Source organism: Zootoca vivipara, chromosome 15, assembly GCF_963506605.1.
Source record: "Zootoca vivipara chromosome 15, rZooViv1.1, whole genome shotgun sequence".
Lineage (NCBI taxonomy): Eukaryota > Metazoa > Chordata > Lepidosauria > Squamata > Lacertidae > Zootoca > Zootoca vivipara.
Window position 1 is genome coordinate 36,109,086 of NC_083290.1, and position 68,685 is coordinate 36,177,770.

The window sequence follows — 68,685 nt, forward strand, 5'->3', positions numbered from 1 at the left end:
GCTTCTGGCCCCAGAGATCACTGGTATGTGGCCTCAACTTCTGAAATGTCTCATGTACATTAGATCCAGTTGTAGCAGAAAAATTAAAAATGTGGCAACAGACAGAAGGTGCAAGATGGTGTTCAGAGCTAACCAAGTTGGCCATTTCCTCCTCCAAATATCTCTTGGTTTATATGTTTTTGTGTAATATGTATCTATGCATGTATATTTTCCCCCAGTGCCTTTGCATCCCTCAAGTACAGCAAAATATCATATGAAGAGGGACCCCTGGTTGTTCAGATTTTGGGATGTCAACCAGAATTTCTTCTTCCTACAGAACAACGTACTAATAGCAGCCCCACAAACCTCCAATTCATCAGGTAGCTGCTGAAGCTCTTCTTGTCTGTATGCATTTCTCAATCATTTGTAAATTTGGGATTTGGGTAATGGAGGTGTTGGGTTTGCCACTCTTTTTATAGGGTGCATGACTATTGCCATTGCTGATAAATGGACCATGCTCTTATCTACCTTCTATCATCTCTACACTACTCTGATTCCTCCCCATATATGAAGATTTCTATTTGTGTATATTGACCCTATCAGCACCAGTAAATTTTACAGTTAAGCAAAATGATGTAGTGGCTAGATGTTAGGCTAGGTCCTTGGAGACCAAAGTTGAAATCTCCACTGAGCCATGAAGCTCACTGGTTAACCATGGGGCAGTCACTATCTCTCAGCCTAACCTGCCTCGCAGGGTTATTGCAGGGATGAAATGGGGAGGGGGAGGACCATGTACACCACCTTGAACTCTATGAAAGCTGAAAGATGGGATATGAATGTATGTAACAACAAGAACAACCGCCACCGCCACCACCTTCCAATTAGTATCTTCTCATCCAAAACTCCTGCACCATTGAAATATGCCTTTCACTCTCTCATGTACCATTTAACCTGTTTTTCTGTTGTTCTCCAGATGAGTTAATGGTTGTACTCCCGAACCACTCTCTAGATCAAAAAAAGCGACCTATATTTATTGGCCTCAGAGATAAGAGCTACACCCTGTTCTGTGTGAAGCCTGGTGAAGGCCAACCTCAACTAAAGTTAGAGGTGAGTTTCAGGTGTAGTTGTAGTTCAGTTTCAGTTGTTAAGTTCACTCTGTCCTGAGAGAGCTGTCGGTAGAGCATGAGACTCTTAATTTCAGGGTTGTGGGTTCAAGCCCCACATTGGGCAAAAGATTCCTGCACTGCAGAGGGTTGGGTTGGATGACCCGCATGGTCCCTTCCAACTCTACAGTCCTATGGCCCTAAGAAATTATCTTGTCATGAAGATAGGGACTATATTCCAATGCATGTCAAGAGCCCCATTCTAGAGTCTATGACACTCATCAACCTCTGTTGAGAACCAACCCCGGCCTGAATAGACAAATATCCTTGGTTTTATCTCCAGTCTATGTTTACAGTTTAACTTTTTTCAATAGTTCAACAGGTCTGAACAGACTAGTTCTTATCTAATGGAAGTTCAAAGCATTAGGAAATGAAACTTCTTCTAAGTAATATCTGGTTGGATATTACCTGAACCACTTATATCAGAGATGGGTTGTGTGTGTGTGTGTGTGTGTGGTTGTTATTGTTATTGTTTTTTTTTTTGCAATTCATCCCATCTACACTCTCTGCATGGTTATTAACCTATCCTGCTGGTTATAACATGTTTTTGTTAAAGTCTGTGACTGGGCTTTGGAAAAATAAAACTCTAGTTCCTATCTTTTCAAGAGTACTTATAGAGTTGGGATTAAAGGTGGAGTCCTTGTCAGTAGATCTTTGAACCCCTCTCTCAATAGTCAGGCAGCCCTTATACAAAGGGAATCCCCCATGTCACAGAATATGTCACAGAATATGTTTGTCCTCTATGATTAGGATTATGTATATTCTGTGCTAAAGACAGTCCTGGTACTCTGTACTAAGATGATTAGTAGTCTTTGCTTACAGAGGAGGAATACTGAGACCTAGGGATACTTCTCCACACTTTGTTAGGAATGACTATCTTTTGTTTGCCCCCTTTTTACAGAGAATGCTTACATGGATGCACATTACAGTGTTTTATATATACCGGTAACAGTAGATTATAGTGCATTCTACATATCCTTCCTATTTCTCCCCCAGACATGACTGGTGGCAGTCTTTTTTGTGACAGAATGTGATTGTTGCGCTAGCCTACCCAGTGTGGACAGACAAAGCATAATTCCGGATTTTAGAGACTATTGTGCCTTTAATTAAAAGGTTCCTGTGCTTGCTGTTTCTGCCTGCTTCATTATGTCCTGTCAACACTGTTGGGTGATTAGTTCCAAATCGTCCTTTAATTAGTTTGCTTCTATTTCCTGTGGAATAGAATGAACTTTAATTACTGGTTTCTGATATTTCCCAATTTTTTAAAAAATGAAATAGTATAAAACACAGAGAAGAAAAACGATAATAGAAACTGTTGGCATGGAACACAAGCTTTGAAATGGACTATTTATTGTTAATCCAGAAACTATGCTGTCCAATTAATACCATGTGACTTTTCTATCTGAGTTTTCATGTTTTCTTAGGAGAGAGAAATTCGTCAGCTTTATGCAAAAAACGAGGAATTCAAGAGCTTCACCTTCTACAGCAAAACTGATGGCAGCGAAGAGACATGCTCTTTACAGTCTGCAGAGTTCCCAGATTGGTTCATAAGCACTTCACATGAGCCAAACAAACCTGTTGGTTTGAGTAAGCGAGGAGGGTCTGCAAATACTCTGTTTTATTTTGAAATAAAATAATTCATCAGCATAGATCAGAACCATTGTTTTTACGGGGAACTGAAAGCTGGAATCTGATATATTTGAGGTGTAGCAAAATGAAGTCCATTGCAGCATTATGTGGACAGATTAGGAAAGCAATTAATAACCCCCCCCCCAATCCATTGCTGATGCTATCTACTTTACAGCCCGATTAGCTGCATTTTATGAAAAGCAACAACCAACACATCGGGAGCAGTCAGAAGTTTCATGAACTAGTTATCAAGGTGTTATGTAGAGATGTGCAGAGAAATGTGTGAGATGAAGGGTTTCTTTAGAAGATGTTCGTGCTTTTTCAATAAAAGGTAAAGGGACCCCTGACCATTAGGTCCAGTCGTGACCGACTCTGGGGTTGCACGCTCATCTCGCATTATTGGCCGAGGGAGCCGGCGTATAGCTTCCAGGTCATGTGGCCAGCATGACAAAGCTGCTTCTGGCAAACCAGAGCAGCACATGGAAACACCGTTTACCTTCCCGCTGTAGCGGTTCCTATTTATCTACTTGCACTTTGACGTGCTTTCGAACTGCTAGGTGGGCAGGAGCTGGGACCAAGCAACAGGAGCTCACCCTGTCACAGGGATTTGAACCGCCGACCTTCTGATCAGCAAGCCCTAGGCTCAGTGGTTTAACCACAGCGCCACCTGGGTCCCGCTTTTTCAATAGCCTTCAGAAAATTTTCTCAAAATGAGTACATGGTGGCATTTTACAATCAGGAAAAAAATTGTATAAGAGAGGGAAAATATGGGATCTGTCAGTTTCCAAATGGGTATATGAGTACAAAAAGGTAGCTAGATATTAGAAGATAGTAGTGGGGATGATGTAATATTTCAGTGGAAAATAGAGCTCGACCCAGTGGTGTGTCTTTAATGATTTTTGTAAAGAACTGTGTCCCAGTAGAGAAACAAATCCCAATCTTACACATTGTTACAGTGGCATGAATAGCATTCGCAATATCATGGAAAAGACTCAACATTACAAAAGATATAGGATCAAATGGAAATCATTAAATGGTCAGCTTTGGAAAGAAAGATGAATAATTATAGAAACAATCTTCTCAGCTAGTGCACAGTTATTCAATATATATAGGGGGAGGGAAGTCATTATTAATGGAAAAGAGAGGCATTTTATGTTTGTTATATCACTCCCCACATCACTGCCCCAAAAGGGATCTGAGTGGGAGCACTTTTGCAAGGAGGGAGAGGCAAGAATCTGCTACCTCTGATGTCACTGGCATTTGCCATCAGGGAGGAGGAGTGGACAAAGATTATAACATGTCTTATTACCCCTCTCTTCCTCCTCCTTTCCTGAAGACAAGACACAGCACCCAACCTGTTTGCCCTGTATGCAGTGAGAGATTAGCTAGTCATCATAGTGGGAACTTTTTGTTCCTTTCTGAACTGGCTGGTAGAAGGAAATACTGTATTACAAGCCTGGAGCAATTAGCTGTGGGTGCCGAATAATTAGCTTGATTGGCTTGAGTGGCTTCTGGTTGCTTTGCAGGTACATAAGTGTGGGGAAATGGGGAAGCAAGTGGACAGAATTGGTGCATATAATTATTACTATTAATTAAATTTGTATACTGCCCTTCATCTGTAGATCTCAGGATGGTTCGCAGTATAAAAATACAGGATTAAAAAATACATAATAAAAACAAAAACAAAACAAAAACAAACCAATAACCCTCCCTCAAGCACTTTTCAGGTGAATAGTGATTCCAGAGACTTGCACAGAGGACTTTGCAACCTTGTGGGGCAAGTTATGGACCACTGACCTTTGCCACACATAATGGAATATGTATCTTGGAGGGTGGGGTGTGTCAGGAAAACCTTTCTCCTCACTTTAAATAAGGAGTTTATTCCCAGGGTTTATTCCCTGCAGTTTAGGCTCGCCCATGAAAGACAGGCTTAGGAGTCCGAGAGAGAATTGGTACGTTTCCCACAGATTGTCTGGTTTCCCTCATAAAGTTTTGATAAACTCTTGGGTCTCAGTGTTCCTTACACACTTAAGTTGTGGTTAATATAGTGATCATAGTTCACCCTATAACCTGCTACTTGCCTCTTTATTTCTCACCCAGAATTTGGGAGTCTAAAGTGCACAAAAAGAGGAATGAAATGCAATTCTGTAAATAGTGGTTAAATAGTTAATTTTTATGTGATTTTTGTAGTAAGTTTTAAAATCAAATAAGAAATATGCCAGAGCTCAGGCACTGATTTTGAGTTTAGTAAAGTTACTGAATGCCTCAACTTGGCTTTGCCTAGAACTATATCAGCAATGTAGTACTCAGATGCTGAAGAGATAAAGGAACAGTGTTGCAATCAAAGGAATTTTAATATTCAGGAAGTCGTTTATGAGTAATATTAACTTTGCATTCCAAGTGGGACTTGAACTAGTATTTCCAGGAACAATTTTAGGTGTGGTCCATGCTAAGTTCAGTTTTGGGAATGCTTGATAGACTTATTTGAACATGAAAGGAGTGATGCCCACATTGTTGTCGTCTGAGCATCTCACGCCATCTCACTCGCAGGATCATCACCTTGTTGTGGTGAGTGGGCTTGCCTGTTCCTATGACCCTTGTGAGCGAAGCCGTTGGGACTTAGGAATCTCGTACTCCCAGCAGGGTCACCCAAGGCGGTAAGGTCAAAGGGAAGGAGCTAGACAAAGAATGATCCAAGAAGTCCTCAACGGCAGAACAGGCGGATGATAACAAGCGGTATGTTACAATGGCTGTGAAGGCAGATGAAGGCTGCAGCAGATAGGAATCTACCGGTTTGTCGCGACTACTTCATGCCATCAGAACAGAGCCCTACTGCGAAGACTGTGTGTTGGTCAGCGTGCACTGATCTACACACATAAAACAAAATCACGCATAGGTGTCTTCCAAAAACCCAACCCAAACCCCAAAAGTCCCATGGCGATCGGCAAATGGTAACGGGGGCAGGATCGTGAAATCTGGAAGCCCCTTGGAATGTCCCAAGTGTGTCGCAAATGAAATTCCTGCCAAACACACACTCTTGCTGTTGGCCTCTGGCACAGCATCAAACTGCATTTGCAGCTTCGGGAACAAAAGCACCGCTCCCCCACATCCCAAACTTGCAGGGAATGAATCAGAAGGATCCTATCTTCTCAAAGTCCATGTCTGCAAACTCTATGCAGCATCAGGGAAATCACTCCCTTCCCAGTAGCTCATAAACCAACAGCTACAGTTCTGCCTACAGCAGCACATCACATCCATGTCCCCCATTTCCATAACTCAGGGGATGGGTTGGCTTTCTCCTCCCAGTTCCCTCCATGTAAACTTAGGGAATAGGATCCATTCCTGCTCAGTCTCTGTCCCAGAGATTATATGGGGCTGGAACACTCAGAAGCAGACATAAATCAAAGCTTCTCTGTGCATGCTTTTGGGCAGCTGCACAAATACAGTCCGGCCTGCCTAATTTACTTTCTCTTTAAGGCAGCTGAGTTTTCCTCGCAGCTTTTTCTCTTCTGTCTCTGAAGAGCCTTGCCTCACACTGCCTGTTCCAGGAGACCCCAAACCGGGACAAAAAAGCCCCCGGTGCTTCCTCTGCTGGCACCGATCCCTGGGCCCATAACCTTTTGTTAGGATCTCCTACTCACAAGTAGGACCCTGGCAGAGACACATGCCTGACTGGCATGTTCCCTCCCCCCTGGCCGACCGGGAGCTTCAAAAGCGTTCTTCAGCCCGAACATCACAGCGACTGTTGCCTACTGACATCAGCACACTTACAGATCCGCAGTTTGCGCAGTTGCGTAACAGACCTCAGCAACTCAGCATTTTGCTAACCTATTTTAATTACATATAAACACACATGGAGCACTGCAACATGGCTCCCTCTCTCTCTGTTAGGTCCACCGGGGGCAGAAACGATCCACAGGGATAATGCAGGAACGAATCCAGCCTGTCTCTCCCATCAGCGTTCAGCGTGCAGGTCTAGGGAGTTCTGACAGCCCTTCCCGATAATTTATTACACTCATGTCTTGGAGACACTGAGCACATATTCAGAGTCCAACAGAGATAAAATGCAGGCGGAGCCAGGCTGAGGTTCTGTACTAAAATCTACTTTATTAAGTGTAAGGCAGTACAAAAAAAAGCATGTCTCCTCTAGCTGAGAGAAGTCCGGGAAAAAAACCCAACAACAGCGGAAACAGAATACAGCAAACATCCGCCCCTGTGTTCTAACAATCTTTGCTGGAATGCATAACAAAGGCATGTGACCTGCACAGTGAGAGGAATAGAAACCTAACACCCTCCCCCTTTCTATATATATCACTGGGTAGTGTGTTAGTACAGCTCCAGTTTCTATACATACCGTGTTTTCCCGAAAATAAGACACTGTCTTATATTTATTTTTCCTCAAGAAGACACACTATGGCTTATTTTCAGGGGATGTCTTGTTTTTTTTTTATTACGCGTCCAGCCTCGCCTCTTCCTTGGCGCCCTCCAGAACTGCTCCTATCATTATGTCTTATTTTCGGGGTATGGCTTATATTGTGCAAATGTGTAGAAATCCTGCTACGGCTTATTTTATGGGTATGTGTTACTTTCAGGAAACAGGGTAGGTACAGTGTCGTGCAAAGTTGGTTTTCGTTGCTCCCTCCTGTATAATGTTATGAGTTTCCATCCATAGTTCTTCAGGCACTCTGTCCACCAAATTTAAATCCTTAAAACTGTTCCTCACATCCACTGTGTATTCATAAGGGATTTGGTTTAGATTGTATCTTACTGGCCCAGTGGTTTTCCCTACTTTTTTCAGTTTAAGCTTGAATTTTGCTATAAGAGGCTGAGGATCTGAGCCACAGTCAGCTCCAGGTCTTATTTTTGCTGACTGTATAGAGCAGGCATCCCCAAACTGCGGCCCTCCAGATGTTTTGACCTACAACTCCCATGATCCCTAGTTAACAGGACCAGTGGTCAGGGATGATGGGAATTGTAGTCCAAAACATCTGGAGGGCCGAAGTTTGGGGATGCCTGGTATAGAGCTTCTCCATCTTTGGCTGCAGAGAATATAATCAATCTGAATTTGATGCTGCCCATCTGGTGATGTCCATGTGTAGAGTCGTCTCTTGTGTTGTTGGAAAACGGTGTTTGTGATGAAAGGCTTGTTCTCTTGAGAGAACTCTATTAGCCTTTGCCCTGCTTCGTTTTGATCTCCAAGGCCAAACTTGCCAGTTGTTCCGTTTATCTCTTGATTCCCTACTTTAGCATTCCAATCCCCTGCAATGAGAAGAGACGCATGAAGGCATCAAGGGGGGGAGGGAAGGAAAGAGGGACAGAGGCCAATTGCTCACAGCACCCTTGACCATCATTCAAAGCCCCAAAGGGTGCCACAGCACCCTGGATGAAATCCACTGCCCACCCAACAAGCACCATACATACCGGTATATCATAGAAAGAGGTAGTGTTGTCTCCTGGCTTCTCTCTTGTCATGATACCTGACAATGCTCACTGGTTGCCCTTTCCAGAACTGCGCCTATTACTATGTCTTATTTTCGGGGTATGGCTTATATTGCGCAAATGCATAGAAATCCTGCTACGGCTTATTTTATGGGTATGCCTTACTTTCAGGAAACAGGGTAGGTACAGTGTCATGCAAAGTTGGTATTTGTTGCTCCCTCCTGTATAATGTCATGAGCCTCCATCAGGCACTCTGTCCACCAAATTTAAATCCTAAAAACTGTTCCTCACATCCACGGTGGATTCATAAGGGATTTGGTTTAGATTGTATCTTACTGGCCCAGTGGTTTTCCCTACTTTCTTCAGTTTAAGCTTGAATTTTGCTATAAGAAGCTGATGATCTGAGCCACAGTCAGCTCCAGGTCTTATTTTTGCTGACTGTATAGAGCCTCTCCATCTTTGGCTGCAGAGAATATAATCAATCTGATTTCGATGCTGCCCATCTGGTGATGTCCATGTGTAGTGTCGTTTCTTGTGTTGTTGGAAAAGAGTGTTTGTGATGAACAGCTTGTTCTCTTGACAGAACGCTATTAGCCTTTGCCCTGCTTCGTTTTGATCTCCAAGGCCAAACTTGCCAGTTTTTCCATTTATCTCTTGATTCCCTACTTTAGCATTCCAATCCCCTATAATGAGAAGAACATCCTTCTTTGGTGTCATTTCTAGAAGGTGTTGTAAGTCTTCATAGAATTGGTCAATTTCAGTTTCTTCAACACTGGTAGTTGATGCATAAACTTGGATTATTGCGATGTATCGAGATCATTCTATCATTTTTGAGATTGCATCCCAGTACAGCTTTTGCCTCTCTTTTGTTGACTATGAGAGGGCCACTCCATTTCTTCTATAGGAGTCTTGCCCACAGAATCAGGGGATGGCTTGAACTGTTACAGTCACCCCTATCAGAATTAACTTGGTATCTGGAGTGTTGGTAGACTGCAGGAGCCCTGCATTCTAAAGCTCTAAGTTAAGAACAGAACCGGAACCTTTTAAATTGACAGTTATAGCCTGTGGATGGCTTAAAGAAGGATCCTCGTCCTTTAATTCTCCCAAATTAGAGGTGTTGAAACCAAGTAAAAAGAGAGAAGCTATAAAGTCTTGAGGGAGAAGGCTCTGGTTTACCAAAAGCAAGTGGCATTTTAGGGCATATTGTGCAGCAAAGAACTTGTTTGCCACCTTTGACATGCCCAACCTGAGTTCTCAAAGGTCCTGAGAACATTCTTAGGCCTTTGCTGGATTTGGCAAGAATTGGATACCAGAAATGAGGGGAGAAGCAACACATCACAACACATTAACCAAAAAGGGTTCCTGGATTTAATATGGACCCAGGTGGCGCTGTGGGTTAAACTACTGAGCCTAGGGCTTGCTGATCAGAAGGTCGGCGGTTCGAATCCCTGTGACGGGGTGAGCTCCCGTTGCTGGTCCCAGCTCCTGCCAACCTAGCAGTTCGAAAGCACGTCAAAATGCAAGTAGATAAATAGGAACCGCTACAGCGGGAAGGTAAACGGCGTTTCCATGTGCTGTTCTGGTTTGCCAGAAGCGGCTTTGTCATGCTGGCCACATGACCTGGAAGCTGTACGCCGGCTCCCTCGGCCAATAATGCGAGATGAGCGCGCAACCCCAGAGTCGGTCACGACTGGACCTAATGGTCAGGGGTCCCTTTACCTTTACCTTTATAGAAATGAGAAAAGGCTTTGAAGAGTCTTTGAAGACATCCCTAGCTGAACCACCAGCGCTGGCATTGCCCAGTCCCTTTAAATCCTGCAGACCGTATGTGAATGAAGTGAAGGCTGTGGGATCGGGAGTGTTGATACAGAGAGGAGAACCCCATTGGAGGACAGTGGAGAATCTTGATTCTGTGGCCCAATGATGGCCAATATGCAGCAGCAGCATTTGTCCTCCCTGTGCAGGAGGCTCAGAAGGTGACTATCGGAGCTGATGTTGGAGATTATATTTTGCATGGAGTGCCTCGGATTCTCAGCACCAAAGGAAAAGCTTCTTCATCCTACTTGCCAGTTCAAGTATGAGGTTTCCTTCCTGACTAACCCAAATCTGACTTTGAAAGCGTTAACTCCTTGAACCCAGCTACCTTGTGTCAGTTCCTGTTTCGGATCCAGGAGAACCCCATGATCATCTCTTTGCTATGAATCAGAAAGTTATTATCAGGATGTTCCTTTTAGAGATGCAGATGAAGACATGTTTGTGGATGAACCCAGCTTCATGGCCGAAGGAAGGAGATATTCAAGATATGCTGTGGTTACGGCAAAGGGAATCCTTACACAAGAAGGACTGCTCTCTCATTTTTCAGAACAAGAGGTTGAACTGATGGAATTGACTAGGACTCTCCATATCTATAAAAATTCTACTTATGCTTTTGGAACAGTGCAAGCCCAGGGCCTTTTGTGAAAGGAGAGAAGTTTCATTACTGCAGATGGACATCAAATAATAATAATAATAATAATAATAATAATAATAATAATAATAATAATAATATATTATTTATACCCCGCCCATCTGGCCGGGTCTCCCCAGCCACTCTGGGCGGCTTACAACAGAAAAATAAAACACAATAATATATTAAACATTAAAAGCCTCCCTGAACAGGGCTGCCAACAGATCTCAACTACTTGCTCTCCTAGATGCCCTCTTGTTCCCTGTGATGCGTGTCAGATCCATGGAAGAGCAACAGACCCAAGCTAGGAGAAGAAATACGATGGATGAGAAACCTCTAAGGAAGTGGCAAGAATGCTATCTTATGGGCAACGTGCAACATTTTCACCAAGGACTGACCCCAACCACAGCATACTGAAGAAAACATGATTTGAATTCAATAATAAAGAACCTTGAAGCCAAATCTGGGTGATGGACTTTTGATGGTAAATCTTGAAGGAATTTCATCAACAAGGAAGGACACATGAATGCAGTGAGAGAATTGGGAGAATTAGTTTCTAGAATAGGCACGTTACTTTTGAACACTGAAGCCACGACACATGAGAAGATGTGAGTCCAGGAGTGAAATATATATATATTGAGTAAGATGCCATTTTCTATTGTATTCCTTATGATCTTATAAGTTATGTTAGTTTGTTGCTTTGCTAAACAGCCTTCATTAGGCATGTGCTGAATGCAGTTGTTTTTGTAATGTATGCCAAATTAAATATGCAGGAGGGTGAAGATACTCTTTTAGAAAGGAAGATCTTAAAAGTCTTGAGGGAGTTCTGCCTCTAAGAAGTCTGACCCCCTTTCTTTCGGGGGCCAGGAGTGAATCTGGAACATGTATCCCAGGGAGGAACAGCATAGATTTAGGCAACAGTTTTTAGACTCCATTGCTCTTCCCCCACCGCAGCAGCAGTCTTCCTTTCCCAACGGGATTCCCCCCCTCTTCTTCACAGGAGCCTCCTCCCAGCACACCCTCCAAATCTGCCTTCCCATAGGCAGCCTTGGATTCAGCCCTTTGTTTCCAGCAGGGGCTGTGAAGTGCTGAAGGGACAGCAAGACCAGATTTTCTATGAGTTTTTCATGAGTTCCCATAGCCTGGATCTTGTCTCTGCCACTGGAGGTTGCAGGTGAGATGTATTTGGAGAGAACTGTTGAGGAAGTGGGGCAGGATGGTGAAAAGGGACGGTTGTGAACATCCCCACCTCTGAGCGGCAGACAACTCTGGGGTTCCTGCGCTTAGCCTGGGTTCAGTTTCCTTGGAATGAAGACTGGGCTGTCTTTGGGATATTAGGCTTTGCTTGCCCATAGATGCTAGGATGGGTTCAGCTCAGAGCAAGACAATCTCCTGCCTCTCCAGATTCCAGCATCCTCCCATCTCACCAGACACATTCCCTGCCACCAGCCTCTATGTCTCCATCTTGGGGATGACAGGGCATCCCTCCAGGGAAATGTGTAGAGATTTCCCTTACGAGCTGACTTTTCACAAACCAAAAGACTCACTTCTCTTTTTAACAAAAATATTATTTATTCATTTTTTACAAAGTCAATTTTTTACACATTTTAACATAAACCATAAGATCCATATTTATCATTTAAAAATATTTTTAATAAAAGAATTAGAATTACAAAGACATAAAGTGATACAAAGGGGGGAAGTGAGGAGGAAAAGAACAAAGATGTTTATAAAAAAGAAGGAACAAAAATAATATGCTCCCTATTTTGCCTATACTATTCTATACATCCATTCTAACCTATCTATCTTCCTAAAAAAAGTCCTGCTTGCTGTTTTACGTCCTGAAAGAGTCAATAAAAAGTGTCCAATCCACAAATTCACTTCCAGGTGGAGGGTCGATGTTGCTCATGTCGTCTTCAGGGCGGCTCCTTTCCCAGCTGATGACATTCTTGCGGGGGTCTTCTTTTCTCCGGACGTCTCCTCCCAGGCTCCAGCAGATAGACCGCCATTTCCCATCGTGGATTTGTTGCATGCAGGAAAAAGAGAAGAGAGATTCTGTTAGAAAGGGTACTAAATCTCATGAATATCAGACCCTCTTGTTGCTGCCCCCCCCCCAACAATAATGAATAAACAAAGAATTGGAAGTAAGTTGCTGCTGGGGGGTTGCCTGCCCCGCCCCCCACTCGAGAGGATGAAAGAGTCCTGCAAGGAACCGGACCCTGGGCTTACAACAGCGACTGGGGGAGCTCCATAGAGCCTGCCTGTCCTGGGGGCGGGACCCCCAACAAAGGGCAAACAACAAAGGAAAAGTTGTCCCTTTGGGGGCAACACTTAGGGGGCGAGACCAGATTGTGGGCCAGCCCCCTTGTGATTACATTACTGTTTTAACAAGGATGGGGCTTTAAATTGGGTGGGTGCTGTTTGATTTGCAGGGTGGGGTTGTTTTAAATGGTTGTTAAATGTGATATGTTGATTTAGATTTTGGATTTGTGGGCTGGGGTGTTGTTTTGGGGCTTTTGTATTAGTCTTGTGGCTATTTTTATTACGTCTTTATTATTTTAATTTATGTTATGTTCTGATATTTTTATTATGATTTTTGCACACCTATTATTCTTATTATGGATTTTGTGCTTTGTATGCTGGAACTTGGTGTTGTGAACCATACTGAGATTCAAAATCAATCAGTGAAATAAACCCTCAACAATCAAAAACGACATCAACAAGAAACACAACAACAACAAAAAGATTTCCTACCGCTATGTATTGGGGGGGGGGGTCGTGAGGGCAGCACCACTCCTCTTGGTCAATCCTGGTGGCGTTGATGTTCCTGGCGCTGGTCCAGACTGGATACCGTGGAGAGCAGAAGATGGTATCTCTGCAGCACAACTCTGATGTTCATGTTCCCTTGGCCTGGCGCGACTGCGGATGTTCTGTCAGGAGGAGAAAGGGGTCTTTTTTTAAGAAACATCACCTCCAAATAGCCCACCAGACATCCAAATAGCCCACCAGATGCCTCACTCACCTGGCATGCAGCTCAGGAAGTCCCGCGGGTAAGGTTCCCTGTGAACACAATGGAGCAGCCTCCTCACAAGGCGCTGGACCCTGCCTTTCTGCCGATGTTTACAGGCCCGCTGCATGATGTTCAGGCAGCTCCTCCCTGTCCGCCTGAGCCCTTCTTCCTCGTGCTGCTGCATCTCTTCCAGCCCTGAGTGGCAAGAGAGAAAGGTTGAGCAAGGAATCAGCTTTTCACAAGGCAAAAACTTCCAAAGCACCCCCACCAGAACCTGCCTTCCCCTAAAGCCCTTTCTCAGCAGAAGCATCCCTCCCTGCTCTCTGTACGTCTCACTTACATGTGCCGTAGGATGCCATGTCTTGACTGTCTATGAAACTGGCATCCCGGAAAGCCAGATGACCTAGCGAGACAGGGCAAGAAAAGGGACGTCATCGGCAGCTCGGCAGGAGGACAGGTATGCTAGAGCCTCCACCCTTGCGGAGCACTCAGAGCAAGATCTGGGCGCAGATGGAGACCTACCTAGCAGGTGGCCTGGGGACATGCCCATCCTCACTGCCAGCATTAGCAAGACGTTTCTGTCCATCCCTACCAGGGAAGGACGTTGTTTGACTTACCCAGAAGCAGAGCTGCCACCCTGGAGACTGCTGGCAGCCTGTTGGCAGACGGCTTCATACATGTCAAGGCAGCACTCCGAAGGATGTTCTTGCTGAAAGTCTTGCTCTGTCGGCAAAGACAAAGGCGAAGGGGCATCAGAGAGGCTTGAGAGCGCGGCAGAAGAATCCGTCACCCCCAAAGACATCCCTGGGCAAATCTGCCAATGAAGCAGAGTGACCTTACCAGATGCTTGGCAGCCTGGTGGAGAGCAAAGTGGAGGCTAAATTTGTTGGGATGTGCCCACCACTTCACTTGTGGGGCTAGATGGGAAAGAGCCCTCCTTGCGGCCTGCAATACAAGAAGAGAAGATCCTTACAAATTGCAGTACATAGTCTTGGAAGCTCTTGAGAACAATCCCTCCCTCCTACTGCATAAGTCCACCTGCTTGGCCCTCACCTTGGCCACCTCGTCCTCGTCTTCGAGGTGAAGGAGGACGACGACCAGTGGAACACCTTCCTGAAGCCAGAACATCTGTGCTGCATGCCAGTCTAAACACCACCCTTCCTCTTCCAAAGCATTCCTCCTCCACCCTGTGTGATGTCATGTGTTCCCTAATACTCACATGGGCAGCCAGACCGCAGTAGGTTGCCGCCAGCATCTTCAGCTCTTCCTCTCCCAGCTCCCTGGAGAGGTAAGCTTGGTGTACCAGCTCTATCAACTCGGGGAAGACATCAGCTTCTGCATCAGGGAGGAAATCCAGCAGCGACAGCCGCAGAAGCGAAGGGTCCTACACAAAAGAGAGAATCTTTTGAAAGGTCTGAAAGGCCCCACGCTGTTTCTTTGAGAACAGGCCCTTCAGCATTCTGTCAGCAAAAGAGTGCTGGACCATGATTCGAATCGAAATCTGTGCCCCTCCCCCCTCCCTCTGACCATCACTTGCCATGTCAGAGTCCAGAAGCAGGGATATCCCTCTGACACTGAGCTTCCGGACTTGCAGGTGGTCATGTTTCAGCCAGGTGAGGAGCTGCTCCAGTGTATCCTCACAGGGATAGACCTGCAGACGGCAGCTGAGCAGCTAAAGAGGGCCAAAGAGAAAGAAACTCTTCAGTGATGAGAGGTTGAGGCAGGTTCTCCTTTTATCCACCACCTGGAGTTCTGCACAGAGCAAAGCCACTGAAGTGAATGGACCAAAGTTTGTCATGTACATCAAATCCAATGGGTCTACTCAGAGGAGCACTAAAACAGGCAACAGTCCTTAGGCTCAAAGTAGCCTTGACATAAGCCACAGAATATGGAAGGTAAACGCAGCTGCAATGTCCAAATTCTGATGGAGGCTGCTTGGGGAACCAAGGACATGCAAGGAGCCAAAGAACACAAAGCCCAACACTCGGCAGAAACCAACCCAGGGCCTCCTTGCTGCACCCATTTCCTCCCGCGTCAGTCCCCCTCACCTCGATGTAGATAGCTGCCGCTACTTGTGGCATTCCGGCAAACTCCTGGTCCTCGAGAGCAGCGGTGATGTTTTCTACCATGGGAGGGATCCACCAGTGTCGCTTTCCGACAGCTCTGAAATGAAGAACCAGATCTGGGTAAGGAAGGGAAATACACTGCAGGAAGCAAACAGGGGCACAGTCCGATCCCGTGCCATAAACTCCGTTTGCCAGACCATTGGGGAAGGTCACTGTGTTCTTCCTCTTACCTCACCATGGCAGCCAACCCCTGGCTGAAATTCTCCCGGCAGAAAAGTTGGTCAACAATGGCCGCCTCTACTTGTTCTCCAGTGGTGCCGAGAAGGAGGTGCAGAACTTCCTTAGCCCCTCTGTAACCAAAGCAAGGCCAGTTTTATCAGGAGGGTCATTGCCAACCACTCAAATTCCTTCCCCATCCTTGCTCCCTAGCAGCAGCCTGAAAGAGAGCCTCCCTTGGAAAACCAAGCTGGACTGGCAACCCCCCCCCCCCGAGGTTGAAGGGAAAAGGACTCCATTGGCCCCTTTGCAACACACTACTCACCCGAGGAATTCCTGGTCATAATGGAAGTTGACAACCATCCCCAGGAGAGCGATCAGCAGCTGCGGGAAGTTCCGGCGCACAGCTGCCTTATATACCTCCATCCTGAGGATGGTGTGCAACAAGCTGGTGAGATGTTGCTGGAAGAGAGAGAGGTGCAAGTTACTTTCCCTGCTTTTCTGCAGAATACAGAAACCCCTTGATATTACCCTGGGAAGAAGGAAGCCAGAAAGCAGGTGGTTCGTCCTTACCACTTGGGTGGCAGATTCTGCCAAGGGGCTTTGGTAAAGCTGCTCGGCCATGAGATGGAGCAGTTGTTCTTGGTCGGCCGATGCCAAAACCTCCTTCCATACTCTCTCGCAGTCTCTGTGAATGCAAAAACAAGATCAATGGTCAGATTCAAGTCTTCTCCTTGCTGCCATGCCACACAGAGAGGAAATGGCAGCAAGGGCCATTTCTGAGCAAGCTCTGCATCTTGCCAACCTTTCCCTTAGCACAGTAGAACCTGGAGGGCTCCATACCTGAAGGGAAACTGGAGGAGGTATGCAACCACTTTCGCCAGGTGTTGGTGTGGCATGATGGACAGAGCAAAGGCGGCCATGTTTCTGCCCTGCACTGTAGGCCCCTGGGTGATCTTATAGAAGGCCTCCAGCAGCACCTCCACCTGTCAGAGAAAAGGAGAGGGTTGCTGGGAGAGTACAAGGAAGCGGGGCTGTCTGCAGGCGGATCCCTCCATCTCTCATAGAAAGAGGGGCCCTTGACCTGTGCCACCACAGCCATCTTCCTTCAAAGGTACCACTCAGGGTCCTTGGGAGTTTTGGACCAAGGCAGCTCCAGGGCGCCAGTTGCCCTATCCATTCTTGGCCAAGAGAAGAAGCTTGCCAGTCTGCTCCCAGGTGGAGGAGGATTCCCCATTGCTGGACCCATGTTTCTCAGGACCCTTGGCTGAGGTTCTTGTCCTGACATTGCCAGGCCTCTCTAAACAAACATGTGTCCTGGCCACCCAATGGCATGAGGTTGCCTCCCCTACAGCAAAGTGGAGAATCTTCTTCTCTCCTACCTTTGCAGACACCTTACCTCCACTTTTGTGCCGCTAAACTGCTTGATGAACTCTTGCAGCAAGTGGGAGATGTCCAAGGGGTTGAAGCTGCTCTCGACAACCAGGTCACTGGCCAGGAAGCACATGGCCTCCAAGAGCTGCTGCGCAGGAAGATAGGCACCAAAGACCTGAATGAAGCAAGAGAGGAAGGTCAGAGCTGCCCACAGGGCAGGGCTGGGGAGCATAAAGCCCAGGTGCTGTCTCTGCGGAACCCAGAACATGTGGCTTGAGAGACCGCTCTGCCTTGTGTGACAGTGACTTACCCTGGCAAGAGAGTAACAATCATTCACGAACAATTCAGGAACCGGTCCTCTGGTGGATTGGAGGACCTTCTGAGCTCGAAGGATGAGGGTTTGGTCCCACGATGTTCGTGCCAGTGTCTCTGCAAAGGAAAGCCAAAGGGTTAGTTCGGGCCTTGCTCATCCCACCCCATGCTGGAATGCATTCCTTCCAGTATTACCTTCTTTGCGCTGCAGGATGGGCAGAAGATGGCAGAGGGCCTCTGCTGCCTGCTGCCTGCACTCCGGGTCTGGATCCAAAGCACACAGACAGGAAATAGCCACCAGTTGGCCAAGGGAGGATGCAGGAAGCGCTACCGATGGCTGAGAAGAGACCCAGAGAAGTGACTGATAAGAGAAGAGACCCATCACCATTTTCCCTATAACATTTTTATTAAATCTTCAAAACATTCCAAAACATTTAGCATCCTATACAGGGGTGTGTGTGTGTGAATAATTTCTTTTTGACTTCCCACCCCTCTTTTCCTGATGTTTGCTTTTTACTTCTTCTTACTCACTGGGGTTTGCTGTACTATGGCCCAGCTCTTTTCTCAAAATTGGTTATGTGCTGTGATGCCTGATTGTCCCTTGGGCCCCTTGCAGGGTGGGCCTGGAAGGGGCAGCCTGAAGGCCTTGTCAGCCCTGCATGGTTGCAATGCTTTCCTTCAGTAACTCACATATTCCTGGATCTTCTGCAGGAGGGCGGAAAGATCTTGGAGCGCCTTCCTTCGGATCTTCCCACTCTTCATCCTGGTGACGACATCCATAAGCCTGGCCTTCAGCTGGTCCTTTCTGAAGCCGTCGGGAGGAGGATCAGCCGTGCCCAGAGAACCTGTGGTTGAGATGCTGAGGGGAGAGAGGAGGAGCACTTTTGTAAAAAGGTTTTATTGCCTCCCATCCTTCAAAGACCCCAAGCACCACCACCATAGAAATGGACCGGGGTGGTGGTGATGGCTTTTGGAAGCAATTGATTACAATGTTTCCCCCTTTTAAAGACACTGTCTTATAACATTTTTTCCTCAAAAAAACACAGGGTGGCTTACTTTTGGTGGGGTGTCTTTTTTTATTTTATTACCGGCACGGTTTTTACAGCTCAGGGCGCTGGCTCAGGGCGCTGCTGGGCTCTCTTGAGTGTTTGGCGCTGCAGCAGCCGCCAGTTCCAGGTGGCGGAGCAGCAGGCGTCCTTGGCCGGGCCAGGCAAGGAAGAAGCAGTGAGCCCAGCGGTGGTGGCAAGCACGGAAGCGGCAGGAACGACGGTGGATGAGAAGGTGGAGTGCGGGGATGCAGCCAGCAAGGCGGGAGCGTGATCAGCTGTTAAGCGGCGCTCTTGGAGCGCCGCTTCACAGCTGATCGCGCTCCTGCAGTGCCGGCCGCATGGAGTGACTATGTGAGGTGGAGGTGCCTGTGGGGGTTGGCTTATTTTCAGGGTATGTCTTGTATTTCTCAAATACTTAAAAACCCTGCCATGGCTTACTTTATGACTACGTATTAAAAAAAGGGGAAACAGGGTACTGTGGGGCGGGGGGGGGGCGGTTCGCATAGCATTACCTTGCATAAAGATCCTCCTCATCTTCCAGGCTGATTACTGATATTTCATCCTCGTCAAAATCAATTCCCTGTCCATGAGAAAAGAGAAACAGGAACGTCAGAATGTGAAGAATGGATCAGACCCATTCATGTTTTTGTGTTGACCAGGAAAGCGCAGACGAGGTCGGTTGGGAAACAAACTGAAAATCTCTGTTCCCCATTTCCTTAGAGACCTTATTAATCCATTCATTTAGAGGATTTGTACCCCTCTCTTAGGGACGCGGGTGGCGCTGTGGTCTAAACCACAGAGCCTAGGGCTTGCCGATCAGAAGGTTGGCGGTTCGAATCCCCACGATGGGGTGCGCTCCCGTTGCTCGGTCCCTGCTCCTGCCAACCTAGCAGTTCGAAAGCACGTCAAAGTGCAAGTAGATAAACAGGTACCGCTGTGGCGGGAAGGTAAACAGTGTTTCCATACGCTGCTCTGGTTTGCCAGAAGCGGCTTAGTCATGCTGTAGCAGGGGCCCAAAGGGCCCCAATTAAGGTGATAATGTAAATCCCTATAAATTCTAGAACATGCTTATAATAGTGAATTTTGGGAACTTGTTGCTTTAAGAAACTGATGATCTAGCAAGATGCCGTTCTTTTACCAGAACAGAAGGTCAGCTAACACGCAAATCACAAAGAAGCAATTCATAAACTAGAACACAAATTGTTATATAGTACACGTAACACAGGTTCCCAACACGCATACTATCTCACAATGTAACATCTTATTGAGAATCAAAGGCCTAGCTAGCAATCCTTGGCCTAGTTAGCAATGCTTATTGTGCATGTGTATTAGATTAGGTAATGACATACGTATTAAATATGAAATGAGACAATGATGAATATCATAGCTGCCAAGTTATCCCTTTTTTTCAGGGATTTCCCATTATGCTGAATAGGCTTCCTCGCGAGAAAAGGGGAAACTTGGCAGCTATGTGAATATTAAAATATTAAATGATGTAATGCTTTATGTGATTGGTTAAATCAAAATCCTTTGTCTGAAATGTTATAAATTCCTGCCCGACCTTTGGGCGGGGTTGCAGTATTCCAAAAAGATTCGACTGTAACCTTATTGCTTTGCAATAAACAAAATGGACTCCTAACTCCTCTTGTCTCTTGAGTTTTATTGGCTAACTCAGAAGATAAGCCATTTTTGGCTTACAACAATGCTTGCCACATGACCCAGAAACTGTATGCTGGCTCCCTCGACCAGTAAAGCGAGATAAGCGCCGCAACCCCAGAGTCAGGGGTCCCTTTACCTTGTCCCTCTTTTAAGGCAAAAAGGCTCCAAGGGAGCCTTCCATGATATCAAATGCAAGAAACTGCACTCCCTAATGGTGGTTTCTTTTAAACAATCTGATCAACAAAAACTCAGAGACAAGAGGAGTTAGGAGTCCATTTTGTTTATTGCAAAGCAATAAGGTTACAGTCAAATCCTGTGTGAGTGCTTGGGGGCGGTTGGAGGATGGATGGCGGCTAACAGATTGAGATTGAATCCTGACAAGACAGAAGTACTGTTTGTGGGGGACAGGAGGCGGGCGGGTGTGGAGGACTCCCTGGTCCTGAATGGGGTAACTGTGCCCCTGAAAGACCAGGTGCGCAGCCTGGGAGTCATCTTAGACTCACAGCTGTCCATGGAGGCACAGGTCAACTCTGTGTCCAAGACAGCTGTTTATCAGCTCCATCTGGTACGCAGGCTGAGTCCCTACCTGCCCACTGACTGTCTCTCCAGAGTGGTGCATGCTCTAGTTATCTCTCGCTTGGACTACTGCAATGCGCTCTACGTGGGGCTACCTTTGAAGGTGACCCGGAAACTACAACTAATCCAGAATGTGGCAGCTAGACTGGTGACTGGGAGCGGCCGCCGAGACCACATAACACCGGTCCTGAAAGACCTACATTGGCTCCCAGTACGTTTCCGAGCACAATTCAAAGTGTTGGTGTTGACATTTAAAGCCCTAAACGGCCTCGGTGCGGTATACCTGAAGGAGCGTCTCCACCCCCATCATTCTGCCCGGACACTGAGGTCCAGCACCGAGGGCCTTCTGGCGGTTCCCTCACTACGAGAAGCCAAGTTACAGGGAACCAGGCAGAGGACCTTCTCGGTAGTGGCACCCACCCTGTGGAATGCCCTCCCACTAGAGGTCAAAGAGAACAACAATTACCAGACCTTTAGAAGGCATCTCAAGGCAGCCCTGTTTAGGGAAGCTTTTAATGTTTGATGGATTTCTGTATTTTAGAATTTCTGTTTTGTTGGAAGCCGCCCAGAGTGGCTGGGGGAACCCGGCCAGATGGGCGGGGTATAAATAATAAATTATTATTATTATTATCAACAGAAATACAACACACAAGGAAAGGGGGCAAGGAAGGCAGAGGAAAAGACAACTCACAAGCTCAGGCCTCAGTGTCTAGAATGTTGTCATCTCTCCCACTGAGGCAGCCTGATGAAATGGCTGCCGCCAGATGACAGTTGGGGGAGAGGAGGCCTGAGGGAGCTGGCCTGTCTCAGCAGAGCCCATGGCACTGTTTCTCATCCGTCCTTCCTCCAGGAGCAGAGCTCCGCCAGGCCTCCTGTCTCTCCCTCGCCTGCACCTGGGAGCAGCCCTTTCCTGCAATGGACTCTGTGGACAGGTGGGTAGCAGGGCTCCCTGCCTCAGCTCTGCAGAAAAACCAGCTCCATCCGGCACCCCCTTCCCCTCCACTTGGCCAGCCACTCACGCTTTCTTTTCTTCTTCTGTTTTTCTCTTTCCCTTCCAAATTATAGTATAACATAACATCCAGCATGTAGAAATATAAATGACGCCTCTCCCAGATTCACATGAACATAAACCAGAAGGAATCCTCTGTACAAAATAATATTCAATCGACTGCAATATAGGACACTGAATTTTCCTTTTCAGCATTCCTTCTCCCCTTCCAAAAACCTGGGCAAAGCTCAACCCTTTCTTTGATTTTGGATAGCTCTTTGCCAAACTTGGTGATACTATTAATATAGGTTCTAGAGTTAAGTCCACTGGCCATGGCAACCTCCACTTACCTCCAGGGGTCGTGGGGACGCCATCTTCTAATGTAGTGACTGAGCGAAGGTCACTACTGGCCACCTCTGCAAACCTCGAGATGTTGAGGATGCAGGACTGTTCAAACGGTCACAAGTTCCGTTGCTAGGCAGCGGCCCTTGAGAACATGGAATTCCCGGCCTCAGTGCCAATGTTCTAGGAGAGTCCATGTGGCCTAGTGGTTAGAGCAATGTGAATGCCATGCAACTCAAGGGTGATATATATTCTTTGAAATGTACAGTTTAATACTTTTTATTATTATTTTAATCCTGCTTTGCAGACTCTTGTTGTCTTCTAAAGCAGCTGACATTGATTTAAAAGAAGGTGAGACAAGTCCTGTTCTCAGGTTTAGAAACTCCAAAGACACCCAATGGAAGGGATGTGGAGGAACAAGGCAGAGGAAGAGCCCCTTTCCCAAGGCCCAAGGAGAGGCCTGAGATGGCCCCAGGCAAGTCCTGTCCTGCTGGGGCCAAGCTGACCTTCCTCACCCACAGCTCTTCTTGGACAGAGACGCAGCCACTGACCCTGTAGGGCTTCATGCCCAACTTCAAGGGGGCTGTGGGGCTCAAGCCCCTCTCAGATTCCCCTGCGGGGCTTATGTGGGCCCCACAGACAGTGCCTGGCAAATCACAGGCTCACTTGAGTTGCAACTATGTTATCCTACAGGTTCCAGGATGGGGTGGGTGGGTGTTTATGGAGAATAGGTAGCCTGGCTCCAAGGGCCAAATGCCCTCACAAAGGGGCCTCCCCCTGAGCCCTGAGGAAAGAGAGGTGAGTTTCAGCAAGACCCAAGGCAGCCATTCAGCCTCCAGGCTTCCTTGAGCAGACTTGCCAGAGCAGACTGGCTCCTCGGGCCGCTGTTAGCACAGCGAGAGAGCGCAGGTGGAGGCAGCGATGGACCAGTCAGGCAGCCGGGGAACAAGCGGCACACTGCAGGACCCGGAATTCACTGCTCACGCTTGTTTCCTCCGTTGCAGATGGCGGCCACTGGGCCACGCGGCCTCTGGGCCGGGGAAGTGGTGGGAGCTGGGGAGCTGCCCACGCCCTGGCTGGGGCGGAGAGGGGTCGGTGGCATGACCTGGGCTGGCAGCGGGACACCGCACAGCAGGTAAGGGGCGGCAGGAAGCCTGGGCTGGTGGCACTGGGGACCCTGAGCCAGGGTGAGAGAGAGCAGCTTGGGGAAAGGGAGGAGGCGCCGGAGGGACCTTTGCGCCACGGTGCTGGATTTGCTTAAGATGGCCCTGACCTCAGTTCTTGAATCGATTGTCACAGATCTACCCCTATTTATGGAAGAGGTTTATAGGTTTTTGAAGGATTTGTAAGTGAAAAGAACTATTGGGAAAGGTTTTTCCTTCGACTGCAGAGTAAATATCTTGAGTCATTAAGATGGCTTCGGGATTGCTCTGTGAACTCAAATAAAGTGTCTCTTTTTTTCAGGGAATGTTTTATAATTTTTGAATGGTGAAGGATTGGTTTTTCTCTAGGGTGCGTTTCTGCTATGTGTGCACCTTAAGTTTTGTGTAAAGCTCATACCAATTTCTGTTGCCCATCGCCTGCAAGCCCCCTAATGTGACATCATAGAATGCTTGCAATTTGTTTTTAAAAAACGACCAGCACCTGCTCATCAGGAGCAGAAGTGAGCAGCTTCTGTGAGTGAAGTGAAGGGCTGTTTCTCAGAAGAGGAAACCCTGGGAGAGCGTAGAGCGGGTCCTGCCCGCAAATTCCCCCCTCTCTGAAGAGGAGGAATCTTACAGACCAAATGTGTTTATTGGGAATGTATTGCCATCTATATTGCTAATTATTGTATGCTGTTGATACCCCATGCATTGATGGAATGTTCCTTATGTATTATATTGCTTTCTAATGTTTGCTAATACAGTACCCAATTGTGAATTGTATCTTTGTTGAGAAAGCAACTATGCTGGGAAGCACCTAGGCTTTGGCTGTGGCAGCGGGGCGCTGCACGCGAGCTCACATAGGAAAAGGCCTTGGCGACTTGCCCAAAGGATGCAGGATAGAGGATCTGGGACAGAGGTACATCCTTTGCAACTCACTGGGTCACTGTAACCCTGGATATGCCATATATGGGTGGGATGAGCTATTCCAATATGGAGCAAGGCCGGCTCTCCCATATTTGATTTGGGGTTGATCTCTTCCAAGAAGGAGGAGATGAAGTTCACAAATGGTAAACTGAATGGGCCTTACCTTCACCGATTGGTAGTTCTTTGTTCTAAATGAGCCAATCTGATTGGTTGTTCTGTAATGTATGGCTACCCAAAGATATAAATGTTTGAGACACTCATTGTTCTGGGCTCGGCTTTAGGAAGTATCCTCTGAGCCATTGCTTGCTGTCAGCAAACAATAAAATTTACTTTCCTTTTCTCTATTGCTGCGCGGCGAAGTTTCTTCAGTCTGCGTCACAACCCTACATCACTACCCTAAGGAGTCTCAAAGCGGCTAACAATCTCCTTTTCCCTTCCTCCCCCACAACAAACACTCTGTGAGGTGAGTGAGGCAGAGACTTTAGAGAAGTGTGACTAGCCCAAGGTCACCCATTAGCTGCATGTGGAGGTGTGAGGAATCGAACCTGGTTCACCAGATTACGAGCCCACTGCTCTTAACCACTACACCATACTGGCCTGGTTTCTGCATTTGCATCCGATTCTGTTCTGAGGTCTGGTTTCTGGTGGTTTCTGTGCCAAACTTGTCTTTGTGGTAATAGAGCTCTCTGATATCTGGGGGTACCTCACTCTCCAATTCAAAATGGTCCTAAGAGACCAGGAGAGAGCCTCTGTCTGTAGAAGACAGAAAGGTCTGAGAAAAAGAACAGCCTGTGAAATCCATTTTACTTCACAAGGAAAATGGAAAGGTCACTTTGAAAGGACATGGGATCCATTCCCATGAACAGATTGTGGCAGGATGTGATGTGGAAAACCCAAAGCTTGGTTACAAGAATGCAGGGGGGAAATGTCAACTCGTCAATGGCAAAACTTGCAGGATGAATAGTCAAGAACCAGGTCCAAAAGGTGGGGGAAATGAAGGGTGTGAATTAGTGAAGGGAAAGTTAGAAGAAGAAGGTCTGAGTCAGTGTGTGTTGTGGCAAAAGGGACAAAAGTTTCCAGAAGGTGGTTGCAAGATGGTAAGAAGACAAAATCTGAGGTTATTAGATAGAAGAGTCAGGAAGAAGGAAAGTTTTTGAAAGAGTGATGAAGTTCAGAGTAGAAGGCCTACAGGAAGTCCCAAGTGTGAAGAAGATTTTTCAGCTTGCCTTTCGTTGTGAGTTTGTTCCTTACCTCAAATTATTCCAAAATACGAGGAATGTGTTAAAATGCCAAGTAATCTTTTTTGAACTATTTCAAACTTTGAAGTCTCTATCTGAGAAATTGGAAGAGGAAATGAATGTTAACGAACTGCTACCACCAGGTTGAGAAGCATTGACATTGCTATGTATGTTTGATTAACATCGCCTGCATTGCAAAGGGGTTAGAGTGATATATATATCAAGGGTGATATATATTCTTTGAAATGTACAGTTTAATACTTTTTATTATTATTTTAATCCTGCTTTGCAGACTCTTGTTGTCTTGTAAAGCAGCTGACATTGATTTAAAAGAAGGTGAGACAAGTCCTGTTCTCAGGTTTAGAAACTCCAAAGACACCCAATGGAAGGGATGTGGAGGAACAAGGCAGAGGAAGAGCCCCTTTCCCAGGGCCCAAGGAGAGGCCTGAGATGGCCCCAGGCAAGTCCTGTCCTGCTGGTGCCACGCTGACCTTCTCCACCCCCAGCTCTTCTTGGACAGAGAGTCAGCCACTGACCCTGTAGGGCTTCATGCCCAACTTCAAGGGGGCTGTGGGGCTCAAGCCCCTCTCAGATTCCCCTGCGGGGCTTATGTGGGCCCCACAGACAGTGCCTGGCAAATGCGCAGGCTCACTTGAGTTGCAACTATGTTATCCTACAGGTTCCAGGATGGGGTGGGTGGGTGTTTTGGGAGAATAGGTAGCCTGGCTCCAAGGGCCCATTGCCCTCACAAAGGGCCCTGAGCCCTGAGGGAAGAGAGGTGAGTTTCAGCAAGACCCAAGGCAGCCATTCAGCCTCTAGGCTTTTTTGAGGCGTCCGGAGGAGACTGGCGAAACAGGGCTTATATACACTTCCGCCCGCCCCCTGGCGACACTTTTCCTTAGAATGTCCCTCGTTTGTTTGGGAAAATGGCCTGAAAGGTATGCAATTACAATGGTACCTCAATCCATTCCGGAAGTCCGTTCCAAAACCAAAGTGTTTCCAAACCAAGCTGCGCTTTCCCGTAGAAAGTAATGTGAAATGGATTAATCCATTTTAGACTTTTAAAAACAACGCCTGAAACAGTTATTTAACATGAATAGACCATTGATCCATAAAATGAAAGCAATAAACATTGTACTGCAGTCACACAGATTCCCCTGGGGGGCTTACATGGGCCCCACAGGCAGCAGGCAGTCCCTGGCAAATGCTCCCCACCTGCTGAATTTCTGCCTGCCAGAATAGTAGTAAATGTAGAAATCAATCCAAAATAGAAGGAATAAAGAAAAGGGGGAAGAGATAACAAGAAATTCTGCTTCTCTTCCTCATGGAGCTTTAATGGCCAGGGAATGGCAAATGGTGGTAATTTATTATTATTTTTGCCTCCATTCATGGAGGCCACTTCAGTGACAGAAACCTCAAGGTAAGAAGGCCTCCTTTGCAGCCTCCACACCATCCATTCTAGAGGTGGAAAGGAGCCAAGAGACCCCTTAGACCCCAACTGAGAGGCCGAGGGAGATGGAGCTTTGCAAGCAGAGCCTTCTGCTTCAGGAAAAGTCTGGCTGCTTCTCTGGGAGCCATTGGCAGCAGCTCTGCCCACCCCAGAAGAGCCTGCTGGCTGATGAGCTCTATTGGCTAGCCTGGAGCGTCAATCAGCCAGCTAGGGAGGGAGGGCTCAACTTGCGAGGTGCCTAGCCAGGTAGGCTGCACAAGACAAGCAGGTTAGGGTGAGGGAAAAACTTTTACATTTTATTTCTTGTGACTTCAAGAAAGTGACCAAAGGCATCCCAAAGGGAGCAGGGGGCTCTGTGCGCCCGAAAGGGAACCTATCCGTCTTTGGAAGGCCAGGTGGCCACCCCAGCTGGGGCTTTGCTCCTGGATGAGTCCTTTCTGACTCCCAGGACTGTCCTGATGGTCAGGGAGCCTCTCTCAGCCGGCTCCGCCAGCCAGGCCTTGGGCAGCCCCTGATTCCCAAGGAGGACCTCCGGGCTCCCTGGCCCTTCTTGTTCTCCATCCTCGGCCACCTGAGCCTTGGGACCTCAGCTGGAGACACCCAGGACTTGGCAGAGCCTCCCTCTGTCTCTGCACAGCTTCTTCCTGTGGCGCTGACTCTCCAAGTGTCCCTCTTTCCCAGGGACTGTCCAGGATTTACAAAAGCCGTCTCAGTTCCTGATTTGACTCCAGAATGTCCCACTTTTCCTTAGGACGTCCCTATTTTCATCAGAGAAATGTTGGAGGGTATGGAATTATGGGACCCCTGAGCCAAGGAGCAAAGTAACTATACAGCCTTTACAAGACGTGGGAAGGCAGCCCTGTATAGGGAAGTTGTTTAGTGTTTAATGTTTTATTATGTTTTTATATATGTTGAAAGCAGCCCAGAGTGGCCTGGGGCAACCCAGTCAGATGGGCGGAGTATAAATATAATAATAATAATAATAATAATAATAATAATAATAATAATAATAATAGGACGTCCGTATTTCCAAAAGTAAAATGTTGGAGGGTATGCAATCAGCCGAGATGGAAACACACAAGGGAGAGTAGTGTTTGTGTGGGAGGAGGAGGAGGAGGAGGAAGAGGCATGAAGGCATATTTGGGCCCTTTCTTGGAGTACTGGCCCAACTTGTTGGTGTGCAAATGTGGAGCCCTATGTTATAGGAAAAACCTGCTCCTTTTCCTCTATGGGGTATCCAAGAGCCCGTATAGAGTCCTTAAGTGGGTTCTCTATTGTTAGGAGAAAATAACCGAGGCAAACCAGAGTATATTGAGAAGCAAAGCAGCTAGTAAGCCTGATCTTTATTCAACAGTTGCAACAGGGTCCTCACTCACCACATGCAGGGAGGAGGAACCCAGAACAATGGTGTGCAAGCCCTTCTAGAGACTTTTGAAATTGCCCACCTTGTAGCTCAGTAAGATCCCTTTTAAAAAGAAGAGACACGAGAATCTGATTAAACTTAATGTAAAAGTAGTTTATTCACAGATTAATTCAGGTTCACTGATAGATCCCTGAAGGCAGGCTTAGGTTACATAACTATATACAGTATATATACATAGAATCATAGAGTTGGAAGAGACCACAAGGGCCATCCAGTCCAACCCCCTGCCGAGCAGGAAACACCACCAAAGCATTCTTGACATATGCCTGTCAAGCCTCTGCTTAAAGACCTCCAAAGAAGGAGACTCCACCACACTTCTTGGCAGCAAATTCTACTGTCGAACAGCTCTTACTGTCAGGAAGTTCTTCCTAATGTTTAGGTGGAATCTTCTTTCTTGTAGTTTGAACTGTTATGACATGACAGTTGACATGAACTGTCCCATAAGGGAATTAGTCCCAAGTGACTCCGACTGAGCAGTCACTTCTCCTAACACCATAGCTGCCAAGTTCGGATCGTAAAGATCCGGGATCGGCAGCACGCGCATGACCGGAAGTTGCGTGACGCAACTTCCGGTGGCGCTTCGCCCTTCTATGGGCACCAGAAAATGGCGGCGCCAGCGCCGGAAGTCGCTTCCGCGCATGACCGGAAACACGTAAAAGTGACTTCCGACGCCGGCGCCGCCATTTTCTGATGCCCATAGAAGGGCAAACCGCAACCGGAAGTCGCGTCACGCAACTTCCGGTCATGCGCGGATGCGACTTCCGGCGCCGGCGCCGCCATTTTCTGATGCCCATAGAAGGGCAAAGCGGCACCAGAAAAATGGCCGCCGGGAAGAAGCAAATTAAAGGGACAATGCCGGGATTTTCTGCCAAACGGGAGACCGCCGGGAAAGGGTAAGAAAAAAGGGGTTTTCCTGGCGGATACGGGATACTTGGCAGCTATGCCTAACACACAGGAATGCAAAATGGAGAAGAAGAAAAACAGAACAACATGGGGGAACGCTTGTTCCTCTGCCCAGAATAGGCCACACCCACATCAAGTCACATGCAGTGGAAGTCTGTCCCAGCTCAGGAGGAAACAGGAGGTTTTCTCTTGAGTGGTACAAAACATCCCCTAACATGTCCACTGTAGGAATGTTGTACATGACTGCTATAAGTTTCACATCCCACAAAGACCACCCCCAAAACATCATACATACTGTACCTCACAGAAGGAATCCAGTTTGCCAGGATATCTGTCACTGATTGCTTTACATTTATATTCTTTTGTGATGGTAAATTCCTTAATACCTGATTGCTTTACATGGGTAGCCTTTTTTAAATATATATTTCAAGGCTTTTATATGTTATTTTCTCTCTTATGGTTTTATCTGCAAAATGCCTAATAAAGGTTTGATAAGTAGTAAAATAAACTTATTTATTTTTTGCAAGTATTTACAAAAAGTTGCCATAAACAAACCAAAAATATAATAGTAAATAATAATAAAAAATTATCACAACCTAACAAAAAATACAATAAATAATAAATCTTTGCTTAATCAAAAAGCAATTTACATGATCTCACCAACCACCCCCTCCACCCACCTTTTTTTGTTTTCCAGCCAGTCTTATATTGCGCCTTTTTACTCTTCCTTTACTCACATGTATACCTATATCCTCACTGTCCCTTTTAATATTCATTGGTTTGGGCCTTCATAGATCTGTTCTCGACAAAGCTTGCTATATAATCTTTCAATTTCCCCCCATCTTTATCCTTTTCTCATTTATTCCTTTAATCTCTGCTGTTTTTGTTGCCAAATTATAATATGATATCATTTTTACTTGCCCATCCTCTTTGCTTGGTAGCAGCTTCTGTGAGTGAAGTGAAGGGCTGTTTCTCAGAAGAGGAAACCCTGGGAGAGACTAGGGTTCAAATACCTCCTTACTCAGCTATGAAGCCAACTGGGTGAGCTGGGACCAGGTTGTAGGGATTAAATGAGAAGGCGAGAACTATGTATGTCATCTTGAGCTTCTTGGAGAAAAAGATGGGATATAAATTCAGACAGTCTTGTTTTTGCTGACTGTATAGAGCTTCTCCATCTTTGGCTGCAGAGAATATAATCAATCTGATTTCGATGCTGCCCATCTGGTGATGTCCATGTGGAGAGTCATCTCTCGTGTTGTTGGAAAGAGTGTTTGTGATGAACCGCTTGTTCTCTTGACAGAACTCTATTAGCCTTTGCCCTGCTTCGTTTTGAACTCCAAGGCCAAACTTGCCAGTTGTTCCTTTTATCTCTTGACTCCCTACTTTAGCATTCCAATCCCCTATAATGAGAAGAGCATCCTTCTTTGGTGTCATTTCTAGAAGGTGTTGTAAGTCTTCATAGAATTGGTCAATTTCAGTTTCTTCAACACTGGTAGTTGGTGCATAAACTTGGATTACTGCGATGTATCGAGATCATTCTGTCATTTTTGAGATTGCATCCCAGTACAGCTTTTTGTTGACTATGAGAAGGCCACTCCATTTCTTCTATGGGAGTCTTGCCCACAGAATCAGGGGATGGCTTGAACTGTTATAGTCACCCCTATCAGAATTAACTTGGTATCTGGAGTGTTGGTAGGCTGCAGGAGCCCTGCATTCTGAAGCTCTAAGTTAAGAACAGAACCGGAACCTTTTAAATTGACAGTTATAGCCTGTCGATGGCTTAAAGAAGGATCCTCATCCTTTAATTCTCCCAAATTAGAGGTGTTAAAACCAAGTAAAAAGAGAGAAGCTATAAAGTCTTGAGGGAGAAGGCTCTGGTTTACCAAAAGCAAGTGGCATTTTAGGGCATATTGTGCAGCAAGGAACTTGTTTGCCACCTTTGACATGCCCAACCTGAGTTCTCAAAGGTCCTGAGAACATTCCTAGGACTTTGCTGGATTTGGCAAGAATTGGATACCAGAAATGAGGGGAGAAGCAATACATCACAACACATTAACCAAAAAGGGTTCCTGGATTGAATATGGACTATAGAAATGAGAAAAGGCTTTGAAGAGTCTTTGAAGACATCCCTAGCTGAACCACCAGCGCTGGCATTGCCCAGTCCGTTTATATCCTGCAGACCGTATGTGAATGAAGTGAAGGCTGTGAGATCGGGAGTGTTGATACAGAGAGGAGAATCCCATTGGAGGACAGTGGAGAATCTGGATTCTGTGGCCCAATGATGGCCAACATGCAGCAGCAGCATTTGTCCTCCCTGTGCAGGAGGCTCAGAAGGTGACTATGGGAGCTGATGTTGGAGATTATATTTTGCATGGAGTGCCTTGGATTCTCAGCACCAAAGGAAAAGCTTCTTCATCCTACTTACCAGTTCAGGTATGAGTTTTCCCTCCTGACTAACCCAAATCTGACTTTGAAAGCGTTAACTCCTTGAACCCAGCTACCTTGTGTCATTTCCTTTTTCGGATCCAGGAGAACCCCATGATCATCTCTTTGCTATGTATCAGAAAGCTATTATCAGGATGTTCCTTTTAGAGATGCAGATGAAGACATGTTTGTGGATGAACCCAGCTTCATGGCCAAAGGAAGGAGATATTCAAGATTCGCTGTGGTTACGGCAAAGGTAATCCTTACACAAGAAGGACTGCTCTCTCATTTTTCAGCACAAGAGGTTGAACTGATGGAATTGACTAGGACTCTCCATATCTATAAAGATTCTACTTATGCTTTTGGAACAGTGCAAGCCCAGGGCCTTTTGTGAAAGGAGAGAAGTTTCATTACTGCAGATGGACATCAAATAATAATAATAATAATAATAATAATAATAATAATAATAATAATATATTATTTATACCCCGCCCATCTGGCCGGGTCTCCCCAGCCACTCTGGGCGGCTTACAACAGAAAAATAAAACACTAATATATTAAACATTAAAAGCCTCCCTGAACAGGGCTGCCAACAGATCTCAACTACTTGCTCTCCTAGATGCCCTCTTGTTCCCTGTGATGCGTGTTGGATCCATGGAAGAGCAACAGACCCAAGCTAGGAGAAGAAATACGATGGATGAGAAACCTCTAAGGAAGTGGCAAGAATGCTATCTTATGGGTAACGTGCAACATTTTCACCAAGGACTGACCCCAACCACAGCATACTGAAGAAAACATGATCTGAACTCGAGAATAAGGAACCTTGAAACCAAATATGGGTGATGGACTTTTGATGGTAAATCTTGAAGGAATTTCATCAACAAGGAAGGACACATGAATGCAGTGAGAGAATTGGGAGAATTAGTTTCTAGAATAGGCACGTTACTTTTGAACACTGAAGCCACAACACATGAGAAGATGTGAGTCCAGGAGTGAAATATATACATTTTGAGTAAGATGCCATTTTCTATTGTATTCCTCAAGATCTTATAAGTTATGTTAGTTTGTTGCTTTGCTAAACAGCTTTCATTAGGCATGTGTTGAATGCAGTTGTTTTTGTAATGTATGCCAAATTAAATATGCAGGAGGGTGAAGATAGTCTTTTAGAAAGGAAGCTCTTAAAAGTCTTGAGGGGGTTCTGCCTCTAAGAAGTCTGACCCCCTTTCTTTCGGGAGCCAGGAGTGAATCTGGAACATGTATCCCAGGGAAGAACAGCATAGATTTAGGCAACAGTTTGTAGGCTCCATTGCTCTTCCCCCACCGCAGCAGCAGTCTTCTTTTCCCAACGAGATTCCCCCCCCCTTCTTCACAGGAGCCTCCTCCCAGCACACCCTCCAAATCTGCCTTCCCATAGGCAGCCTTGGATTCAGCCCTTTGTTTCCAGCAGGGGCTGTGAAGTGCTGAAGGGACAGCAAGACCAGATTTTCTATGAGTTCTATGAGTTTTTCATGAGTTCCCATAGCCTGGATCTTGTCTCGGCCACTGGAGGTTGCAGGTGAGATGTATTTGGAGAGAACTGATAAGGAAGTGGGGCAGGATGGTGAAAAGGGACGGTTGTGAACATCCCCACCTCTGAGCGGCAGACAACTCCAGGGGTTCCTGCGCTTAGCCTGGGTTCAGTTTCCTTGGAATGAAGACTGGGCTGTCTTTGGGATATTAGGCTTTGCTTGCCCATAGATGCTAGGATGGGTCCAGCTCAGAGCAAGACAATCTCCTGCCTCTCCAGATTCCAGCATCCTCCCATCTCACCAGACACATTCCCTGCCACCAGCCTCTATGTCTCCATCTTGGGGATGACAGGGCATCCCTCCAGGGAAATGTGTAGAGATTTCCCTTACGAGCTGACTTTTCACAAACCAAAAGACTCACTTCTCTTTTTAACAAAAATATTATTTATTCATTTTTTACAAAGTGAATATTTTACACATTTTAACATAAACCATAAGATCCATATTTATCATTTAAAAATATTTTTAATAAAAGAATTAGAATTACAAAGACATAAAGTGATACAAAGGGGGGAAGTGAGGAGGAAAAGGACAAAGATGCTTATAAAAAAGAAGGAACAAAAATAATATGCTCCCTATTTTGCCTATACTATTCTATACATCCATTCTAACCTATCTATCTTCCTAAAAAAAGTCCTGCTTGCTGTTTTACGTCCTGAAAGAGTCAATAAAAAGTGTCCAATCCACAAATTCACTTCCAGGTGGAGGGTCGATGTTGCTCATGTCGTCTTCAGGGCGGCTCCTTTCCCAGCTGATGACATTCTTGCGGGGGTCTTCTTTTCTCCGGACGTCTCCTCCCAGGCTCCAGCAGATAGACCGCCATTTCCCATCGTGGATTTGTTGCATGCAGGAAAAAGAGAAGAGAGATTCTGTTAGAAAGGGTACTAAATCTCATGAATATCAGACCCTCTTGTTGCTGCCCCCCCCCCAACAATAATGAATAAACAAAGAATTGGAAGTAAGTTGCTGCTGGGGGGTTGCCTGCCCCGCCCCCCACTCGAGAGGATGAAAGAGTCCTGCAAGGAACCGGACCCTGGGCTTACAACAGCGACTGGGGGAGCTCCATAGAGCCTGCCTGTCCTGGGGGCGGGACCCCCAACAAAGGGCAAACAACAAAGGAAAAGTTGTCCCTTTGGGGGCAACACTTAGGGGGCGAGACCAGATTGTGGGCCAGCCCCCTTGTGATTACATTACTGTTTTAACAAGGATGGGGCTTTAAATTGGGTGGGTGCTGTTTGATTTGCAGGGTGGGGTTGTTTTAAATGGTTGTTAAATGTGATATGTTGATTTAGATTTTGGATTTGTGGGCTGGGGTGTTGTTTTGGGGCTTTTGTATTAGTCTTGTGGCTATTTTTATTACGTCTTTATTATTTTAATTTATGTTATGTTCTGATATTTTTATTATGATTTTTGCACACCTATTATTCTTATTATGGATTTTGTGCTTTGTATGCTGGAACTTGGTGTTGTGAACCATACTGAGATTCAAAATCAATCAGTGAAATAAACCCTCAACAATCAAAAACGACATCAACAAGAAACACAACAACAACAAAAAGATTTCCTACCGCTATGTATTGGGGGGGGGGTCGTGAGGGCAGCACCACTCCTCTTGGTCAATCCTGGTGGCGTTGATGTTCCTGGCGCTGGTCCAGACTGGATACCGTGGAGAGCAGAAGATGGTATCTCTGCAGCACAACTCTGATGTTCATGTTCCCTTGGCCTGGCGCGACTGCGGATGTTCTGTCAGGAGGAGAAAGGGGTCTTTTTTTAAGAAACATCACCTCCAAATAGCCCACCAGACATCCAAATAGCCCACCAGATGCCTCACTCACCTGGCATGCAGCTCAGGAAGTCCCGCGGGTAAGGTTCCCTGTGAACACAATGGAGCAGCCTCCTCACAAGGCGCTGGACCCTGCCTTTCTGCCGATGTTTACAGGCCCGCTGCATGATGTTCAGGCAGCTCCTCCCTGTCCGCCTGAGCCCTTCTTCCTCGTGCTGCTGCATCTCTTCCAGCCCTGAGTGGCAAGAGAGAAAGGTTGAGCAAGGAATCAGCTTTTCACAAGGCAAAAACTTCCAAAGCACCCCCACCAGAACCTGCCTTCCCCTAAAGCCCTTTCTCAGCAGAAGCATCCCTCCCTGCTCTCTGTACGTCTCACTTACATGTGCCGTAGGATGCCATGTCTTGACTGTCTATGAAACTGGCATCCCGGAAAGCCAGATGACCTAGCGAGACAGGGCAAGAAAAGGGACGTCATCGGCAGCTCGGCAGGAGGACAGGTATGCTAGAGCCTCCACCCTTGCGGAGCACTCAGAGCAAGATCTGGGCGCAGATGGAGACCTACCTAGCAGGTGGCCTGGGGACATGCCCATCCTCACTGCCAGCATTAGCAAGACGTTTCTGTCCATCCCTACCAGGGAAGGACGTTGTTTGACTTACCCAGAAGCAGAGCTGCCACCCTGGAGACTGCTGGCAGCCTGTTGGCAGACGGCTTCATACATGTCAAGGCAGCACTCCGAAGGATGTTCTTGCTGAAAGTCTTGCTCTGTCGGCAAAGACAAAGGCGAAGGGGCATCAGAGAGGCTTGAGAGCGCGGCAGAAGAATCCGTCACCCCCAAAGACATCCCTGGGCAAATCTGCCAATGAAGCAGAGTGACCTTACCAGATGCTTGGCAGCCTGGTGGAGAGCAAAGTGGAGGCTAAATTTGTTGGGATGTGCCCACCACTTCACTTGTGGGGCTAGATGGGAAAGAGCCCTCCTTGCGGCCTGCAATACAAGAAGAGAAGATCCTTACAAATTGCAGTACATAGTCTTGGAAGCTCTTGAGAACAATCCCTCCCTCCTACTGCATAAGTCCACCTGCTTGGCCCTCACCTTGGCCACCTCGTCCTCGTCTTCGAGGTGAAGGAGGACGACGACCAGTGGAACACCTTCCTGAAGCCAGAACATCTGTGCTGCATGCCAGTCTAAACACCACCCTTCCTCTTCCAAAGCATTCCTCCTCCACCCTGTGTGATGTCATGTGTTCCCTAATACTCACATGGGCAGCCAGACCGCAGTAGGTTGCCGCCAGCATCTTCAGCTCTTCCTCTCCCAGCTCCCTGGAGAGGTAAGCTTGGTGTACCAGCTCTATCAACTCGGGGAAGACATCAGCTTCTGCATCAGGGAGGAAATCCAGCAGCGACAGCCGCAGAAGCGAAGGGTCCTACACAAAAGAGAGAATCTTTTGAAAGGTCTGAAAGGCCCCACGCTGTTTCTTTGAGAACAGGCCCTTCAGCATTCTGTCAGCAAAAGAGTGCTGGACCATGATTCGAATCGAAATCTGTGCCCCTCCCCCCTCCCTCTGACCATCACTTGCCATGTCAGAGTCCAGAAGCAGGGATATCCCTCTGACACTGAGCTTCCGGACTTGCAGGTGGTCATGTTTCAGCCAGGTGAGGAGCTGCTCCAGTGTATCCTCACAGGGATAGACCTGCAGACGGCAGCTGAGCAGCTAAAGAGGGCCAAAGAGAAAGAAACTCTTCAGTGATGAGAGGTTGAGGCAGGTTCTCCTTTTATCCACCACCTGGAGTTCTGCACAGAGCAAAGCCACTGAAGTGAATGGACCAAAGTTTGTCATGTACATCAAATCCAATGGGTCTACTCAGAGGAGCACTAAAACAGGCAACAGTCCTTAGGCTCAAAGTAGCCTTGACATAAGCCACAGAATATGGAAGGTAAACGCAGCTGCAATGTCCAAATTCTGATGGAGGCTGCTTGGGGAACCAAGGACATGCAAGGAGCCAAAGAACACAAAGCCCAACACTCGGCAGAAACCAACCCAGGGCCTCCTTGCTGCACCCATTTCCTCCCGCGTCAGTCCCCCTCACCTCGATGTAGATAGCTGCCGCTACTTGTGGCATTCCGGCAAACTCCTGGTCCTCGAGAGCAGCGGTGATGTTTTCTACCATGGGAGGGATCCACCAGTGTCGCTTTCCGACAGCTCTGAAATGAAGAACCAGATCTGGGTAAGGAAGGGAAATACACTGCAGGAAGCAAACAGGGGCACAGTCCGATCCCGTGCCATAAACTCCGTTTGCCAGACCATTGGGGAAGGTCACTGTGTTCTTCCTCTTACCTCACCATGGCAGCCAACCCCTGGCTGAAATTCTCCCGGCAGAAAAGTTGGTCAACAATGGCCGCCTCTACTTGTTCTCCAGTGGTGCCGAGAAGGAGGTGCAGAACTTCCTTAGCCCCTCTGTAACCAAAGCAAGGCCAGTTTTATCAGGAGGGTCATTGCCAACCACTCAAATTCCTTCCCCATCCTTGCTCCCTAGCAGCAGCCTGAAAGAGAGCCTCCCTTGGAAAACCAAGCTGGACTGGCAACCCCCCCCCCCCCGAGGTTGAAGGGAAAAGGACTCCATTGGCCCCTTTGCAACACACTACTCACCCGAGGAATTCCTGGTCATAATGGAAGTTGACAACCATCCCCAGGAGAGCGATCAGCAGCTGCGGGAAGTTCCGGCGCACAGCTGCCTTATATACCTCCATCCTGAGGATGGTGTGCAACAAGCTGGTGAGATGTTGCTGGAAGAGAGAGAGGTGCAAGTTACTTTCCCTGCTTTTCTGCAGAATACAGAAACCCCTTGATATTACCCTGGGAAGAAGGAAGCCAGAAAGCAGGTGGTTCGTCCTTACCACTTGGGTGGCAGATTCTGCCAAGGGGCTTTGGTAAAGCTGCTCGGCCATGAGATGGAGCAGTTGTTCTTGGTCGGCCGATGCCAAAACCTCCTTCCATACTCTCTCGCAGTCTCTGTGAATGCAAAAACAAGATCAATGGTCAGATTCAAGTCTTCTCCTTGCTGCCATGCCACACAGAGAGGAAATGGCAGCAAGGGCCATTTCTGAGCAAGCTCTGCATCTTGCCAACCTTTCCCTTAGCACAGTAGAACCTGGAGGGCTCCATACCTGAAGGGAAACTGGAGGAGGTATGCAACCACTTTCGCCAGGTGTTGGTGTGGCATGATGGACAGAGCAAAGGCGGCCATGTTTCTGCCCTGCACTGTAGGCCCCTGGGTGATCTTATAGAAGGCCTCCAGCAGCACCTCCACCTGTCAGAGAAAAGGAGAGGGTTGCTGGGAGAGTACAAGGAAGCGGGGCTGTCTGCAGGCGGATCCCTCCATCTCTCATAGAAAGAGGGGCCCTTGACCTGTGCCACCACAGCCATCTTCCTTCAAAGGTACCACTCAGGGTCCTTGGGAGTTTTGGACCAAGGCAGCTCCAGGGCGCCAGTTGCCCTATCCATTCTTGGCCAAGAGAAGAAGCTTGCCAGTCTGCTCCCAGGTGGAGGAGGATTCCCCATTGCTGGACCCATGTTTCTCAGGACCCTTGGCTGAGGTTCTTGTCCTGACATTGCCAGGCCTCTCTAAACAAACATGTGTCCTGGCCACCCAATGGCATGAGGTTGCCTCCCCTACAGCAAAGTGGAGAATCTTCTTCTCTCCTACCTTTGCAGACACCTTACCTCCACTTTTGTGCCGCTAAACTGCTTGATGAACTCTTGCAGCAAGTGGGAGATGTCCAAGGGGTTGAAGCTGCTCTCGACAACCAGGTCACTGGCCAGGAAGCACATGGCCTCCAAGAGCTGCTGCGCAGGAAGATAGGCACCAAAGACCTGAATGAAGCAAGAGAGGAAGGTCAGAGCTGCCCACAGGGCAGGGCTGGGGAGCATAAAGCCCAGGTGCTGTCTCTGCGGAACCCAGAACATGTGGCTTGAGAGACCGCTCTGCCTTGTGTGACAGTGACTTACCCTGGCAAGAGAGTAACAATCATTCACGAACAATTCAGGAACCGGTCCTCTGGTGGATTGGAGGACCTTCTGAGCTCGAAGGATGAGGGTTTGGTCCCACGATGTTCGTGCCAGTGTCTCTGCAAAGGAAAGCCAAAGGGTTAGTTCGGGCCTTGCTCATCCCACCCCATGCTGGAATGCATTCCTTCCAGTATTACCTTCTTTGCGCTGCAGGATGGGCAGAAGATGGCAGAGGGCCTCTGCTGCCTGCTGCCTGCACTCCGGGTCTGGATCCAAAGCACACAGACAGGAAATAGCCACCAGTTGGCCAAGGGAGGATGCAGGAAGCGCTACCGATGGCTGAGAAGAGACCCAGAGAAGTGACTGATAAGAGAAGAGACCCATCACCATTTTCCCTATAACATTTTTATTAAATCTTCAAAACATTCCAAAACATTTAGCATCCTATACAGGGGTGTGTGTGTGTGAATAATTTCTTTTTGACTTCCCACCCCTCTTTTCCTGATGTTTGCTTTTTACTTCTTCTTACTCACTGGGGTTTGCTGTACTATGGCCCAGCTCTTTTCTCAAAATTGGTTATGTGCTGTGATGCCTGATTGTCCCTTGGGCCCCTTGCAGGGTGGGCCTGGAAGGGGCAGCCTGAAGGCCTTGTCAGCCCTGCATGGTTGCAATGCTTTCCTTCAGTAACTCACATATTCCTGGATCTTCTGCAGGAGGGCGGAAAGATCTTGGAGCGCCTTCCTTCGGATCTTCCCACTCTTCATCCTGGTGACGACATCCATAAGCCTGGCCTTCAGCTGGTCCTTTCTGAAGCCGTCGGGAGGAGGATCAGCCGTGCCCAGAGAACCTGTGGTTGAGATGCTGAGGGGAGAGAGGAGGAGCACTTTTGTAAAAAGGTTTTATTGCCTCCCATCCTTCAAAGACCCCAAGCACCACCACCATAGAAATGGACCGGGGTGGTGGTGATGGCTTTTGGAAGCAATTGATTACAATGTTTCCCCCTTTTAAAGACACTGTCTTATAACATTTTTTCCTCAAAAAAACACAGGGTGGCTTACTTTTGGTGGGGTGTCTTTTTTTATTTTATTACCGGCACGGTTTTTACAGCTCAGGGCGCTGGCTCAGGGCGCTGCTGGGCTCTCTTGAGTGTTTGGCGCTGCAGCAGCCGCCAGTTCCAGGTGGCGGAGCAGCAGGCGTCCTTGGCCGGGCCAGGCAAGGAAGAAGCAGTGAGCCCAGCGGTGGTGGCAAGCACGGAAGCGGCAGGAACGACGGTGGATGAGAAGGTGGAGTGCGGGGATGCAGCCAGCAAGGCGGGAGCGTGATCAGCTGTTAAGCGGCGCTCTTGGAGCGCCGCTTCACAGCTGATCGCGCTCCTGCAGTGCCGGCCGCATGGAGTGACTATGTGAGGTGGAGGTGCCTGTGGGGGTTGGCTTATTTTCAGGGTATGTCTTGTATTTCTCAAATACTTAAAAACCCTGCCATGGCTTACTTTATGACTACGTATTAAAAAAAGGGGAAACAGGGTACTGTGGGGCGGGGGGGGGCGGTTCGCATAGCATTACCTTGCATAAAGATCCTCCTCATCTTCCAGGCTGATTACTGATATTTCATCCTCGTCAAAATCAATTCCCTGTCCATGAGAAAAGAGAAACAGGAACGTCAGAATGTGAAGAATGGATCAGACCCATTCATGTTTTTGTGTTGACCAGGAAAGCGCAGACGAGGTCGGTTGGGAAACAAACTGAAAATCTCTGTTCCCCATTTCCTTAGAGACCTTATTAATCCATTCATTTAGAGGATTTGTACCCCTCTCTTAGGGACGCGGGTGGCGCTGTGGTCTAAACCACAGAGCCTAGGGCTTGCCGATCAGAAGGTTGGCGGTTCGAATCCCCACGATGGGGTGCGCTCCCGTTGCTCGGTCCCTGCTCCTGCCAACCTAGCAGTTCGAAAGCACGTCAAAGTGCAAGTAGATAAACAGGTACCGCTGTGGCGGGAAGGTAAACAGTGTTTCCATACGCTGCTCTGGTTTGCCAGAAGCGGCTTAGTCATGCTGTAGCAGGGGCCCAAAGGGCCCCAATTAAGGTGATAATGTAAATCCCTATAAATTCTAGAACATGCTTATAATAGTGAATTTTGGGAACTTGTTGCTTTAAGAAACTGATGATCTAGCAAGATGCCGTTCTTTTACCAGAACAGAAGGTCAGCTAACACGCAAATCACAAAGAAGCAATTCATAAACTAGAACACAAATTGTTATATAGTACACGTAACACAGGTTCCCAACACGCATACTATCTCACAATGTAACATCTTATTGAGAATCAAAGGCCTAGCTAGCAATCCTTGGCCTAGTTAGCAATGCTTATTGTGCATGTGTATTAGATTAGGTAATGACATACGTATTAAATATGAAATGAGACAATGATGAATATCATAGCTGCCAAGTTATCCCTTTTTTTCAGGGATTTCCCATTATGCTGAATAGGCTTCCTCGCGAGAAAAGGGGAAACTTGGCAGCTATGTGAATATTAAAATATTAAATGATGTAATGCTTTATGTGATTGGTTAAATCAAAATCCTTTGTCTGAAATGTTATAAATTCCTGCCCGACCTTTGGGCGGGGTTGCAGTATTCCAAAAAGATTCGACTGTAACCTTATTGCTTTGCAATAAACAAAATGGACTCCTAACTCCTCTTGTCTCTTGAGTTTTATTGGCTAACTCAGAAGATAAGCCATTTTTGGCTTACAACAATGCTTGCCACATGACCCAGAAACTGTATGCTGGCTCCCTCGACCAGTAAAGCGAGATAAGCGCCGCAACCCCAGAGTCAGGGGTCCCTTTACCTTGTCCCTCTTTTAAGGCAAAAAGGCTCCAAGGGAGCCTTCCATGATATCAAATGCAAGAAACTGCACTCCCTAATGGTGGTTTCTTTTAAACAATCTGATCAACAAAAACTCAGAGACAAGAGGAGTTAGGAGTCCATTTTGTTTATTGCAAAGCAATAAGGTTACAGTCAAATCCTGTGTGAGTGCTTGGGGGCGGTTGGAGGATGGATGGCGGCTAACAGATTGAGATTGAATCCTGACAAGACAGAAGTACTGTTTGTGGGGGACAGGAGGCGGGCGGGTGTGGAGGACTCCCTGGTCCTGAATGGGGTAACTGTGCCCCTGAAAGACCAGGTGCGCAGCCTGGGAGTCATCTTAGACTCACAGCTGTCCATGGAGGCACAGGTCAACTCTGTGTCCAAGACAGCTGTTTATCAGCTCCATCTGGTACGCAGGCTGAGTCCCTACCTGCCCACTGACTGTCTCTCCAGAGTGGTGCATGCTCTAGTTATCTCTCGCTTGGACTACTGCAATGCGCTCTACGTGGGGCTACCTTTGAAGGTGACCCGGAAACTACAACTAATCCAGAATGTGGCAGCTAGACTGGTGACTGGGAGCGGCCGCCGAGACCACATAACACCGGTCCTGAAAGACCTACATTGGCTCCCAGTACGTTTCCGAGCACAATTCAAAGTGTTGGTGTTGACATTTAAAGCCCTAAACGGCCTCGGTGCGGTATACCTGAAGGAGCGTCTCCACCCCCATCATTCTGCCCGGACACTGAGGTCCAGCACCGAGGGCCTTCTGGCGGTTCCCTCACTACGAGAAGCCAAGTTACAGGGAACCAGGCAGAGGACCTTCTCGGTAGTGGCACCCACCCTGTGGAATGCCCTCCCACTAGAGGTCAAAGAGAACAACAATTACCAGACCTTTAGAAGGCATCTCAAGGCAGCCCTGTTTAGGGAAGCTTTTAATGTTTGATGGATTTCTGTATTTTAGAATTTCTGTTTTGTTGGAAGCCGCCCAGAGTGGCTGGGGGAACCCGGCCAGATGGGCGGGGTATAAATAATAAATTATTATTATTATTATCAACAGAAATACAACACACAAGGAAAGGGGGCAAGGAAGGCAGAGGAAAAGACAACTCACAAGCTCAGGCCTCAGTGTCTAGAATGTTGTCATCTCTCCCACTGAGGCAGCCTGATGAAATGGCTGCCGCCAGATGACAGTTGGGGGAGAGGAGGCCTGAGGGAGCTGGCCTGTCTCAGCAGAGCCCATGGCACTGTTTCTCATCCGTCCTTCCTCCAGGAGCAGAGCTCCGCCAGGCCTCCTGTCTCTCCCTCGCCTGCACCTGGGAGCAGCCCTTTCCTGCAATGGACTCTGTGGACAGGTGGGTAGCAGGGCTCCCTGCCTCAGCTCTGCAGAAAAACCAGCTCCATCCGGCACCCCATTCCCCTCCACTTGGCCAGCCACTCATGCTTTCTTTTCTTCTTCTGTTTTTCCCTTTCCCTTCCAAATTATAGTACAACATAACATCCAGCATGTAGAAATATAAATGACGCCTCTCCCAGATTCACATGAACATAAACCAGAAGGAATCCTCTGTACAAAATAATATTCAATCGACTGTAATATAGGACACTGAATTTTCCTTTTCAGCATTCCTTCTCCCCTTCCAAAAACCTGGGCAAAGCTCAACCCTTTCTTTGATTTTGGATAGCTCTTTGCCAAACTTGGTGATACTATTAATATAGGTTCTAGAGTTAAGTCCACTGGCCATGGCAACCTCCACTTACCTCCAGGGGTCGTGGGGACGCCATCTTCTAATGTAGTGACTGAGCGAAGGTCACTACTGGCCACCTCTGCAAACCTCGAGATGCTGAAGATGCAGGACTGTTCAAACGGTCACAAGTTCCGTTGCTAGGCAGCGGCCCTTGAGAACATGGAATTCCCGGCCTCAGTGCCAATGTTCTAGGAGAGTCCATGTGGCCTAGTGGTTAGAGCAATGTGAATGCCATGCAACTCAAGGGTGATATATATATTCTTCGAAATGTACAGTTTAATACTTTTTATTATTATTTTAATCCTGCTTTGCAGACTCTTGTTGTCTTGTAAAGCAGCTGACATTGATTTAAAAGAAGGTGAGACAAGTCCTGTTCTCAGGTTTAGAAACTCCAAAGACACCCAATGGAAGGGATGTGGAGGAACAAGGCAGAGGAAGAGCCCCTTTCCCAGGGCCCAAGGAGAGGCCTGAGATGGCCCCAGGCAAGTCCTGTCCTGCTGGTGCCACGCTGACCTTCTCCACCCCCAGCTCTTCTTGGACAGAGAGTCAGCCACTGACCCTGTAGGGCTTCATGCCCAACTTCAAGGGGGCTGTGGGGCTCAAGCCCCTCTCAGATTCCCCTGCGGGGCTTATGTGGGCCCCACAGACAGTGCCTGGCAAATGCGCAGGCTCACTTGAGTTGCAACTATGTTATCCTACAGGTTCCAGGATGGGGTGGGTGGGTGTTTTGGGAGAATAGGTAGCCTGGCTCCAAGGGCCCATTGCCCTCACAAAGGGCCCTGAGCCCTGAGGGAAGAGAGGTGAGTTTCAGCAAGACCCAAGGCAGCCATTCAGCCTCTAGGCTTTTTTGAGGCGTCCGGAGGAGACTGGCGAAACAGGGCTTATATACACTTCCGCCCGCCCCCTGGCGACACTTTTCCTTAGAATGTCCCTCGTTTGTTTGGGAAAATGGCCTGAAAGGTATGCAATTACAATGGTACCTCAATCCATTCCGGAAGTCCGTTCCAAAACCAAAGTGTTTCCAAACCAAGCTGCGCTTTCCCGTAGAAAGTAATGTGAAATGGATTAATCCATTTTAGACTTTTAAAAACAACGCCTGAAACAGTTATTTAACATGAATAGACCATTGATCCATAAAATGAAAGCAATAAACATTGTACTGCAGTCACACAGATTCCCCTGGGGGGCTTACATGGGCCCCACAGGCAGCAGGCAGTCCCTGGCAAATGCTCCCCACCTGCTGAATTTCTGCCTGCCAGAATAGTAGTAAATGTAGAAATCAATCCAAAATAGAAGGAATAAAGAAAAGGGGGAAGAGATAACAAGAAATTCTGCTTCTCTTCCTCATGGAGCTTTAATGGCCAGGGAATGGCAAATGGTGGTAATTTATTATTTTTTTTGCCTCCATTCATGGAGGCCACTTCAGTGACAGAAACCTCAAGGTAAGAAGGCCTCCTTTGCAGCCTCCACACCATCCATTCTAGAGGTGGAAAGGAGCCAAGAGACCCCTTAGACCCCAACTGAGAGGCCGAGGGAGATGGAGCTTTGCAAGCAGAGCCTTCTGCTTCAGGAAAAGTCTGGCTGCTTCTCTGGGAGCCATTGGCAGCAGCTCTGCCCACCCCAGAAGAGCCTGCTGGCTGATGAGCTCTATTGGCTAGCCTGGAGCGTCAATCAGCCAGCTAGGGAGGGAGGGCTCAACTTGCGAGGTGCCTAGCCAGGTAGGCTGCACAAGACAAGCAGGTTAGGGTGAGGGAAAAACTTTTACATTTTATTTCTTGTGACTTCAAGAAAGTGACCAAAGGCATCCCAAAGGGAGCAGGGGGCTCTGTGCGCCCGAAAGGGAACCTATCCGTCTTTGGAAGGCCAGGTGGCCACCCCAGCTGGGGCTTTGCTCCTGGATGAGTCCTTTCTGACTCCCAGGACTGTCCTGATGGTCAGGGAGCCTCTCTCAGCCGGCTCCGCCAGCCAGGCCTTGGGCAGCCCCTGATTCCCAAGGAGGACCTCCGGGCTCCCTGGCCCTTCTTGTTCTCCATCCTCGGCCACCTGAGCCTTGGGACCTCAGCTGGAGACACCCAGGACTTGGCAGAGCCTCCCTCTGTCTCTGCACAGCTTCTTCCTGTGGCGCTGACTCTCCAAGTGTCCCTCTTTCCCAGGGACTGTCCAGGATTTACAAAAGCCGTCTCAGTTCCTGATTTGACTCCAGAATGTCCCACTTTTCCTTAGGACGTCCCTATTTTCATCAGAGAAATGTTGGAGGGTATGGAATTATGGGACCCCTGAGCCAAGGAGCAAAGTAACTATACAGCCTTTACAAGACGTGGGAAGGCAGCCCTGTATAGGGAAGTTGTTTAGTGTTTAATGTTTTATTATGTTTTTATATATGTTGAAAGCAGCCCAGAGTGGCCTGGGGCAACCCAGTCAGATGGGCGGAGTATAAATATAATAATAATAATAATAATAATAATAATAATAATAATAATAATAATAGGACGTCCGTATTTCCAAAAGTAAAATGTTGGAGGGTATGCAATCAGCCGAGATGGAAACACACAAGGGAGAGTAGTGTTTGTGTGGGAGGAGGAGGAGGAGGAGGAAGAGGCATGAAGGCATATTTGGGCCCTTTCTTGGAGTACTGGCCCAACTTGTTGGTGTGCAAATGTGGAGCCCTATGTTATAGGAAAAACCTGCTCCTTTTCCTCTATGGGGTATCCAAGAGCCCGTATAGAGTCCTTAAGTGGGTTCTCTATTGTTAGGAGAAAATAACCGAGGCAAACCAGAGTATATTGAGAAGCAAAGCAGCTAGTAAGCCTGATCTTTATTCAACAGTTGCAACAGGGTCCTCACTCACCACATGCAGGGAGGAGGAACCCAGAACAATGGTGTGCAAGCCCTTCTAGAGACTTTTGAAATTGCCCACCTTGTAGCTCAGTAAGATCCCTTTTAAAAAGAAGAGACACGAGAATCTGATTAAACTTAATGTAAAAGTAGTTTATTCACAGATTAATTCAGGTTCACTGATAGATCCCTGAAGGCAGGCTTAGGTTACATAACTATATACAGTATATATACATAGAATCATAGAGTTGGAAGAGACCACAAGGGCCATCCAGTCCAACCCCCTGCCGAGCAGGAAACACCACCAAAGCATTCTTGACATATGCCTGTCAAGCCTCTGCTTAAAGACCTCCAAAGAAGGAGACTCCACCACACTTCTTGGCAGCAAATTCTACTGTCGAACAGCTCTTACTGTCAGGAAGTTCTTCCTAATGTTTAGGTGGAATCTTCTTTCTTGTAGTTTGAACTGTTATGACATGACAGTTGACATGAACTGTCCCATAAGGGAATTAGTCCCAAGTGACTCCGACTGAGCAGTCACTTCTCCTAACACCATAGCTGCCAAGTTCGGATCGTAAAGATCCGGGATCGGCAGCACGCGCATGACCGGAAGTTGCGTGACGCAACTTCCGGTGGCGCTTCGCCCTTCTATGGGCACCAGAAAATGGCGGCGCCAGCGCCGGAAGTCGCTTCCGCGCATGACCGGAAACACGTAAAAGTGACTTCCGACGCCGGCGCCGCCATTTTCTGATGCCCATAGAAGGGCAAACCGCAACCGGAAGTCGCGTCACGCAACTTCCGGTCATGCGCGGATGCGACTTCCGGCGCCGGCGCCGCCATTTTCTGATGCCCATAGAAGGGCAAAGCGGCACCAGAAAAATGGCCGCCGGGAAGAAGCAAATTAAAGGGACAATGCCGGGATTTTCTGCCAAACGGGAGACCGCCGGGAAAGGGTAAGAAAAAAGGGGTTTTCCTGGCGGATACGGGATACTTGGCAGCTATGCCTAACACACAGGAATGCAAAATGGAGAAGAAGAAAAACAGAACAACATGGGGGAACGCTTGTTCCTCTGCCCAGAATAGGCCACACCCACATCAAGTCACATGCAGTGGAAGTCTGTCCCAGCTCAGGAGGAAACAGGAGGTTTTCTCTTGAGTGGTACAAAACATCCCCTAACATGTCCACTGTAGGAATGTTGTACATGACTGCTATAAGTTTCACATCCCACAAAGACCACCCCCAAAACATCATACATACTGTACCTCACAGAAGGAATCCAGTTTGCCAGGATATCTGTCACTGATTGCTTTACATTTATATTCTTTTGTGATGGTAAATTCCTTAATACCTGATTGCTTTACATGGGTAGCCTTTTTTAAATATATATTTCAAGGCTTTTATATGTTATTTTCTCTCTTATGGTTTTATCTGCAAAATGCCTAATAAAGGTTTGATAAGTAGTAAAATAAACTTATTTATTTTTTGCAAGTATTTACAAAAAGTTGCCATAAACAAACCAAAAATATAATAGTAAATAATAATAAAAAATTATCACAACCTAACAAAAAATACAATAAATAATAAATCTTTGCTTAATCAAAAAGCAATTTACATGATCTCACCAACCACCCCCTCCACCCACCTTTTTTTGTTTTCCAGCCAGTCTTATATTGCGCCTTTTTACTCTTCCTTTACTCACATGTATACCTATATCCTCACTGTCCCTTTTAATATTCATTGGTTTGGGCCTTCATAGATCTGTTCTCGACAAAGCTTGCTATATAATCTTTCAATTTCCCCCCATCTTTATCCTTTTCTCATTTATTCCTTTAATCTCTGCTGTTTTTGTTGCCAAATTATAATATGATATCATTTTTACTTGCCCATCCTCTTTGCTTGGTAGCAGCTTCTGTGAGTGAAGTGAAGGGCTGTTTCTCAGAAGAGGAAACCCTGGGAGAGACTAGGGTTCAAATACCTCCTTACTCAGCTATGAAGCCAACTGGGTGAGCTGGGACCAGGTTGTAGGGATTAAATGAGAAGGCGAGAACTATGTATGTCATCTTGAGCTTCTTGGAGAAAAAGATGGGATATAAATTCAGACAGTCTTGTTTTTGCTGACTGTATAGAGCTTCTCCATCTTTGGCTGCAGAGAATATAATCAATCTGATTTCGATGCTGCCCATCTGGTGATGTCCATGTGGAGAGTCATCTCTCGTGTTGTTGGAAAGAGTGTTTGTGATGAACCGCTTGTTCTCTTGACAGAACTCTATTAGCCTTTGCCCTGCTTCGTTTTGAACTCCAAGGCCAAACTTGCCAGTTGTTCCTTTTATCTCTTGACTCCCTACTTTAGCATTCCAATCCCCTATAATGAGAAGAGCATCCTTCTTTGGTGTCATTTCTAGAAGGTGTTGTAAGTCTTCATAGAATTGGTCAATTTCAGTTTCTTCAACACTGGTAGTTGGTGCATAAACTTGGATTACTGCGATGTATCGAGATCATTCTGTCATTTTTGAGATTGCATCCCAGTACAGCTTTTACCTCCCTTTTGTTGACTATGAGAAGGCCACTCCATTTCTTCTATGGGAGTCTTGCCCACAGAATCAGGGGATGGCTTGAACTGTTATAGTCACCCCTATCAGAATTAACTTGGTATCTGGAGTGTTGGTAGGCTGCAGGAGCCCTGCATTCTGAAGCTCTAAGTTAAGAACAGAACCGGAACCTTTTAAATTGACAGTTATAGCCTGTCGATGGCTTAAAGAAGGATCCTCATCCTTTAATTCTCCCAAATTAGAGGTGTTAAAACCAAGTAAAAAGAGAGAAGCTATAAAGTCTTGAGGGAGAAGGCTCTGGTTTACCAAAAGCAAGTGGCATTTTAGGGCATATTGTGCAGCAAGGAACTTGTTTGCCACCTTTGACATGCCCAACCTGAGTTCTCAAAGGTCCTGAGAACATTCCTAGGACTTTGCTGGATTTGGCAAGAATTGGATACCAGAAATGAGGGGAGAAGCAATACATCACAACACATTAACCAAAAAGGGTTCCTGGATTGAATATGGACTATAGAAATGAGAAAAGGCTTTGAAGAGTCTTTGAAGACATCCCTAGCTGAACCACCAGCGCTGGCATTGCCCAGTCCGTTTATATCCTGCAGACCGTATGTGAATGAAGTGAAGGCTGTGAGATCGGGAGTGTTGATACAGAGAGGAGAATCCCATTGGAGGACAGTGGAGAATCTGGATTCTGTGGCCCAATGATGGCCAACATGCAGCAGCAGCATTTGTCCTCCCTGTGCAGGAGGCTCAGAAGGTGACTATGGGAGCTGATGTTGGAGATTATATTTTGCATGGAGTGCCTTGGATTCTCAGCACCAAAGGAAAAGCTTCTTCATCCTACTTACCAGTTCAGGTATGAGTTTTCCCTCCTGACTAACCCAAATCTGACTTTGAAAGCGTTAACTCCTTGAACCCAGCTACCTTGTGTCATTTCCTTTTTCGGATCCAGGAGAACCCCATGATCATCTCTTTGCTATGTATCAGAAAGCTATTATCAGGATGTTCCTTTTAGAGATGCAGATGAAGACATGTTTGTGGATGAACCCAGCTTCATGGCCAAAGGAAGGAGATATTCAAGATTCGCTGTGGTTACGGCAAAGGTAATCCTTACACAAGAAGGACTGCTCTCTCATTTTTCAGCACAAGAGGTTGAACTGATGGAATTGACTAGGACTCTCCATATCTATAAAGATTCTACTTATGCTTTTGGAACAGTGCAAGCCCAGGGCCTTTTGTGAAAGGAGAGAAGTTTCATTACTGCAGATGGACATCAAATAATAATAATAATAATAATAATAATAATAATAATAATAATAATAATAATATATTATTTATACCCCGCCCATCTGGCCGGGTCTCCCCAGCCACTCTGGGCGGCTTACAACAGAAAAATAAAACACTAATATATTAAACATTAAAAGCCTCCCTGAACAGGGCTGCCAACAGATCTCAACTACTTGCTCTCCTAGATGCCCTCTTGTTCCCTGTGATGCGTGTTGGATCCATGGAAGAGCAACAGACCCAAGCTAGGAGAAGAAATACGATGGATGAGAAACCTCTAAGGAAGTGGCAAGAATGCTATCTTATGGGTAACGTGCAACATTTTCACCAAGGACTGACCCCAACCACAGCATACTGAAGAAAACATGATCTGAACTCGAGAATAAGGAACCTTGAAACCAAATATGGGTGATGGACTTTTGATGGTAAATCTTGAAGGAATTTCATCAACAAGGAAGGACACATGAATGCAGTGAGAGAATTGGGAGAATTAGTTTCTAGAATAGGCACGTTACTTTTGAACACTGAAGCCACAACACATGAGAAGATGTGAGTCCAGGAGTGAAATATATACATTTTGAGTAAGATGCCATTTTCTATTGTATTCCTCAAGATCTTATAAGTTATGTTAGTTTGTTGCTTTGCTAAACAGCTTTCATTAGGCATGTGTTGAATGCAGTTGTTTTTGTAATGTATGCCAAATTAAATATGCAGGAGGGTGAAGATAGTCTTTTAGAAAGGAAGCTCTTAAAAGTCTTGAGGGGGTTCTGCCTCTAAGAAGTCTGACCCCCTTTCTTTCGGGAGCCAGGAGTGAATCTGGAACATGTATCCCAGGGAAGAACAGCATAGATTTAGGCAACAGTTTGTAGGCTCCATTGCTCTTCCCCCACCGCAGCAGCAGTCTTCTTTTCCCAACGAGATTCCCCCCCCCTTCTTCACAGGAGCCTCCTCCCAGCACACCCTCCAAATCTGCCTTCCCATAGGCAGCCTTGGATTCAGCCCTTTGTTTCCAGCAGGGGCTGTGAAGTGCTGAAGGGACAGCAAGACCAGATTTTCTATGAGTTCTATGAGTTTTTCATGAGTTCCCATAGCCTGGATCTTGTCTCGGCCACTGGAGGTTGCAGGTGAGATGTATTTGGAGAGAACTGATAAGGAAGTGGGGCAGGATGGTGAAAAGGGACGGTTGTGAACATCCCCACCTCTGAGCGGCAGACAACTCTGGGGTTCCTGCGCTTAGCCTGGGTTCAGTTTCCTTGGAATGAAGACTGGGCTGTCTTTGGGATATTAGGCTTTGCTTGCCCATAGATGCTAGGATGGGTCCAGCTCAGAGCAAGACAATCTCCTGCCTCTCCAGATTCCAGCATCCTCCCATCTCACCAGACACATTCCCTGCCACCAGCCTCTATGTCTCCATCTTGGGGATGACAGGGCATCCCTCCAGGGAAATGTGTAGAGATTTCCCTTACGAGCTGACTTTTCACAAACCAAAAGACTCACTTCTCTTTTTAACAAAAATATTATTTATTCATTTTTTACAAAGTGAATATTTTACACATTTTAACATAAACCATAAGATCCATATTTATCATTTAAAAATATTTTTAATAAAAGAATTAGAATTACAAAGACATAAAGTGATACAAAGGGGGGAAGTGAGGAGGAAAAGGACAAAGATGCTTATAAAAAAGAAGGAACAAAAATAATATGCTCCCTATTTTGCCTATACTATTCTATACATCCATTCTAACCTATCTATCTTCCTAAAAAAAGTCCTGCTTGCCGTTTTAAGTCCTGAAAGAGTCAATAAAAAGTGTCCAGTCCACAAATTCACTTCCAGGTGGAGGGTCGATGTTGCTCATGTCGTCTTCAGGGCGGCTCCTTTCCCAGCTGATGACATTCTTGCGGGGGTCTTCTTTTCTCCGGACGTCTCCTCCCAGGCTCCAGCAGATAGACCGCCATTTCCCATCGTGGATTTGTTGCATGCAGGAAAAAGAGAAGAGAGATTCTGTTAGAAAGGGTACTAAATCTCATGAATATCAGACCCTCTTGTTGCTGCCCCCCCCAACAATAATGAATAAACAAAGAAATGGAAGTAAGTTGCTGCTGGGGGGTTGCCTGCCCCACCCCCCACTCGAGAGGACGAAAGAGTCCTGCAAGGAACTGGACCCTGGGCTTACAACAGCGACTGGGGGAGCTCCATAGAGCCTGCCTGTCCTGGGGGCGGGACCCCCAACAAAGGGCAAACAACAAAGGAAAAGTTGTCCCTTTGGGGGCAACACTTAGGGGGCGAGACCAGATTGTGGGCCAGCCCCCTTGTGATTACATTACTGTTTTAACAAGGATGGGGCTTTAAATTGGGTGGGTGCTGTTTGATTTGCAGGGTGGGGTTGTTTTAAATGGTTGTTAAATGTGATATGTTGATTTAGATTTTGGATTTGTGGGCTGGGGTGTTGTTTTGGGGCTTTTGTATTAGTCTTGTGGCTATTTTTATTATGTCTTTATTATTTAATTTATGTTATGTTCTGATATTTTTATTATGATTTTTGCACACTGATTATTCTTATTATGGATTTTGTGCTTTGTATGCTGGAACTTGGTGTTGTGAACCATACTGAGATTCAAAATCAATCAGTGAAATAAACCCTCAACAATCAAAAACGACATCAACAAGAAACACAACAACAACAAAAAGATTTCCTACCGCTATGTATGGGGGGGGTATCGTGAGGGCAGCACCACTCCTATTGGTCGATCCTGGTGGCGTTGATGTTCCTGGTGCTGGTCCAGACTGGATCCCATGGAGAGCAGAAGATGGTATCTCTGCAGCACAACTCTGATGTTCATGTTCCCTTGGCCTGGCGCGACTGCGGATGTTCTGTCAGGAGGAGAAAGGGCTCTTTTTTAAAAAGAAACATCACCTCCAAATAGCCCACCAGACATCCAAATAGCCCACCAGATGCCTCACTCACCTGGCATGCAGCTCAGGAAGTCCCGTGGGTAAGGTTCCCTGTGAACACAATGGAGCAGCCTCCTCACAAGGCGCTGGACCCTGCCTTTCTGCCGATGTTTACAGGCCCGCTGCATGATGTTCAGGCAGCTCCTCCCTGTCCGCCTGAGCCCTTCTTCCTCGTGCTGCTGCATCTCTTCCAGCCCTGAGTGGCAAGAGAGAAAGGTTGAGCAAGGATTCAGCTTTTCACAAGGCAAAAACTTCCAAAGCACCCCCACCAGAACCTGCCTTCACCTAAAGCCCTTTCTCAGCAGAAGCATCCCTCCCTGCTCTCTGTACGTCTCACTTACATGTGCCGTAGGATGCCATGTCTTGACTGTCTATGAAACTGGCATCCCGGAAAGCCAGATGACCTAGAGAGACAGGGCAAGAAAAGGGACGTCATCGGCAGCTCGGCAGGAGGACAGGTATGCTAGAGCCTCCACCCTTGCGGAGCACTCAGAGCAAGATCTGGGCGCAGATGGAGACCTACCTAGCAGGTGGCCTGGGGACATGCCCATCCTCAATGCCAGCATTAGCAAGACGTTTCTGTCCATCCCTACCAGGGAAGGACGTTGCTTGACTTACCCAGAAGCAGAGCTGCCACCCTGGAGACTGCTGGCATCCTGTTGGCAGACGGCTTCATACATGTCAAGGCAGCACTCCGAAGGATGTTCTTGCTGAAAGTCTTGCTCTGTCGGCAAAGACAAAGGCGAAGGGGCATCAGAGAGGCTTGAGAGCGCGGAAGAAGAATCCGTCACCCCCAAAGACATCCCTGGGCAAATCTGCCAATGAAGCAGAGTGACCTTACCAGATGCTTGGCAGCCTGGTGGAGAGCAAAGTGGAGGCTAAATTTGTTGGGATGTGCCCACCACTTCACTTGTGGAGCTAGATGGGAAAGAGCCCTCCTTGCGGCCTGCAACACAAGAAGAGAAGAGGCTTACAAATTGCAGTACATAGTCTTGGAAGCTCTTGAGAACAATACCTCCCTCCTACTGCATAAGTCCACCTCCTTGGCCCTCACCTTGGCCACCTCGTCCTCGTCTTCGAGGTGAAGGAGGACGACGACCAGTTCATTAATGGCTTCTTCTTCTGTTGTTGTTGTTGTGGGAAGCTTTTTGTCTCTCGCCCAGCCCCGAAGCAGGCCCAGATGTTGGATGGCTGATGCCCGGACGGAGGCTTCCTCCTGTAGGCAGAAAAGATCAGAGGTTGTGTTTCTTATCAGATTAGTTTCCTTTCTCCTGTCCACCAAGATGTTTTGAGGCTGCTTAGCCCCCTATCCTCCTCCGGGGGGAGACTGGGGGCAGGGGGGACTCTCCCCCTGTGTTTTCCAGGCAGGCTTCCAAGAGAAGGTGCTCCAAAGGAACACTTTCCTGAAGCCAGAACATCTCTGCTTCATGCCAGTCTAAACACCACCCTTCCTCTTCCAAAGCATTCCTCCTCCCCCCTGTGTGATGTCGTGTGTTTCCTAATACTCACATGGGCAGCCAGACCGCAGTAGGTTGCGGCCAGCATCTTCAGGTCTTCCTCTCCCAGCTCCTTGGAGAGGTAGGCTTGGTGTACCAGCTCTATCAACTCTGGGAAGACATCAGCTTCTGCATCAGGGAGGAAATCCAGCAGCGACAGCCGCAGAAGCGAAGGGTCCTACACAAAAGAGAGAATCTTTTCAAAGGTCTGAAAGGCCCCACGCTGTTTCTTTGAGAACAGGCCCTTCAGCATTCTGTCAGCAAAAGAGTGCTGGGCCATGATTAGAACCAAAATCTGTGCCCCCTCCCCCCTCCCTCTGACTATCACTTACCATGTCAGAGTCCAGAAGCAGGGATATCCCTCTGACGCTGAGCTTCCGGACTTGCAGGTGGTCATGTTTCAGCCAGGTGAGGAGCTGCTCCAGTGTATCCTCACAGGGATAGACCTGCAGACGGCAGCTGAGCAGCTAAAGAGGCCCAAAGAGAAAGAAACTCTTCAGTGATGAGAGGTTGAGGCCTTGACATAAGCCGCAGAATAGGGAAGGTAAATGCAGGTGCAATGTCCAGATTCTGATGGAGGCTGCTTGGGGAACCAAGGACATGCAAGGAGCCAAAGAACACAAAGCCCAACACTTGGCAGAAACCAAGCCAGGGCCTCCTTGCTGCTGCACCCATTTCCTCCCGCGTCAGTCCCCCTCACCTCGATGTAGATAGCTGCCGCTACTTGTGGCATTCCGGCAAACTCCTGGTCCTCGAGAGCAGCGGTGATGTTTTCTACCATGGGAGGGATCCACCAGTGTCGCTTTCCGACGGCTCTGAAATGAAGAACCAGATCTGGGTAAGGAAGGGAAAGACACCGAAGGAAGCAAACAGGGGCACAGTCCGATCCCGTGCCATGATCTCCGTTTACCAGACCATTGGGGAAGGTCACTGTGTTCTTCCTCTTACCTCACCATGGCAGCCAACCCCTGGCTGAAATTCTCCCGGCAGAAAAGTTGGTCAACAATGGCAGCCTCTACTTGTTCTCCAGTGGTGCCGAGAAGGAGGTGCAGAACTTCCTTAGCCCCTCTGTAACCAAAGCAAGGCCAGTTTTACCAGGAGGGTCATTGCCACCCACTCAAATTCCTTCCCCATCCTTGCTCCCTAGCAAGAGAGCCTCCCTTGAAAAACAAAGCTGGACTGGCAACCCCCCAAAGTTGAAGGAAAAAGGACTCCATTGGCCCCTTTGCAACACACTACTCACCCGAGGAATTCCTGGTCATAATGGAAGTTGACAACCATCCCCAGGAGAGCGATCAGCAGCTGCGGGAAGTTCCGGCGCACAGCTGCCTTGTATACCTCCATCCTGAGGATGGCGTGCAACAGGCTGGTGAGATGTTGCTGGAAGAGAGAGAGAGGTGCAAGTTACTTTCCCTGCTTTTCTGCAGAATACAGAAACCCCTTGATATTACCCTGGGAAGAAGGAAGCCAGAAAGCAGGTGGTTCGTCCTTACCACTTGGGTGGCAGATTCCGCCAAGGGGCTTTGGTAAAGCTGCTCGGCCATGAGATGGAGCAGTTGTTCTTGGTCGGCTGATGCCAAAACCTCCTTCCATACTCTCTCGCAGTCTCTGTGAATGCAAAAACAAGATCAATGGTCAGATTCAAGGAAATGGCAGCAAGGGCTTTCTGAGCAAGCCCTGCATCTTGCCAACCTTTCCCTTAGCCCAGTAGAACCTGGAGAGCTCCATACCTGAAGGGAAACTGGAGGAGGTATGCAACCACTTTCGCCAGGTGTTGGTGTGGCATGATGGACAGAGCAAAGGCGGCCATGTTTCTGCCCTGCACTGTAGGCCCCTGGGTGATCTTATAGAAGGCCTCCAGCAGCACCTCCACCTGTCAGAGAAAAGGAGAGGGTTGCTGGGAGAGTACAAGGAAGCGGGGCTGTCTGCAGGCGGATCCCTCCATCTCTCATAGAAAGAGGGGCCCTTGACCTGTGCTACCACAGCCATCTTCCTTCGAAGGTACCACTCAGGGTCCTTGGGAGTTTTGGACCCAGGCAGCTCCAGGGCACCAGTTGCCCTATCCATTCTTGGCCAAGAGAAGAAGCTTGCCAGTCTGCTCCCAGGATGAGGAGGAGGAGGATTCCCCATTGCTGGACCCATGTCTCTCAGGACCCTTGGCTGAGGTTCTTGTCCTGACATTGTCAGGCCTCTCTAAAGAAACATGTGTCCTGGCCACCCAATGGCATGAGGTTGCCTCCCCTACAGCAAAGTGGAGAATCTTCTTCTCTCCTACCTTTGCAGACACCTTACCTCCACTTTTGTGCCGCTAAACTGCTTGATGAACTCTTGCAGCAAGTGGGAGATGTCCAAGGGGTTGAAGCTGCTCTCGACAACCAGGTCACTGGCCAGGAAGCACATGGCCTCCAAGAGCTGCTCCGCAGGAAGATAGGCACCATAGACCTGAATGAAGCAAGAGAGGAAGGTCAGAGCTGCCCACAGGGCAGGGCTGGGGAGCAGAAAGCCCAGGTGCTGTCTCTGCGGAACCCAGAACATGTGGCTTGAGAGACCGCTCTGCCTTGTGTGACAGTGACTTACCCTGGCAAGAGAGTAACAATCATTCACGAACAATTCAGGAACCGGTCCTCCGGTGGATTGGAGGACCTTCTGAGCTCGGAGGATGAGGGTTTGGTTCCACGATGTTTGTGCCAGCGTCTCTGCAAAGGAAAGCCAAAGGGTTAGTTCGGGCCTTGCTCACCCCACCCCATGCTGGAATGCATTCCTTCCAGTCTTACCTTCTTTGCGCCGCAGGATGGGCAGAAGATGGCAGAGGGCCTCTGCTGCCTGCTGCCTGCACTCCGGGTCTGGATCCAAAGCACACAGGCAGGAAATAGCCACCAGTTGGCCAAGGGGGGATGCAGGAAGCGCTACCGATGGCTGAGAAGAGACCCAGAGAAGTGACTGATAAGAGAAGAGACCCATCACCATTTTCCCTATAACATTATTATTAAATCTTCAAAACATTCCAAAACATTTACAATCCTATATCAGGGAGGGGGGGGAATAGTTTCTTTTTTACTTCGCACCCCTCTTTTCCTGATGTTTGCTTTTTACTTTTTACTCACTGGGATTTGCTGTACTATGGCCCAGCTCTTTTCTCAAAATTGGTTATGTGCTGCGATGCCTGATTGTCCCTTGGGCCCCTTGCAGGGTGGGCCTGGAAGGGGCAGCCTGAAGGCCTTGTCAGCCCTGCATGGTTGCAATGCTTTCCTTCAGTAACTCACATATTCCTGGATCTTCTGCAGGAGGGCGGAAAGATCTTGGAGCGCCTTCCTTCGGATCTTTCCACTCTTCATCCTGGTGACGACATCCATAAGCCTGGCCTTCAGCTGGTCCTTTCTGAAGCCGTCGGGAGGAGGATCAGCCGCGCCCAAAGAACCTGTGGTTGAGATGCTGAGGGGAGAGAGGAGGAGCACTTTTGTAAAAAGGTTTTATTGCCTCCCATCCTTCAAAGACCCCAAGCACCACCACCTTAGAAATGGACCGGGGTGGTGGCTTTTCAAAGCAATTGATTTCTGGGGGGCTGGGGGGGGGGCGGTTCGCCTAGCATTACCTTGCATAAAGATCCTCCTCATCTTCCAGGCTGATTACTGATATCTGATCCTCATCAAAATCAATTCCCTGTCCATGAGAAAAGAGAAACAGGAACATCAGAATGTGAAGAATGGATCAGACCCATTCATGTTTTTGTGTTGATCAGGAAAGCGCAGAGGTAGGTTGGGAAACAAACTGAAAATCTCTGTTCTCCATTTCCTTAGAGACGTTATTAATCCATTCATTTAGAGCATTTGTACCACTCTCTTAGGGGCACAGGTGGCGCTGTGGTCAAAACCACAGAGTCTAGGGCTTGCCGATCAGAAAGTCGGCGGTTCGAATCCCCACGATGGGGTGAGCTCCCGTTGCTTGGTCCCTGCTCCTGCTAACCTAGCAGTTCGAAAGCACGTCAAAGTGCAAGCAGATAAACAGGTACCGCTCCGGTGGGAAGGTAAACAGTGTTTCCGTACACTGCTCTGGTTTGCCAGAAGCGGCTTAGTCATGCTGGCCACATGACCCAGAAGCTGTACGCTGGCTCCCTCGGCCAGTAAAGCGAGATGAGCGCCGCAACCCCAGAGTCAGGGGTACCTTTACCTTTACCTTGCCCCTCTCTTAAGGCAAAAAGGCTCCAAGGGAGCCCTCCATGAAATCAAATGCAAGAAACTCCCTAATGGTGACTTCTTTTGTAATAAACAAACTGACCAACTGAAATACAACACACAAGGAAAGGGGGCAAGGAGGGCAGAGGAAAAGACAACTCGCAAGCAGTCAGGCCTCGGTGTCTAGAATGTTGCCATCTCTCCCACTGAGGCAGCCTGATGAAATGGCTGCCGCCAGATGACAGTTGGGGGAGAGGAGGCCTGAGGGAGCTGGCCTGTCTCACCAGAGCCCATGGCGCTGTTTCTCATCCATCCTTCCTCCAGGAGCAGAGCTCCGCCAGGCTTCCTCTCTCTCCCTCGCCTGCACCTGGGAGCAGCCCTTTCCTGCGATGGACTCTGTGGACAGGTGGGTAGCAGGGCTCCCTGCCTCAGCTCTGCAGAAAAACCAGCTCCGTCCGGCACCTCCTTCCCCTCCACTTGGCCAGCCACTCACGCTTTCTTTTCTTCTTCTGTTTTTCTCTTTCCCTTCCAAATTATAGTATAACATAACATCCAGCATGTAGAAATATAAATGACGCCTCTCCCAGATTCACATGAACATAAACCAGAAGGAATCCTTTGTACAAAATAATATTCAATCGACTGCAATATAGGACACTGAATTTTCCGTTTCTGCAGTCCTTCTCCCCTTTCAAAAACTTGGGCAAAGCTCAACCTTTTCTTTGATTTTGGATAGCTCTTTGCCAAACTTGGTGATACTATTAATCTAGGTTCTAGAGTTAAGCCCACTGGCCATGGCAACCTCCACTTACCTCCAGGGGTCGTGGGGACGCCATCTTCTAATGTAGTGACTGAGCGAAGGTCACTACTGGCCACCTCTGCAAACCTCGAGATGCTGAAGATGCAGGACTGTTCAAACGGTCACAAGTTCCGTTGCTAGGCAGCGGCCCTTGAGAACATGGAATTCCCGGCCTCAGTGCCAATGTTCTAGGAGAGTCCATGTGGCCTAGTGGTTAGAGCAATGTGAATGGCATGCAACTCAAGGGTGATATATATATTCTTCGAACTGTACAGTTTAATACTTTTTATTATTATTTTAATCCTGCTTTGCAGACTCTTGTTGTCTTCTAAAGCAGCTGACATTGATTTAAAAGAAGGTGAGACAAGTCCTGTTCTCAGGTTTAGAAACTCCAAAGACACCCAATGGAAGGGATGTGGAGGAACAAGGCAGAGGAAGAGCCCCTTTCCCAAGGCCCAAGGAGAGGCCTGAGATGTCCCCAGGCAAGTCCTGTCCTGCTGGTGCCACGCTGACCTTCTCCACCCCCAGCTCTTCTTGGACAGAGACACAGCCACTGACCATGTAGGGCTTCATGCCCAACTTCAAGGGGGCTGTGGGGCTCAAGCCCCTCTCAGATTTCCCCAGGGGGCTTATCTGGGCCCCACAGGCAGTGACTGGCAAATGCGCAGGCTCACTTGAGGGGCTCAGTTGCAACTATGTTATCCTACAGGTTCCAGGATGGGGTGGGTGGGTGTTTATGGAGAATTGGTAGTCTGGCTCCAAGGGCCCATTGCCCTCACAAAGGGGCCTCCCCCTGAGCCCTGAGGAAAGAGAGGTGGGTTTCAGCAAGACCCAAGGCAGCCCTTCAGCCCCCAGGCTTCCTTGAGCAGACTTCCCGGAGCAGACTGGCGAAACAGGGCTTATATACACTTCCGCCCGCCCCCTGGCGACACCCACTTAGGGCAGGATTGGCTGCTTTGCACTAGGCAGCCAATCACAATGCAGGGTTCAGAAGCCTGTCCTGCCTTCTGATGCGGACTCAGCTGAGAGCAGGAGACACCAAGGAGCAGACAGAACCCCTGACACCCCCCTTTTCCTGGGAGCAACTGACTGCAAGGCCTCTGCATTGCCCCACAGAGAAGGGCCAAGGTTGGAAGAAGGCTGGACTGGCCCAGTCAAGGGCCTCCCTGATAGGAAATAGAAATACGGTCTCCAGCTTTCCTAGGAGTGACACACTGCAAGGCTTCCGCTGCGCCTACGATGGCCACCTTTGGCAGACCCTCCAAGTGTCCCTATTTTCCAGGGCCGTCTTTGATTTAGCAGAGCCAACCCAGTTTCTGATTTGATCCTGGAATGTTCCACTTTCCTTAGAATGTCCCTCGTTTGTTTGGGAAAATGGCCTGGAAGTTATGGAATTACAATGATACCTTAATTCTCAGACTCAATCCATTCCGGAAGTCCGTTCCAAAAGCAAAGCGTTTCCAAACCAAGCTGCGCTTTCCCATAGAAAGTAATGCAACATGGATTAATCCATTTTAGACTTTTAAAAACAACGCCTGAAACAGTTATTTAACATGAATAGACCATTGATCCATAAAATGAAAACAATAAACATTGTACTGCAGTCACACAGATTCCCCTGGGGGGCTTACATGGGCCCCACAGGCAGCAGACAGTCCCTGGCAAATGCTCCCCACCTGCTGAATTTCTGCCTGCCAGAATAGTAGTAAATGTAGAAATCAATCCAAAATAGAAGGAATAAAGAAAAGGGGGAAGAGATAACAAGAAATTCTGCTTCTCTTCCTCATGGAGCTTTGCCTCCAACACCCTAATGATGTTCACATAACCCCTCATCCCCCTGAGACTTCCAATATAGTAAGGTTATGGTGCTTTAATGGCCAGGGAACATACCTGCCAAGTCCCTGCCTGAGAAATAAGGGACTGGACCGGAAGTAGCAGACCGGAAGTAGCACTGCGGCCATTTTGGAACTGGGCGGAGCATGCTCAGAAGCGACTTTTGATGCTGCTCTGCCCTTTTCCAAAATGGCCGCCACGCCAGAAGTCGCGCTGCAGCCATTTTGGAACTGGGCAGAGCAGCAGCAAAAGTCGCTTCTGTGCATGCTCTGCCCAGTTCCAAAATGGCTGCCGCGTCAGAATAAACTGGGAAAAAACAAAAAAATCCGTTTTTTCGGCTGGGAACAGCTGGAAAAAGGGAATACAGGAGACTCGGCACAGCTATGCCAGGGAATGGCAAATGGAGGTTATTTATTAATTTTTTTGCCAACCTTCATGCAGGCCATTTCAGTGACAGAAACCTCAAGGTCAGAAGGCCTCCTTTGCAGCCTCCACGCCATCCATTCTAGAGGTGGAAAGGAGCCAAGACACCCCTTAGACCCCCACCAAGAGGCCGAGGGAAATGGAGCTTTGCAAGCAGAGGCTTCTGCTTCAGGAAAAGTCTGGCTGCTTCTCTGGGAGCCATTGGCAGCAGCTCTGCCCACTCCAGAAGAGCCTGCTGGCTGATGAGCTCTATTGGCTAGCCTGGAGCGTCAATCAGCCAGCTAGGGAGGGAGGGCTCAACTTGTGAGGTGCCTAGCCAGGTAGGCTGCACAAGACAAGCAGGTTAGGGTGAGGGAAAAACTTTTACATTTCATAGAATCATAGAATCATAGAGTTGGAAGAGACCACAAGGACCATCCAGTCCAACCCCCTGCCAAGCAGGAAACACCACCAATCATTCTTGACATATGTCTGTCAAGCCTCTCCTTAAAGACCTCCAAAGGAGGAGACTCCACCACACTCCTTGGTAGCAAATTCCACTGCCGAACAGCTCTTACTGTCAGGAAGTTCTTCCTAATGTTTAGGTGGAATCTTCTTTCTTGTAGTTTGAATCCATTGCTTTGTGTCTGCTTCTCTGGAGCAGCAGAAAACAACCTTTCTCCCTCCTCTATATGACATCATTTTATATATTTGAACATGGCTATCATATAACCCCTTAACCTTCTCTTCTCCAGGATAAACATACCCAGCTCCTTAAGCCGTTCCTCATACTTCAAGAACGTGGCCAAAGGCGTCCCAAAGGGAGCAGAGGACTCTGTGCGCCCGAAAGGCAACCAATCCGTCTTTGGAAGGCCAGGTAACCACCCCAGCTGGATGAGGCCCTTCTGACTCCCAGGACTGTCCTGATGGTCAGGAAGCCTCTCTCAGCTGGTTCTGCCAGCCAGGCCTTGGGCAGCCCCTGATTCCCAAGGAGGACCTCTGGGCTCCCTGGCCCTTCTGGTTCTCCATCCTCGGCCACCTGGGCCTTGGGACCTCAGCTGGAGACACCCAGGACTTGGCAGAGCCTCCCTCCGTCTCTGCACAGCTTCTTCCTGTGGCGCTGACTCTCCAAGTGTCCCTCTTTCCCAGGGACTGTCCAGGATTTACAAAAGCCGTCTCAGTTCCTGATTTGACTCCAGAATGTCCCACTATTCCTTAGGACTATTTTCATCAGAGAAATGTTGGAGGGTATGGAATTATGGGACCCCTGAGCCAAGGAGCGAAGTAACTATACAGCCTTTACAAGACGTGGGAAGGCAGCCCTGTATAGGGAAGTTGTTTAGTGTTTAATGTTTTATTATGTTTTTATATATGTTGAAAGCAGCCCAGAGTGGCCTGGGGCAACCCAGTCAGATGGGCGGAGTATAAATAGAATAATAATAATAATAATAATAATAATAATAATAATAATAATAGGACGTCCGTATTTCCAAAAGCAAAATGTTGGAGGGTATGCAATCAGCCGAGATGGAAACACACAAGGGAGAGTAGTGTTTGTGTGGGAGGAGGAAGAGGCATGAAGGCATATTTGGGCCCTTTCTTGGAGTACTGGCCCAACTTGTTGGTGTGCAAATGTGGAGCCCTATGTTATAGGAAAAACCTGCTCCTTTTCCCCTATGGAGCCCGTATAGTGGGTTCCCTATTGTTAGGAGAAAATAACTGAGGCAAACCAGAGTATATTGAGAAGCAAAGCAGCTAGTAAGCCTGATCTTTATTCAACTGTTGCAACAGGGTCCTCACTCCCCACATGCAGGGAGGAGGAACCCAGAACAATGGTGTGCAAGCCCTTCTAGAGACTTTTGAAATTGCCCACCTCCTAGCTCAGTAAGATCCCTTTTAAAAAGAATAGACACGAGAATCTGATTAAACTTAATGTAAAAATAGTTTATTCACAGATTCATTCAGGTTCACAGATAGATCCCTGAAGGCAGGCTTAGGTTACATAACTATATATATATATATATACAGTACATAGAATCATAGAGTTGGAAGAGACCACAAGGGCCACCCAGTCCAACCCCCTGCCAAGCAGGAAACACCACCAAACCATTCTTGACATATGCCTGTCAAGCCTCTGTTTAAAGACCTCCAAAGACGGAGACTTCACCACACTTCTTGGCAGCAAATTCCACTGTCGAACAGCTCTTACTGTCAGGAAGTTCTTCCTAATGTTTAGGTGGAATCTTCTTTCTTGTAGTTTGAACTGTCATGACATGACAGTTGACATGAACTGTCCCATAAGGGAATTAGTCCCAAGTGACTCCGACTGAGCAGTCACTTTTCCTAACACACAGGAACGCAAAATGGAGAAGAAGAAGAAACAGAACAACATGGAGGAACGCTTGTTCCTCTGCCCAGAATAGGCCACACCCACATCAAGTCGCCTGCAGTGGAAGTCTGTCCCAGCTCAGGAGGAAACAGGAGGTTTTCTCTTGAGTGGTACAAAACATCCCCTAACATGTCCACTGTAGGAATGTTGTACATGACTGCTATAAGTTTCACATCCCCCAAAGACCACCCCCAAAACATCATACATACTGTACCTCACAGAAGGAATCCAGTTTGCCAGGATATCTGTCACTGATTGCTTTACATGGGTAGTCTGAATATTCTTTTGTGATGGTAAATTCCTGAATTCCTGAATTCAGGTCACAGGCTCACCCTATTCATACACAAATACACCCTTAAGACAGGTAAGCAAAAGACAATGGAGAGGCTTTCCCATTTCCTTCCTCCTTGCAGAGAAATATTTGAGGTCAATTTGGGAGAGTCAAAATGGTTTGGGAGAGTCAAAATGTCTTCAGAATTGCTTCCCTGTACTTATATATATGTTGGCCATATATATGTATGAACGTTTATTTTATATTTGGGACCTTCGAATTCATATAACAGAACCTTCTGAACTCTTGATTAATAACATTTCCAGGACGGCTGATTCGGGGCAGTTTGGGGTTGGGGGCAGATGAACATAAACATGCCAAAAATATAATAGTAAATAATAATCAAAAATTATCACAACCTAACAAAAAATACAAAAAATAATAAATAATCTTTGCTTAATCAAAAAGCAATTTACATGATCTCATCAACCACCCCTTCCACCCACCCTATTGTGTTTTCCAGCCAGTCTTACATTGTGCCTTTTTACTCTTCCTTTACACCTTTACTCACTGTCCCTCTTAATATTCATTGGTTTGGGCCTTCATAGATCTGTTGAGAGATCGGCGTTCTCGACAAAGCTTGCTATGTAATCTTTGAATTTCCCCCCATCTTTATCTTTTTCTCATTTATTCCTTTAATCTCTGCTGTTTTTGTTGCCAAATTATAATCTGATATCATTTTTACTTGCCCATCCTCTTTGCTTGGTAGCAGCTTCTGTGAGTGATGTGAATGGCTGTTTCTCAGAAGAGGAAACCCTGGCAGAGACTAGGCTTCAAATACCTCCTTACTCAGCTATGGAGCCGACTGGGTGAGCTGGGACCAGGTTGTAGGGATTAAATGAGAAGGCGAGAACTATGTATGTCATCTTGAGCTTCTTGGAGAAAAAGATGGGATATGAATTCAGACGCCTTCAGAAGCTGGTGGACTCTCCTTCTTTGGAGGGCTTTTATACAAAGAGGTTGGGTGGCCTTTTGCAAGGGATTCTTTAATTGGATTCCTGTTTTGCAGGAAATTGTGCTAGATGCCCCTTTGGGTTCTTTCCAAATCTACAATTCTATGATTTAGCTAAAGGTTCATTTTATTGATTAGATTGGAAACCGCTTTGGGACTACTATGAGATGCCAAGTTGGATATAAACGCCGTAAGTAAGAAAAGAGCGAGACAGGGCGGCCTGTGAATGACCCCAGGCAGCTGGCAGAAGGCACACATCTCCAATGAACCAGATTGTCTTACGTGAGGATATCCACCCCAGCCTCCAGAATTGCGCCTATTACTATGTCTTATTTTCGGGGTATGGCTTATATTGCGCAAATGCTTAGAAATCCTGCTGCGGCTTATTTTATGGGTATGTCTTACTTTCAGGAAGCAGGGTAGGTACAGTGTCATGCAAAGTTGGTTCTTGTTGCTCCCTCCTGTATAATGTTATGAGTTTCCATCCATAGTTCTTCAGGCACTCTGTCCACCAAATTTAAATCCTGAAAACAGTTCCTCACATCCACGGTGTATTCATAAGGGATTTGGTTTAGATTGTATCTTACTGGCCCAGTGGTTTCCACTACTTTCTTCAGTTTAAGCTTGAATTTTGCTATAAGAAGGTGATGATCTGAGCCACAGTCAGCTCCAGGTCTTGTTTTTGCTGACTGTATAGAGCTTCTCCATCTTTGGCTGCAGAGAATATAATCAGTCTGATTTCGATGTTGCCCATCTGGTGATGTCCATGTGTAGAGTCGTTCTATCATTTTTGAGATTGCATCCCAGTACAGTTTTGCCTCTCTTTGGTTGACTATGAGAGGGCCACTCCATTTCTTCTATGGGAGTCTTGCCCACAGAATCAGGGGATGGCTTGAACTGTTACAGTCACCCCTATCAGAATTAACTTGGAATCTGGAGTGTTGGTAGACTGCAGGAGCCCTGCATTCTGAAGCTCGTAAGTTAAGAACAGAACCGGAACCTTTTAAATTGACAGTTATAGCCTGTTGATGGCTTAAAGAAGGATCCTCGTCCTTTAATTCTCCCAACTTAGAGGTGTTGAAACCAAGTAAAAAGAGAGAAGCTATAAAGTCTCGAGGGAGAAGGCTCCGGTTTACCAAAAGCAAGTGGCATTTTAGGGCATATTGTGCAGCAAGGAACTTGTTTGCCATCTTGACTGTGTATGAAACTGGCATCCCGGAAAGCCAGATGACCTAGAGAGACAGGGCAAGAAAGGGGACGTCATCTCGGTGCAAAGCAAGCGGAGATAGAGGCAGCTCGGCAGGAGGACAGGTATGCTAGAGCCTCCACCCTTGCGGAGCACTCAGAGCAAGATCTGGGCGCAGATGGAGCCCTACCTAGCAGGTGGCCTGGGGACATGCCCATCCTCACTGCCATCATTAGCAAGACGTTTCTGTCCATCCCTACCAGGGAAGGACGTTGCTTGACTTACCCAGAAGTAGAGCTGCCACCCTGGAGACTGCTGGCATCCTGTTGGCAGACGGTTTCGTACATGTCAAGGCAGCACTCTGAAGGATGTTCTTGCTGAAAGTCTTGCTCTGTCGGTAAAGACAAAGGTAAAGTGGCATTAGAGAGGCTTGAGAGCATGGCAGAAGAGCCTGTCACCCCCAAAGACATCCCTGGGCAAAGCTGCCAATGAAGCAGAGTGACCTTACCAGATGCTTGGCAGCCTGGTGGAGAGCAAAGTGGAGGCTAAATTTGTTGGGATGTGCCCACCACTTCACTTGTGGGGCTAGATGGGAAAGAGCCCTCCTTGCGGCCTGCAACACAAGAAGAGAAGAGGCTTACAAATTGCAGTACATAGTCTTGGAAGCTCCTGAGAACAATTCCTCCCTCCTACTGCATAAGTCCACCTCCTTGGCCCTCACCTTGGCCACCTCGTCCTCGTCTTCGAGGTGAATGCGGACGACGACCAGTTCATTAATGGCTTCTTCTTCTTCTTCTTCTGTTGTTGTTGTTGTTATGGGAAGCCTTTGGTCTCTCGCCCAGCCCCGAAGCAGCCCCAGATGTTGGATGGCTCCCTAATACTCACATGGGCAGCCAGACCACAGTAGGTTGCCGCCAGCATCTTCAGCATCTTCTGCATCTTCAGGTCTTCCTCTCCCACCTCCCAGTTCAAGTATGAGGTTTCCCTCCTGACTAACCCAAATCAGACTTTGAAAGTGTTAACTCCTTGAACCTAGCTACCTTTGTCAGTTCTTGTTTCGGATCCAGGAGAACCCCACGATCATCTCTTTGCTATGAATCAGAAAGTTATTATCAAGATGTTCAGATGCAAATGAGGACATGTTTGTAGATGAACCCGGCTTCATGGCCCAAGGAAGGAGATATTCAAGATATGCTGTGGTTACAGCAAAGGTAATCCTTACCCAAGAAGCCCACGGCCTTTTGTGAAGGGAGAGAAGATTCATTACTGCAGATGGACAGCAAGTATCCAACAGATCTCACCTACGTGCTCTTCTAGATGCCCTCTTGTTCCCTGTGATGCGTGTCGGATCCATGGAAGAGCAACAGACCCAAGCTAGGAGAAGAAATACGATGGATGAGAAATCTCTAAGGAAGTGGCAAGAATGCTATCTTATGGGCAACGTGCAACATTTTCACCAAGGACTGACCCCAACCACAGCATACTGAAGAAAACATTATTTGAATTCAAGAATAAGGAACCTTGAAGCCAAATCTGGGTGATGGACCTTTGGTGGTAAATCTTGAAGGAATTTCATCAACAAGGAAGGACACATGAATGCAGTGAGAGAATTGGGAGAATTAGTTTCTAGAATAGGCACGTTACTTTTGAACACTGAAGCCACAACACATGAGAAGATGTGAGTCCAGGAGTGAAATATATATATTTTGAGTAAGATGCCATTTTCTATTGTATTCCTCAAGATCTTATAAGTTATGTTAGTTTGTTGCTTTGCTAA

At 47.4% G+C, this 68,685-nt stretch overlaps 4 protein-coding genes and 1 long non-coding RNA gene across 5 annotated transcripts; 1 reads left to right on the plus strand and 4 right to left on the minus strand.

Moving 5' to 3' along the window:
* Positions 1-253: 253 nt before the first annotated feature.
* Positions 254-2,779, plus strand: LOC118097305 (interleukin-1 family member 10-like). The gene is made up of 3 exons (XM_035140047.2): positions 254-359; positions 953-1,086; positions 2,567-2,779. Exons 1-3 carry the CDS (start codon positions 254-256, stop codon positions 2,777-2,779), a joined length of 453 nt encoding a protein of 150 aa, XP_034995938.2.
* A 9,531-nt stretch (positions 2,780-12,310) lies between these two features.
* LOC118095862 (uncharacterized) lies at positions 12,311-23,350 on the minus strand. The gene is made up of 20 exons (XM_060268595.1): positions 23,233-23,350; positions 22,764-22,894; positions 19,196-19,263; positions 18,325-18,493; positions 17,830-17,971; positions 17,633-17,751; positions 17,348-17,497; positions 16,792-16,934; positions 16,522-16,636; positions 16,274-16,410; positions 15,963-16,082; positions 15,715-15,829; positions 15,204-15,338; positions 14,886-15,050; positions 14,720-14,779; positions 14,507-14,611; positions 14,284-14,389; positions 14,007-14,069; positions 13,679-13,861; positions 12,311-13,586 (listed from the first exon to the last, which is right to left on the minus strand). Exons 1-20 carry the CDS (start codon positions 23,348-23,350, stop codon positions 13,552-13,554), a joined length of 2,379 nt encoding a protein of 792 aa, XP_060124578.1. The 3' UTR covers positions 12,311-13,551.
* A 10,441-nt stretch (positions 23,351-33,791) lies between these two features.
* On the minus strand, positions 33,792-43,760 carry LOC132591210 (uncharacterized). Its single transcript, XM_060268596.1, has 19 exons — positions 43,737-43,760; positions 40,676-40,743; positions 39,806-39,974; positions 39,311-39,452; positions 39,114-39,232; positions 38,829-38,978; positions 38,273-38,415; positions 38,003-38,117; positions 37,755-37,891; positions 37,443-37,562; positions 37,195-37,309; positions 36,684-36,818; positions 36,366-36,530; positions 36,200-36,259; positions 35,987-36,091; positions 35,764-35,869; positions 35,487-35,549; positions 35,159-35,341; positions 33,792-35,066 (listed from the first exon to the last, which is right to left on the minus strand). The coding sequence occupies exons 1-19, from the start codon at positions 43,758-43,760 to the stop codon at positions 35,032-35,034; spliced, it is 2,154 nt and encodes a 717-aa protein (XP_060124579.1). The 3' UTR covers positions 33,792-35,031.
* An 8,803-nt stretch (positions 43,761-52,563) lies between these two features.
* Positions 52,564-59,852, minus strand: LOC118097306 (maestro heat-like repeat-containing protein family member 7). The gene is made up of 19 exons (XM_060268597.1): positions 59,829-59,852; positions 58,437-58,504; positions 58,108-58,276; positions 57,619-57,760; positions 57,422-57,540; positions 57,137-57,286; positions 56,575-56,717; positions 56,338-56,452; positions 56,088-56,224; positions 55,793-55,912; positions 55,545-55,659; positions 55,177-55,311; positions 54,858-55,022; positions 54,403-54,564; positions 54,190-54,294; positions 53,967-54,072; positions 53,690-53,752; positions 53,362-53,544; positions 52,564-53,267 (listed from the first exon to the last, which is right to left on the minus strand). Exons 1-19 carry the CDS (start codon positions 59,850-59,852, stop codon positions 53,233-53,235), a joined length of 2,256 nt encoding a protein of 751 aa, XP_060124580.1. The 3' UTR covers positions 52,564-53,232.
* A 7,409-nt stretch (positions 59,853-67,261) lies between these two features.
* On the minus strand, positions 67,262-67,655 carry LOC132593244 (uncharacterized). The gene is made up of 3 exons (XR_009558605.1): positions 67,630-67,655; positions 67,417-67,521; positions 67,262-67,299 (listed from the first exon to the last, which is right to left on the minus strand). It is a non-coding gene; the product is annotated as an uncharacterized LOC132593244 (long non-coding RNA).
* Positions 67,656-68,685: the final 1,030 nt, after the last annotated feature.

Bases quoted from the DNA above. Each gene is read 5' to 3' on its own strand.
- LOC132591210 (XM_060268596.1), bottom strand. From the start codon at position 43,760: ATGGCGTCCCCACGACCCCTGGAG. The intron at 39,233-39,310 runs GTAATACTGGAA...TTTCCTTTGCAG, and splicing joins CATCCTGCAGCGCAAAGAAG to AGACACTGGCACGAACATCG. The intron at 37,892-38,002 runs GTAAGGACGAAC...TCTCTCTTCCAG, and splicing joins CAGAATCTGCCACCCAAGTG to CAACATCTCACCAGCTTGTT.
- LOC118097306 (XM_060268597.1), bottom strand. From the start codon at position 59,852: ATGGCGTCCCCACGACCCCTGGAG. The intron at 57,541-57,618 runs GTAAGACTGGAA...TTTCCTTTGCAG, and splicing joins CATCCTGCGGCGCAAAGAAG to AGACGCTGGCACAAACATCG. The intron at 55,913-56,087 runs GTGAGTAGTGTG...CTTTGGTTACAG, and splicing joins TATGACCAGGAATTCCTCGG to AGGGGCTAAGGAAGTTCTGC.
- LOC118095862 (XM_060268595.1), bottom strand. From the start codon at position 23,350: ATGCCACCGACCCCTCTCCGCCCCAGCCAGGGCGTGGGCAGCTCCCCA. The intron at 19,264-22,763 runs GTGAGGAAGGTC...TCTCATGGACAG, and splicing joins CTGTCCAAGAAGAGCTGTGG to GGAATTGATTTTGACGAGGA. The intron at 15,339-15,714 runs GTGAGGGGGACT...GGCCCTCTTTAG, and splicing joins CGGCAGCTATCTACATCGAG to CTGCTCAGCTGCCGTCTGCA.
- LOC118097305 (XM_035140047.2), top strand. From the start codon at position 254: ATGAAGAGGGACCCCTGGTTGTTCAGATTTTGGGATGTCAACCAGAAT. The intron at 360-952 runs GTAGCTGCTGAA...GTTGTTCTCCAG, and splicing joins ACAAACCTCCAATTCATCAG to ATGAGTTAATGGTTGTACTC. The intron at 1,087-2,566 runs GTGAGTTTCAGG...ATGTTTTCTTAG, and splicing joins AACCTCAACTAAAGTTAGAG to GAGAGAGAAATTCGTCAGCT.